Source organism: Gossypium arboreum, chromosome 2 (assembly GCF_025698485.1).
Source record: "Gossypium arboreum isolate Shixiya-1 chromosome 2, ASM2569848v2, whole genome shotgun sequence".
NCBI classification, from domain to species: domain Eukaryota; kingdom Viridiplantae; phylum Streptophyta; class Magnoliopsida; order Malvales; family Malvaceae; genus Gossypium; species Gossypium arboreum.
In genome coordinates, this window is record NC_069071.1 from 9,225,185 (window position 1) to 9,297,273 (window position 72,089).

The window sequence follows — 72,089 nt, forward strand, 5'->3', positions numbered from 1 at the left end:
TCAATTTTTTTTCGTTCTTACCTTCGAGAAAGGAAAATGAACGCCAGTACAGATTTTGACAATTAAAGACAAATATGGGTAAAAGGTTTGATGAACACCGGTGTCTGGTGTTGAGAATCAGTGTTGGCTAACGACAAGCAGAAGATCAGGTGTCAAGGATGGGGGAAGGGGAAGGGGAAGGGGAAGCAGAAAATCAGTGTTGGCTTCTAATTTTCCTGAAAATGTCTTACCGAATTAGAAATGGTAAGACATTTTCCAAAATTAAGGGGTTTTTTTCCCGTGTTTTGTAATTGATTTTCCCTTGGGAAAATATTTTCAAACAAACAATGGAAAAGGCTGAAAAGCTTTTCCGAAAAATGTTTTACTTCCAAACAAACAGACCCTAAATGGTTTTTTTTTTTTTTTTTGCGATTGTGTAATTGAGTGTGTTTTTAATAAGTTCTAAATCTTGCTGTCTGCCAGTACGTCCGTTTTGAACGTACTAACTATTTCTATATAACTCTGTAAGTATGTTTCACTTCTGAACTACTTCTGGTTTTCCGCACCTGGTTTTGTAGTTAGATAGTTTTGATCTCACACTGAACTCATGTAGCTCACCCCCTCTTCTGTTTCCCTTTCAAGTACAGTTTTGGATTCTGTTGATGGGTTCAGTACGCAGAGGTCTCGGACAGTCTCGCAAACAAATAAATTATAAATTTTGTTTTTCGTTACAATTTGGTTATTTGGTTAACTTTGAGTTGTAAGGCTTTATAATATTGTGGTACAGTTTCCGTTTTAGATTTTCATGCATATGTTTATTTTGTGTTTTATATTAAGTCTTACTGTAAATTTTGTTGACTGATTGTTAAATGGTTTTAAATACTTGTGGTTCATTAAGAAGAGTTGTTTTGTAAAATTTTCCAACGATCACTTCGGTGATCAATGTAGCATTCCAAATTCAGTCTAGACTTCTATGCCAGGTTTGGGGTGTTACATAATTGATGGGATTGAGGAGCTGCGGAGCTGAGCAAGAGAGTTCCAAGAGATTAAGGCTTGGTAAAGATATAGTTACACGTTTTAGAGATGTTAATCGAGCATTGTTGAACTAAGATACGCCACTTGTTTGAATTATCCGGTGGGTGATATGCATGAAATTGAATGTTTAATTCTATTTAATTGAGGCTTAATTTATGTTAATAAATTCAATTGAAAGTGTATAAATATGTATGATATTTAATTGTAGCTAAATCGAGTTTAATTGGCCATTAAAATACTCAAAATCAGGTTTAAAATTAATTTTTCGCATAAAAAAATGCAGTGGACTTTTTGGGGTTTGAATTTTGGTCTTTTTAAATTGGTTCTCTAGTCCATTTAAATTACAAATTAGTCTTGCAACTTGATATGTCTAATTAGAGCCTTAAATGATAAGAAAACTTGATAAAATTTTAGGATTAGACTTGTAATTGATAAAATTTGTTAGAAACACACTCAATTTAATATTGGGTATAGTACTGATAGTTTGAAATTGTTACAATTTAGTCCTTAATGATAAAATTTGAATTAGACATAGAAAATAAACTCGGGTTAAGCTGAATTTTTTATGGCTTACATAAATTGGCTAAAAGAGGGTTGGTAAATGTTTAGATCTAAATTCAAGTTAGTTTAACCGTAGGTGGTAAAATGACAAAAATGCCCTTAGGTTAAATTACTTATAAAAAGTTTAAAATTGGTTCACAAATTGCTTCTGCATTAATAAGTAACTAATAAATGGATAAGATTGAAATGTTATAAGGTCGGGATGTGTCTTGGGAGGTCGTTAGCTAGAGAGTCACTTAGGTGGCTAATGTAACGCTTCAAATTTGGACCGATCTGTCCTGGTCGGGTTTGGGGCGTCACATCTTATGACTTTATTTTTCTCATTTTGTTTTCACACAAATACCTATTTATATCTTACCGGCTATACATCTTTAGGCGTATGGACTACATGTCCAAAAACCTTACGTTTAGAAAGTGAATTCAATTCTGCTCGAATTGCGTCTTTCCATTTTGGCCAATCTTTTCTATTTTTATATTCCTCAATAGATTTAGTCTCAAGATCCTTATTTTATTTTTTGCTACTTCAATAGCAACATTATAAGCAAATTTGTTGTTGTCCACAACTATTTTTTTCTCGATTCCATCTTTTTCTCATATTGGCATTACTTATTGAGATCTTTTTATTTTAATCATTTTCATTTTCACTTTTAGGTACCTAAATCTCTTCTTGAGTTTTATAATTATTTATGTCATGGGTCTTTTCAAGAACCCCCACCTCCACTATATGATCATATTGAATGACCCCTTCACCTTCAATCTCGACGATTGACTAAAAAATGGGTTATTATGATTTCGAGCAAGCCGCTATGGTGAAATCGGTAGACACGCTGCTCTTAGGAAGCAGTGTTAGAGCATCTCGGTTCAAGTCCGAGTGGCGGCATAGTATCTTCTAAAAGAGATAGAATAAGTCATATTGAATATTTGACGATACATTCCGTACCTTGCTAAAAAATCGATCCCTGTTTACCAACCATACATTGTCTAACCAAATCCAATTCTCTCTCGATATGTTCCTCAAAAAATCCGATTCGTGTGGATTCTTCCCTACAAGAATTTTTATCTTTGGAATTGACTGGTCTTTCGCGCTTTAAGCGTGGATTATTTTCGTTTGTACTAATAGTTTGCCCTATTAGGATACCAATTCATATTGGATCATTTTTAGCTTATATGTGAGATTTAATGAATCTAGCAGTTGATTTGTAAAATGAATTATTTGTTGAACTTCTGGTTCACATTGCTTTGTACGAGGATATTAGACATTGATAATTCATTTCAAGTACTTTATTAATCCAACTTTTTACTCATGTCATAACTAAATATTGAATTAATAGCTCAAAAAATATTTAATAATATAAGGAAACTCATATCAATATACATTTCCAACCTTTTATGATGACCCACCTTTGTGTGTTGTGGTGGAGCAATTAGAACATATACCGCACATCCAAAAATTCTAAGATTGGAAATATTTGGCTTTTGACCAAAAATCAATTGTAATGGGAAGTATATATAATTTATTGGCTTGATGTGTACAACATGTAAATCAATATAATCTCATGTTGAAATGTGAAGCTTTTTTATCATAAGTAATGGTTTAGCTATTAGTTAGAGGCATTTGATAATCGTTTCAACAAAATTGTTTTATGTGTGAACATGAGCTACAAGATGTTCAACTTTTATTCCAATTGACATACAATAATTATTAAAAGCTTGGGACATAAACTCACCAACATTAGTAAGATGAATTGTTTTAATTGCATAATCTGAAATTAATCATTTAAACAAGCAACCTCACAAATGACATATTGCGAGTTGATAACAAATATGTGATTATTTTGTAGATGCATCTACCAAAATCATATAATATCAAAAACCATCCACGTGGTGGATGAATGTACCCATATTCATTTTACAAATGCAAGACATTAAATCTCAACTTTAGTTAGTGAGTTTGTAATAATCAATTATCATTGAGAACAAGCAACACATGAGAATTTTTAAATTAAAGAAACTTTTGGTTCTTTAATGAATCTCCTTATGAATTCTCAATTAATTTTCACATCAGATATGATCCAGTATGGTCTAACTGGTCACGCCAAGTAGTAAATGTATTTGTATCAGTAAACTTCTTGTTTACTTTAACATGTATTTCAATTGTACCAATAAGTCAATATAAATTTTGGCAATTCATAATTTTATTGTCATTCATTTTACTTTGTATCTACATATAAGCAATATTGTGACATTTTTTTCTGGAAATGTCTACATCAATGTGAAGTCCATAATGTCATTAACTCAATAAATATAATTTGCAACAATTATATGCAACAATCACTTCAGAGAATATGCCATAATCTTCAAATTGACTTTAATGATAAAAAATGATTATAAAATTTATGATATTTATTGCAGACATTCGCTTCAAGGAATGTGCAAAAAAAAATCAGACAACAATGTAAGCATATATCATATTTTTTACCAATAAGATTATATAGATATCATCCGCTCCAAGGAATGATTAATTTAATATAAATCATTGATCATTCTGTTTTAAGAATAAACATTTAGGAATATTTCGAATCATCCATCTTCTTTTTATCTATTTGTCAATAATGACAATATGTTCCATTTTTATAATTATTATGTATTGCTACATTCACTTTGGGGAATGAAGTAGAACTAATGAAAAAAAACAAACAATTTCATTATTTTGTTTAGCCATAAGAAGACATTTACAAAATCAAACCACACAATAGATGAAGTCAAAAACAATGAAACTTGAGTCCTACATAATAGATAAAATTTCATTAACACTAACATTAATTGAAATCTGCTTGAAATAGAGTAATCATGAGATACAGATTAGTGCAAGATAACTTTTAATGGTAGAAAAATTATATGGTTAGTGGATAAATTATTTAGATAATATATATATGATCATGTATATAAGAGCTAAATTAAACAGTGATTGCTTTACTAGTCTAATAATCCAAACTTTATAAAATTATACCATCTTTAGGAAGATATATATCTTCTCACTGCTGATACAACTTCAGTCAATATCTTCAGCAACTTGCAAATGAATTACAACTTTAACGCAATGAATAACAAAGTGCCATGCAAGAGCCAAAACTACAGATCAATACAAGGTATTACATGTACTAAAAAAAATTACATACGATATTCTCAAAGTACGCAATTCAGAGAAAAACAGATATGATAATACATTTAGAGAAAAATAATCATGATAAAATGAAAAATTAGCATAGGCAATTAAATACTGTATTGATGCTCGTAAATTGATCATTGTATTAAGATATATACATGATGGCTGGAATCCTTACCGTGTCCACCTAAATGCAATCTAGTATTAGTAAGCACTTTGCAATGGGAATTGGTGAAATTTTTAGTTGATTCAGATGGACATACCATTGAATACATTTAAAAACAGTTATTGCCTAATTAAACCATGACATATTTAAGTTGGGATATGTAAAGATAAATAAATTAAAAAAATGAGTACCAATTTATTTTTTAAACAAAATCTAACCAACATATCACCACTTAAGATGATGTAAACAATACTATAAATTTAAGTAAATTAAGAACTCTTGTTCTTAGATCATCTATCTATTTAAACAAACATATTAAAATTAAACTTAAATATTAATTTAGCTTTTGAAACTAGTGTTCACCAACAACGAAATTTTATTAAAACAATTCAGAATTTAACACCATGAAATTTTTAAAATTGAATAGCTTATTTTAACAATTTAAAAATAATTTTTTGATAATATAATTAAACTTCTAAAAATATATACGGTGTTGTATATCTATTAGGAAAATTCAAAATAACTTGAAAATTATATCAAAATCGTTTTTTTTAATTTTAAAATAGACCCTTTCTTAAAAATAAAAACAAGTACCAAATATATAGATTTAATAAAGACGCTTTTAGAAATGTGACACCAAGTTCATGATTATAAATTATATCTATGTTTAAGATATATACAACTCTTATCCTTAAAAGTTAATGGCAAATTGACTGGCATAATAACTAGCTAATGTCTATATATTTTTTTTAAAGCTAAACTTTGGTTTTGAATACGTAAAATATACCTTGGGTTTGAGGTTTGCCGGTGGTTAAAGATCAATTGCTTCGATAAGGTGATGATGATGTGGGATCATGCATCTATCTCGTATGAAGCAAAATAATTTTCATCGTTGATAAAGTGAATTATCACTTTGAGCAAGATCGTACTGATAATATTTTATAAATAAAGGGAATTATAGAGTGGATATAAAATTAAAAGAAATATAGAATGAACAAGAGAGAAGAATAGAAGATCACATTGGCATACAATAAGTTTGTACATGGCCTCTATTTATAGGGCTTCAAAAACCATAAGTTACAAAACATTAATGACCAACATTAAGGTACCTTATAGATTATTTAGGGGTTACAAGATAATAAATTACGGGGTAAACTTTAAAAATAGTCACTTTTGTTTGTCTTATATTATATTTTAGTCACTTTTGTTTGAAATGTTACGTTTTAGTTACTTACGTTATCGTTTTGTTACGAAGTGATCACTCTACCGTTAAACTCCGTTACCTCCCTAACGAAAGTCCTACGTGGTAGCTCAAATGGGTTTTAAATGCCAACTTAGATGTCCGATTGTTGGAATGAAAAAAGGTTTTTAATTAAATAAATTTAATTTGGATTGCCATATAGGACATCCAAGTTGGCATTTAAAATCCATTTGGACTGCCATGTAGGACCACTGTTAGAATGGTAACGGAGCTTAACGATAGAGTGACTACTTCGTAACAAAACGATAACGTAAGTGACTAAAACGTAACATTTCAAACATAAGTGATTAAAATGTACTTTGAGGCAAACAAAAGTGACTATTTTTGTAGTTTACCCTAAATTACGAGTTATGGATATTCATTTTTTAGGGGTTACAATAGAATGAATTTGGGGTTATGGACATCCATTTAATCAAATGATTTACAGCAACAATTGCCCTTTTGTTCTAATAATTAATAACAAATTAGCATAATTTTATTTTAAATAATTAAATAAAATTATTTAAAATATTAATTTATTATTATAAAAAAAAACCCACTATAATTGGAGTCATTGATGTGAAGTTTCAAATTAGTTCCTTCAAGAACAATTGAGTTTGAAATTACATCTTATATGCCAGCTTGAAGTGCAAGTTTTGCAGCTTCTCCAATGACAGATTTGGATGGAAAAATATTTCACAAGCAGCGGGCCTTCCATTGCCCAATATCATTGTAATGAACCGAAAGTTACGGTATCGGAAATTGAGTCTTGAGTACTGTTTCCGTGAAATTTATTCATGAATATTTATTAGAAATATTTATGAATTATAGTTGAATGGTTATTTAGTGTTTAATTAAGTGAAGTAGCTTGAATTTAGTTTAAAGGATTAAATTGCATAAGGAATAAAAGTTTAATTATAGATTAAAGAAGTAAAAGGGACTAATCTAGCAATTAGACCCTAAGTGCCATGTGTGTGAATGTATGATATAACATGTGTAATAGTTGGTATATATGTGTAATAGCTATAAGATATTTTATGTTATAGCTATTACACATGTTAATTTATATTTTTATAGGTTAATAATAATATAATATAGTATAATGAATAAATAATAATGAGTAAAGAAACATAGAAAGAGTTACAGAGAGCAAACGTGAGAAAGAAAGAAGGAAAGAAAGAAAGAAAAGAAAAGGGAAATTTGAGGATTAAGGCCCTAAAGTTTAATTGGTAAGTTGTTTTAGCTCATTTTCTTATGATTTTTATGTTTATGGATGCCTAATTCAAAGTTCTACATGTATGAGGTTAAAATGAAGAAAAATAGAAAATTTTTAGATATTGATTTAGTTGAATAAATTGAGGTTTTATGGGTTAAATTGATAGGAATTGAAGTTAGAAGTGAAAATTGAGTGATTTATTAAAAGAATTCTAAGTTAGGTTTAAATAGGGATTAAGTTGAATAGAGCTCAAAATTTATGTTTTATAATGAATTTTATGAGTTAGAAATTGTTAATGAGTTGATTAAAAGAGAATATGAAGCTTAAGTTAAAGAAAAAAGATTAGTAATGGAAAAAGGACGAAATTGGAATTTTGTAAAAGTTTGATAGAAAGTGAAAATGTGTTTTATGAATTAGTATATTGATGAATTTTAATTGTATGATTGTTAGTAGCAAACGTAGCACGGATACGTCATCAAAGAAGGAAAAGAGAAAGTGAACGAAGATATCGATTAAATTCGATAAATAGTGGTTTGTATTTCTATAAACCGAGCTTAATCGTTATTGCTATATTTGATATTTATATTGTATGAAAATGTGAATGAGGTAAGTATTTTTACCATATTGAAATGAATGTGATTTTGAATACCCTATTAACGATGTCGGGCTAGTCGGATATAGTTGACATGTCATAGGAATTGGAAGTATTGGGATATTCCGACATTGAGTCGATGAGACACTATGTGTCGACTCATCGTTAAAGTTCGGATTTGTTCCGATGAAGTACTTTGTGTACTATAATGTTAAAGTTTGGATTTGTTCGATGAAGCACTATGTGCTTATCCCGAGTGTGGGTTGGATCCGTGTATCCGTTAGTGTCCGAGTTATGTTAGGGTAAATAAAGTAAAGGTTATTAAAGTCTTGATTGATATTGAATAATAGCAATAATGTGTTTGAATTACCATGTTTTAAAGTTGATTAAGCTATTGTTTATGGAAATACCATGAGAGTATTCTCAGCGTCGGTTTGTTTCCGTCTGCAGCTAGGTACGAAAGTATAAGGACTCAAAGATACAAGCCGATCCCCAAACTCAAATTGGTGAAGTTTCTATCTTTTGGAAAATGGCATTGTACCTAGGATGTCTTTTGGTTATATTGAAAGTATCTAAGTTGTTAAATGATATTTTGGTATGTTTTGTAAATGTTACCAAAACCTTAAGAATGGTATGTTTTGATATGTTAGTGAAGAGTAATAAGAGGAATTGTTGGTAAATGTTGTAGAAAGAAGAAATGAAGATGTTATAAACTTAGTTATCAACATTTTATACTAAAACAGATTTGGACAGTAACAGTAGTCCAACTTTGAAAATATACCAAAAATAGTATAAAGTGAATTAGATGATGAATAAAATATGTAATTGAAGCTTAATGAATCTATTTTTATATGGAAGAAACAAAATTGGTAAAAGAGTTGTATTTTATGAGATATTTACGTTTTGGTGAAACAGGGTTAGAACAATTTCTGGATTCCCTGTTCTGACTTTAGAAATTCACCATAAATTGTGTATTAAGAATTAGGACTCAAACTTTATATGTATGGATTCATTATTGAGTCTATTTTAATTGAAACAAATGGCATAGTCATTGGATTTCTGTACAGGAAGAAATTTGATTCGAAGTGCACAAGGGTCAGAGTAGCTGAACCCTGAAACAGGGAGATTTCTTATAATAAACTGTACTAATTGGCCTGACCAAAATTCTAGAAAAAATTAGTAAGTAGATATATGAGTCTAGTTTCAGGGAAAATTTACGGAATTGGATTTCGAGTTTCGTAACTCGAGATATGATTTTTTTAGCGACTGTGACGCAGATGGATAGTTTACTACGAAAACTGTTTAAGTGCTAAGATAAGTTTTGTAATGTCTCCTGCTTGACTCCGGCAACGGTCTCGGGTAGGGGGGACGTTACAATCATAGACGCCAAAAGCCATAGGATGGTGATATCCATTGTGAATCGTTGTTGCTACTTCATTAGTGTACCCATAAATTTTTTAAGTTATAAAGCAAAGAGTGAGTGGTACGTGATATTCGCGATAGGTTTTAAAAATTTATAATTAATCGTTCTTGAAACTAACATTATCACGATGAAGGCAAGTGTACCATCTAACAGTAGTATAGCTTTAGCAAGACCGGATTGTCGAACCCAAAGGAACCAAGAGTACTAGTAATTACTTCCTTTTTATTATCTAGCCTAAAAATTAAGAGATTTGTTTATCTAAACTAATTAACTAAACTAAGGGTGCACAGAGAGAAAATTGGGAAAAGCTTTTGGGAGAACTCGATTGATTAAGACAATACCCAAGGAAAAATTCTCCTAGACTTCACTTTTTATTTGACTCTGAATCAGACGATTTATTCATTTGACTTGATCCGTAGGAATCCCTAAGTTATATTATTATCCCTCTCGAGACTAATAACGTCTAACCCAAAGTTGATTAATTGAAACCTCTTTCTAATTAACGCCCTAGTGTTGCATTAACTCGATCTATGGATCCCCTTATTAGGTTTCACCCTAATCTGGCAAAATCTTATCACCCTATCTCTAGGCGTGCAATCAACTCTGCTTAATTAAGACAAATTTACTCTTAGATAGGGTCTATTCCTCCTCTAAATAAGAGCATTAACTTGAATCAATATCCTGAAATATTAAAACAAGAATTAATTCAGATAATAATAACAAGATCTGTCTTAAGTTTCATTCCCCTTAGGTATTTTAGGGGGTTTAGTTCATAACTAAGAAAGAAAACATCTCAAAAGAATAAAGATAACAAAACATAAAGAAAACCCAAAACCCCTGAATGGAAATTGAAGGGAGATCTTCAGTCTTGATGATGAATCCGGCTTTTGAGATAGATCAATCGGCTTCCCTTAAGTAATTCCTTGCCTCCTACTCCTTGTGTCTCTACTAAGTGTCTCCTCTGGTGTTTAAATAGGCTTTAGAATGCCTAAGAGCCCCTCAAAAGTGGCCTTTTTCAAATAGGACTATACTTGGGCTCGGTAGGGACACGCCCGTGTGACACGCCCGTGTGCGATTACTCCAGCCCATGGTCAAGGTTGTTGAATAGGCACGGGCGTGTAGTCTACCCGTGTAAGTCGTGCTTCGATTCTGCCAAATGGACACGGCCGTGTGACACGCCCGTGTGAGGAAGTCCAAGCCGTGTTGATTTCCCACGTGGGTCCATTTTCTCCTTTTTCAGCCAGTTTCTCGCTCTTTTTACTCTCCTGTGCTCACCTAAATATAAAACATGAAATTAAAGAATTAGGAGCATCGAATTCACCAAATCTAAGGAGAAATCATCCATAAATGTGTTAAGCATGGGATAAAAATATGTATTAATTATGGTTTATCAGTGAGTGAGTGATGGTGGTGTGTCTCACAATCTTTTTATTGAAGCTTTGTGTTTATGGTGTTGTGTTATATACAGGCTAAAGATCAAGATATGATATGGACGCTGAAGATTTGAGAGTTGCAGAAGAATTGGAATGATACATGCTTGCATCTCCATCGATTCTAGGCTCTGAGAGATTTTCTCCTGCTGCTCTCTCAATGACAAGCTTGTATAATTCGAGTCTACAAATTTTACAGAACTTTTAAAAATTAAAATTTTTGTTTAGGGCTAAACTTATTGAATTTTTTAGAATTTGAACTAAAATGATAAAATTTGTAAACATTGACAGTTAAACTTGTTGAATTTTTTATATTTAAGATCAAATTGATAGTATATATAAACATCAAATGATTAAATTTGTTATTAGACCAATAAAAAAGTTCATCAGGATTGGTAAGTTTCAATACTAATAAAATCAACTAACATAGATCATACATACCGATACAAAAACAGTCAAATTGTCTTTAAGCAATGGATTTAAAACGAATAACATTACAAACAAATGAAGGTGATATTAAACATGAAAGTGACAAGGCATAATCTAAATAATTGTCCTATGTGTTTTTGAACATAAGAATGATGCAAACTAATTATAAAGGTGATTTGGGGCTGAAATACTTTCCTATCACTCTTGAATCTAATATCTTCAAGGCTTCCTCAGATTTAATGCAACTAGGTTTTTTGTATTGGCTCAATGAAGTTCCTTTGGACACACAGTAATCTATTAGTGCCTCAAAACTTCCTTGCTTTACCACCCTAATCTCCAAAGCTCCAACTATGTTCCTTTTCCTATAGATTTTATATGTATAATGTAATGACTCTTCCATTCTAGAGCAACACTCTACCATTATCTTTGGGTCAAGCTCTTTGCAATGCTTGCCTTCTTTTCCTTTGATCTCCCAAAATAAGACATAGTGACCTGGTGCTGAAGAAGTATCAACATAGCTAGTGTACTCTGTCAAGATGAATCCGAGTGGATCAAGAAGAGCCTTTGCTTCTGTCACAGCCTTGAAAAGGTCTGTTTCACTTGTTTTTTCCTGATCAACACTCAGGATAACATTTTTCCTCTCCACAAATTGGAATTGAGGTGCATTATTGTAGAAACCACTCACCATAAGAACATCTCCAACTTTATATCGGTATAATCCTGAAAGAAACAAAGAAAAGGAATATCATCAAACTAGATTAGATCATTATCTAACAGGTTAATGTAGGAACTATGAAGCATAATGCAAAATTAGAACATGGCATTTGATTAATTGATTAAATTCAAAAGAGGAAGTTTTACCTGCACAAGTTGTGACAACTAGTTCATAACACTGACCAGCCTTCACATTTACAAGATCAACAAGTTCAGTATCTTCATCGTTGCTCTTCATTTCAATAGATCCATCACGTTCATTCTTCACAGGAAGGAATTCGAAGTAAGCCATGTTAGGGAGAAATGTGTAGGAGACATCAGAAGGTTTGCATAGAGGTTCTAAGTTAATTCCACAAATAGCTTCTGAGCAAGCATATACAGCTGAAACAAGAGGAAGCCCTCTGCAATAGAACTCGAGTTCTGTAGTATACTATCTTATAATGCCAGTACATATGCAACAAATATATCTTGCTTCAGGCCATAACTTTCTGATTATTCTTTCCCATGATTTACAATTACATATATTTTCTATCAAGTCAGCCTGCTCTGGATTAGGCTTCATGATCAAAGATGCTGAATTTCTGAATCCTGAGTCGGTGATCCAATCACTTAATCGACCTGTTTTTATGTCATAGCATAGCTCTTGCCAGTGATTTTCTAGAAACTTGATACCTCTTAGCACTGTAGATGCAAAGAGTGAACCAACCTTGACAACCTCGTCTCGTTGGATTAAACCAAAAAGTAATTGACAGTATAAGCCGTGGTTGGGGTTTGGGCAAAAGATGGTCTCAATGGGACTTGTGTAAAGCTTAGGCAAAAGGGTTCTAAACTTACTGCCGTTGTATTTGCTAGTTGAAACAGATGCCGCCTTGAGGCCACTAGGAGTTTCAATCTCTGGTCGGGCAAACATAAGCTCCATTCTTTTACTGGCTTGGTTGATGTCATGAAAGTGCCTTTAAAATTAGACAGATAAAGGCAAATAGTTAGTTTTAGGACTGAGTTGCCGTTGTAAATGCAAAAAGCAAGAAAAGCAACTATGTATATTATAAAAGAAGTATTATAAACTTATTATCCACAACCGGTCTTTGCATTAACGGTAATACAAACTAGTTTGTTGAATTAAAAGTTTAGAAATAGAAGAGTGAAAAATGATTAAATCATTACCATAGAGATATCAAACATAACAAGTACAATTATATTGATAAATTTAATAATTGAATCATTAAAATATTTATTGTACAAATACACACAAAAGAGTATAAAACTTCTTTAATTTTTCACGGGTATAAGTGAATTTTTCCCATTTTAATTGAAGGATCCGATTATAATTAAGGAAATTGATGGTTCAGTTCAAGTCATTGATGAATAAGTAAACAGTGTGATTTGACAAGTAGCTGAAAGAAAAACTAGAAGAAAATAGCGATGGGTTCCTTACTTTATCACAGGAGACTCGGACAAGCAACGAAATAATTCCCACTTCTTAGCAACTTGAGCAGTGACAGGCATCAGCTTTGGCTGCCCGCCTGAAGTCCCAGAGCTGCATTTGATCAAACAGATGATAGAACTATTAGAAGGAAGCAAATAATGCCCCAAAACACGCAGAACCAAAGCAACAATTCATGCATGCCTTAGAAAGAACCCTGTAATGGGTTCAGCTAAAAGGATATCTGATGTCTCCCCATTAACAATCTTATCTATGTAAGGCCTGAGATCTTCATAAGTAACTATGGGAACATTTTTTTTAAAAAGCTGCTTGTCGGTTTGACTGAGGAATCCCCTTAAACACTCTGTTCCTGCATTTCTACTTAGTATTTCCCTCAACACCTCGTCCTGAATTTGCTCAGCGTTTGTGGTCAGTTCCTCAATCATCTTCAATCCACTTTCATACCCATTTGTTGCCATCAACTCTATTACTGACTCCTAGACTGTTAAAGGATGATATCCAAACAGGGGGAGGGGATGCTAAATATATAATAAGTTCTTTTTATCACATAGGAAAATATAATAATAATTTGTTGAGGCGGGATCAGCTACTTTGGGAGAGTGTTAGAAGTATCGTCGGACATCAATTCGGTCTATCAATAATGAAAGGTATTGTATATAAAGAGGGTTTTGTCCATCTTTCGCGGAGAACTGTTTACAGTTTAAGTTTACGGAGGGGAACGTTTCCATTGTAGCGAGACATCCTTTCTTTAATACTCCAAAATTTATTCCAATAAGGTACATGGTAAATTTATCAAGAAAATGGATTGAGTGAATTAAAATTTGGTTTGCTAAAAAATAAAAATTATTTGAAATTAGGTGAAAGTTAAAGAATTAAAAGTGAAAATGAATCAAAAGAAGAAGAGATGGAGTCACAAATAAATAAAGGATATCATCCATTATCATTTCATCCTCTCTCCCTCGTTTTTCATAGTTCATTTTCGTCAAACTTTCATTTTCTGTCATTTAGGTCCTCTTTTACCATTTTTCAACCCTTTCAACCTCAAACTTTAAAATTCTTCCATAGATTTTCAGTGAAAACAAAAAATAAAAATAACTTCATGGCAAAATAAGTTTCTTGTGAAGCTAAATAGAGTTCGTATTTGAGGAGGAAAAAAAAAGCTTGAAGATGGGTGTTGGAAGTGGAAGAGAGTATGGGTAGGTGGAGAATTTAAAGTAAGTTGTTTAAATAATTATGTTATATTTATTTGATTGTATAATTTGATGTGAAATTGTAAGAATTAAGTGTATATGATTATCTTTTTATGTTCAAAGTGATGGAAGTATTATATTTATGTATGAAGTGAATGGTGAATGGTTTTTAAATAATTGAAAGAAAGTGAGGGGTTTTTATTAAAAATATTTCAATATGAAATTAATTATTTTGAATGATGGAATTGTGTATTTACCATGTTGAATGTGATAAATATCTATTTTGAATACTATTTTGATGTAAATTGAAAACAATTTGTTAAGTGATTAAGTAGATAAAAGTTGAAATATGGACTAAATTGTAAAATTTGTAAAATTTTGAATTCTAAAGGTTGTGTAGTGAAATCTAAAAAGTTGAAGTAGTACTAAATTATATGATTATGAAATATGAAAACTGAAAGGTTGAGCGTAAAATAGTAAAGTTTGAAATTATAGGGATTAAAATAGTAAAGTTTGAAATTATAGGGATTAAATTGTAAAGATTCTAAAACATGAGCTTTAGAACTAATTTATATGATTTGAAAATTTTCAATTCTGAAAGAAAAATATTAAAGTAATATTAAAGTTCAATGGTTCAAAACTAAAGGACTAATTTGGGGAAATTTTGATAAGATTTTAATAGTAGGGATTAAATTATAAAATGTCAAAATTTTGAAAAAAAAAAGAGAAGAGAGAGACTATTTTGCAAAACTGTGCAAACTGGGATTTAAGACTAAACTGAAAAAAAAATATGATTTCCAGGGACTGAATTGTAAAATAGTGTAAATTTAGGACATTAGGGACTAAATCATAAAAATTGAAAAACTAGAATTTTAGGGTCTATTTAGTAATTTTGGAAAATATAGGAGTGAAAATGAGCAAATTACATAAGTATTCAACTAAAATAATTGAGTAAAAGTAAAAGAATTGAAACTTGAATTAGTAAGATTAGATACATTAAAGTGAAGAGTACTAAATTATGAAATTTATGTTAAAAAGAATATGATTAGGAGTAGATTAAATTAACAAAGGAAATGTAAAGTGTAGTTAGTATTGAGATTCTCTAATTAAAATTTTAGGAAGATATTTAATAGGACATTCCTTATATGCATCTGTTAATAAGTCAGATAAGGGGTGTTACACATTCCTCTTGGTGGATGGTCGTATGTCCCACGTATGGTGAAGGCACTCTCATTTGTGAATTGTACACGGCTCTTTGGCAGAGGGGGACAAAGCTCTCCTCAAGGAACAATACATTTTGTTATTGAGGGACCGAATCAGTATTTCCATAAACAACACTATAAAGACTTCTCTGAAAGGAGTAGATCTATTTTTAACATATTTTAATATAATATTAAAAACAAGAGATAAACATCACATGTTATGTTAAAGGAGTGTATGATATGAATCTAATTGTTATTATTAAAATTAGCCATGTAACGAACATGAATTATTAATATACTAAAATTATATAAATATATGAAAATTAAGCATGAATATAAAATAATATAAATGTACAAATGAATTATGAGAAAGAAAAATTTAATGTAATTGAGTATGAATGCCTCTTCCAAACTTGAAACAAGTTTTGTGAGTTGATATCACATTATATTGTAAATTGTTAAAATTTATGTCGGGAATCATATCTTGTTTGTCTAAGATTCAAATCTGGAATACTTTTAAAATAATTTTGCTTTTGATTTTTATTGCATAATTTTTAAATTTCACTGATATATGATTAGCTTTATGTTTTTATTTATTAAGAAAGAATCTTCATCAACTTAATTATATTAGATATGATCAGTACAAAAGTCTAAATCGGTTCTACTATACATTAATTCAAAAGACAAAATAAGTTGTATTAATGCAATAAACGTGTTTATTATAAAATTTAGACACTACCATATTAATCATTATCACTTTTTAATAATAAAAATTAAATACTTTATTAATATTTAAATAAATATAATTATATTTATAAGAGAATGTTTATATCTGTTCATATGTAAAACTGTATTTAAAAACAATATAAAGATTAAAATTTATAGGGATTAAAATTAGGTAATGTTTTAAATTTTGGGATTAAATTAGAAAATCAAAAGGAAAAAGCCCTTAATAAAATAAATTAAAAACATTGAGAGGTTTATGTTGCAAATAGCCCCTCCACGTTTCCCATATATAAAAGGCATTTCTTTTCTCTTTTTTTCGTGTGTAATGGGGTAGTTGAAAAATAAAAATGAAAAACTTACGTTCCTTTCTTTTTTTCCCTTGCTTCATTTTGTTGTCCTTAGGTCGATTTTTAATCTAATCCAGTTTTCAATATAAAAATATCATAAGCCCTCGGTAATTACGTAGTTTACATAAAAGCTTTAAAAAAATGATTACATTTTCTTTTATAAGTTGATGCCATTTTAGTATTTGATTTATTATTTTCAACTTTAATGATTAGATTGTTAGTCAATAATGTAATTTAAATATACTGAAAATCTTCATATTTAAAAATATTTTTATAATATATTTAAAAAAATATTATTACATCTGATTCTCGCATGCAATTATATTATTTTGTAATTTGTGTTGAAATTTTAGTTTTAAATTTTAATTATATTTTAATGCATGTTGTTTAATATTTAAAACTTTGTTTTGTTGTTTTTGTTATTTATGGCAAGAAAATCATATTTAAAATGTTTTTGTTGTTTTTGTTATTTATGGCAAGAAAATCATACTTAAAACTTTATTAACGAGGATATCAACAAAGGGAGAGGCAAGAAAGAGGTTGTGATGGTGTTGAGGAAGGCCAATTCACCCTAGCAAGGTGAAGGGTCAGAGGAGGCATGCAAAGTACGAAAACTAAAAACTAAAAGGAGAAGGAAAATGTTGATGACTATAGGGTTACTATGAGTCTTTTAAGGGTCGATTTATTTTTCATTGTGCTAAAAGGTATATATGGTAGGTAGTGCTGATATGGTAAACCTACTACCAATAAGCCATCATTGTGGAATGTATGGGGGGATGTACATGATGAGACTCATTTTATCATTCTTTTTGAATTGTGGTATAGGGTTGTTATGTTCAGGTAGGGTTTGGTAGCTTAAAGGGCATGTTCACATCAAGAGGAGTGTTCATACTAGAAAAGCGGGTGCTTTGAGGAGAGGGTGGCCTGTTCACAAGGATGTGATGGTGTTGAGAAAGGCCGATTCACCCTAACAAGGTGAAGAGCCAAAGGAGGTATGCAAAGTAAGAAGGTTGAGAACCCAAAGGAGAAGGAAAATGTTCAGGACTATAGGATTACTATGAGTATTTAACGATTGATCCCTTTTTCATCATGCTAAAAGTATATATGGTAGGTAGTGCTGACATGGTAAATCTACTACCAATAAGCCATCATTGTGGAATGCATAAGGGGATGTACATGATGATAAATCATTCAATCATTCTTTCTGAATTTGGTACATGGTTGTTGTGTTCGGGTAAGGTTTGGTGGCCTAAAGGGTATGTTCACATTAAGAGGAGTATTCGCACTAAAAGTGCCGGAGCCTTGGGGAGTGAGTGGCTTGTTCATGAAGATGGATGGAAAAGGCCTTTTTGAAGGGAGTGAGTAGCCCATTCACAAGGGTGAACGACTTATTCTTAGGAGACTAGAACCCAATTTAGTGAGACACACTAATTACAATAGTTACCAAAATATGCCATTCATGTGTATTACAAGCAATTACACTCAAATTCAATTATTAGATAGCTTTCCAAATACTATCTTAACTTAAAAAAAAGAAAAGAAAAGAAAAGAGTTAATAACATATATATTACACAAACAAGCAAATAATCAATTACCTTCCTAAATTTATAAATATTTAATATCCAATATTTTTACAATTAATAAATGTATATAAATATTTAAAACATATGAAATTATTATTAATTAGAGTCAATGGCTTAAATTAATGAACACGTTTTATTTTAAAATTAAATTATTAAAAAAATCAAGATACACAAAAATAAAAAATATTTTAAAAAACCAAACAAGTGAATTTTTGTAAGAAAAAAAAATCTGGAATTGGTATGTTTCAATACCAAAAAAATCGACTAGCATAGATCATACATACGGATGCAAAAACAGTCAAACTGTCTTTAAGCAATAGATTTAAAACGAATAACATTACAAACAAATGAAGGTGACATTAAACATGAAAGTGACAAGGCATAATCCAAATTACTGTCCTATGAGTTTTTGAACATAAGAAATGATGCAAACTAATTATAAAGGTGATTTTGGGCTGAAATACTTTCCTATCACTCTTGAATCTAATATCTTCAAGGCTTCCTCAGATTTAATGCAACTAGGTTTTTTGTATTGGCTCAATGAAGTTCCTTTGGACACACAGTACTCCATTAGTGCCTCAAAACTTCCTTGCTTTACCACCCTAATCTCCAAAGCTGCTATTATGTTCCTTTTCCTATAGATTTTATATGTATAATGCAATGACTCTTCCATTCTAAAGCAACATTCTACCATTATTTTTGGGTCAAGCTCTTTGCAATGCTTGTCTTCTTTTTCCTTGAGCTCCCAAAATAAGACATAGTGACCTGGTACGGAAGAAGTATCAGCATAGCTAGTGTACTCTGTTAAGATGAACCCGAGTGGATCGAGAAGAGCTTTTGCTTCTGTTACAGCCTTGAAAAGGTCAGTTTCGCTAGTTTTTTCCATATCAACACTTAGGACAACACTTTTCCTCTCCACAAACTGGAATTGAGGTGCATTATTGTGGAAACCACTCACCATAAGAACATCTCCGACTTTATATCGGTATAATCCTGAAAGAAACAAAGAAAGGGATATCATCAAACTAGATTAGATCATTATCTAAATTCCAAGGAGGAAGTTTTACCTGTAGAATTTGTGACAACTAGTTCATAACATTGATCAGGCTTCACATTTACAAGATCAACAAGTTCAGTATCTTCATTGTTGCTTTTCATTTCAATAGATTCATCGCGTTCATTCTTCACAGGAAGGAATTCGAAGTAAGCCATGTTAGGGAGAAATGTGTAGGAGACATCAGAAGGTTTGCATAGAGGTTCTATGTTAATCCCACAAAAAGCTTCTGAGGAAGCATATAAAGATGAAACTAAAGGAAGCCCTCCAGAATAGAACTCGAGCTCTGCAGTATACTGTCTCATAACACCCGTACAGATGCCAGCAATGTACCTTGCTTTAGGCCATAGCTTTCTGATTATTCCATCCCATGATTTACAATTACATATGTTCTCTATCAAGTCAGCCTGTTCTGGATTAGGCTTCATGACCAATGATGCTGCATTTCTGCATCTAGAGTCTGTAATCTGATGGCTTAATCGACCCGTTTTTATGTCATAGCATAGCTCTTGCCAATGATTTTCTAGAAACTTGATAGCTCTTAGCACCGTAGATGCAAAGAATGAACCAATCATGACAACCTCTTCTCGTTGGATTAAACCAAAAAGTAATTGACAGTATAAGCTCTGGTTGGGGTCTGGACAAAAGATGGTCTCGCTGGGGCTTGTGTAAAGCTTAGGTAAACTGGCTCTAAATCCACTGCCCTTGAATATGCTGGCTGTAACAGATGTTGCCATGAGGCCACTAGGAGTTTCAATCTCTTGTCTGGCAAACATAAGCTCCATTCTTTTACCGGCTTGGTTGATGTCAACAATGTGCCTTTAAAATTAGACGGATAAAGGCAGATAGTTAGTTTTAGGAGTACTGAATTGCTGTTGTAAATGCAAAAAGCAAGAACAGCAACTATGCATATTATATCAATATATGTACAAGTAGTATTCACTAAATTCGAGTGTTACTATCTGCATGGTGCATTATACATATATTGATACTACATGTATTTCCTTAATATGGTAATTCATATTATAATATATAACTATATAGTAACTATTGATTTTTTTGTTCGAATATAATTACTGTTGATATAATATACCATGTTATATACCAGGGCAGCCCCTAAAATAGAAAATTTTTAATTAGGCCTTTTATAGTTTATAAAATTTTAAATTAATAATGATAAAATTGTACTTTGACCCTCAAAATGTTAAAAATTTGATTTAATCTTTTAAAATTATAAACATATAAGCTATTAAAATAATAAAATTATATTTTACCATCGTAAAATATACAATTTAATTTTACCCCAAAAACTTTTCTAACTTCGCCTTATAATATACTATGATATAACCTAACATGTTAATTTATATAATTATTAAAAAATTTATTAATTTTAGTGTCACAAGCGAAGTGATACAAATTTAAAATATTAATATTAAAAAGTTTATTAATTAAGAAAATTACCAAAAAATATTAAATTAATATTAATATTTAAACTATGATGAATTTTGTATATTTTAATATTAAAATACTTTTAAAAATATTTTCTAATTTCATTATTTTTCCAATTTATTAATGATTTTTGAAGAAATTAATTGAAAATTTTAAACAAAAACTAATATTATAAAAAATATTATAAATTTATTACACACAACTGGCTCAGGCATTGACAAGAATAAAAACTAATTTGATGAATTAAAAGTTTAAAAAATGGTGAAAAATGATTAGATCGATATGATTGAAATATTATATTTATTTAAAAATTTTAAGTGTAATTATATCGATAATTTAATAGTTAAATTATTAAAATATTTATCGTACAAATATATACAGAAGAGTATAAAACTTTTTTGGGTATAAGTGGATTTTTCCTAGTTTAATTAAAGATCCGATTATATATGGTTGTGTTCAGGTCATGGATGAACAAGTAAACAGTGTGATTTCACGAGTAGCTGAAAGAAAAACTAGAAAATAGGGATGGGTTCCTTACTTTATCACAAGAGACTCGTACAAGCCACGAAATAATTCCCACTTTTTAGCAACTTGAGCAGTGACAGGCATCAGCTTTGGCTGCCCGCCTGAAGTCCCAGAGCTGCATTTGATCAAACAGATGATAGAACTATTAGAAGGAAGCAAACAATGCCCCAAAACACACAGAACCAAAGCAACAAATTCATGCATGCCTTAGAAAGAACCCTGTAATGGGTTCAGCTAAAAGGATATCTGATGTCTCCCCATTAACAATCCTATCTATGTAAGGCTTGAGATCTTCATAAGTAACTATGGGAACATTTTTCTTAAAGAGTTGCTTGTCGGTTTGACCATGGAGGAATCCCCTTAAATACTCTGTTCCTGCATTTCTACTTAGTATTTCCCTCAACACCTTGTCTTGAATTTGCCCAGCATTTGTGGTCAGTTCCTCAATCATCTTCAACCCACCTTCATACCCATTCATTGCCATCTAGGAAGCACCGACACGGGGAAAATCCCCTCGTACCAGTGTCGTACTGGTGTCCAACACGGACACGCTGCCGACACGGCCGGAAACGTACCGGACACACCTTGAAGCGTGTCAAAAAAGGACACTCCCGGACTTTACTTTGGCCTGAATCAGAAACGGAAAAAAAACCCATATACAAGAATAGAACTTTAGTAAACAGAAAAAAAGAACTTTAACATTTAATCGTGATAATTTATGAGATTTTTAACATACCTGATTCGCTTATATGAAGATGATGATGCTGGGTTTTTTGCAGAAAATGAAATACAGAGCAAAGGTAAGGATGGTAAATGAGAAGGGAAAATAGGGGTAAATGGGGAAGAAAATAAAAGGGCTACATAAGAAAGAAAAAAAAATAGTTAATGCTGCGTAAGAAAGAAAGAAAAAATAGTTAATGGTGTGTAAGAAAGAAAAAAAATAGTTAATGCATTGTCTTATATAGTTATAAATTTATAATGGGGTAAGAAAGTAAAACAAATTTATATATTAATGAAAAATATTAATATTTTTATTTATATTGAATATTTTAACATAAAAGATATATATAAAATAATAAAAATATTTTTATTACAGTATCTAATCGTATCCATATAATTTAACTAAAAATTAAATGCAAAGTTAAAATAATTTTTTTTAAATATTGAAGAGCGAAATTGTGATGGTCTAAGTCTCTTTACCAACTTATTATTATTAGTTTTTGAAGAATCTTTACCAACTTTTAGAATTAAAAAATTGAAATTTGCATATGATATGTATTGGAAGGATAGCGTACCCAAGCAAGAGTTTATTACTATATTATATTTTGTTTTTTGAAATAGGTGGAAGGAAATTTATTTTTAAAATACGTTTTCTAAAAGATTTTGTGCGATCGATTTTCATTACTTCAATAAATTTTGAGTAATAATTGTGTAATAATTAACCTTCTTTACAAATTCCTAAAATAAAAAAAATTCTAAAATTTATGGTTAAAATGTGTAATAAGTTTTGTACTTTTTATAAATTTTAAATTAAAATTTATAATTTTATTTTCAGAAATTTAGTCATACTTCTCAGATTTTTAAATTCAAAACACTATAATTTTTTTTGTAAATTTGTTAATGTGACATTTTGAAATAAAAAATACTCATTTGATAATAATATAATTAAAAATTGACATTTTAATGAACCCGAATTTAATTAAGTAATCTCAAAAGTATTAATAGTTGGACTTAAATTTTAAAATCTAAAAAGTAAAAAACTAAATTCCTTAAAAAGTATAATGATTAAATTCCAAAATCATGAAAAATATAGGAACTTAATGCATAATTTAATCATTTTATATATGATATGTAGTCATTGAAAACCTCCCAAAAAGGAGACAACATACCAAATAAACCAAACAAGATTTGTAAAACCCATAAGGCATACAACAAGACAAGCGAATGTGTCAAAAAGGCTCATAATATATAAACATCAAAGAACACAAAACTATAAACTGCTAGAGTGATTAAAAAATAAAATTTTTGAACCCCATGTTGGCTTGATAATCAAGGTGTTCATCGCCCTAGGTGTGGCATGCATTCGATTCGCACTAGTCGCATTACTATTAGGACTTTCCCTCCTCTTGTAATTCATAAAAAAAAATCAAATTTTTAAATAAGTTAATAATTAAATCCAATTGAATAAACAAAGTAGAAATACTCTCAGTTTATCTAAAATATAATCCAAAGAGAATAAGGTTTGCCTAAAATATAACCCAAAGTCAACGATTTTTCTGACATCCCATATGAGTGAATTTTGATGTACTTGGAAATATTTCACTACGCCCTAGGTGTGGCATGCATTCGATTCGCACTAGTCGCATTACTATTAGGACTTTCCCTCCTCTTGTAATTCATAAAAAAAAATCAAATTTTTAAATAAGTTAATAGTTAAATCCAATTGAATAAACAAAGTAGAAATACTCTCAGTTTATCTAAAATATAATCCAAAGAGAATAAGGTTTGCCTAAAATATAACCCAAAGTCAACGATTTTTCTGACATCCCATATGAGTGAATTTTGATGTACTTGGAAATATTTCACTACGCCTGTGTTTTAGATAAATCAAGCACTTGAATCTCAAAGGACTTTCTTGGCTTGCAAGATATCATGAAGCAAAGGTAACATGGTATGCTTATATGATTGAATGCCCTTACTTAACATTATGTTAGAAAAGGTTATAACTTTGAGTTCAAAACAAGATATCAATAATTTTGCCAAACATTTTTGACACTAACACAATAAAGTAAAAAAGATTATTCTCCCGAGTTTTTAAACAAGAAATGATGCAAACTAATTATAACGGTGATTTGGGGTTGAAATACTTTCTTATCACTCTTGAATCTAATATCTTCATGGCTTCCTCAGATTTAATGCAACTAGGTTTTTTGTATTGGCTCAACAAAGTTCCTTTGGACACACAGTGATCCATTAGTGTAACACCCCTAACCCGAATCTGTCGCCAGAATAGGGTTACGGAGCATTACTGGAGTTTACAGATCAATTAGTCAGACATTTCATATAATATAGCATTCATATAAGAAATCAATCGAAAACCAATTGAAATCAAACATATTGTCCCTTATATGAGTCCTCGAGGCCCAAAACACAAGTTAGAAACAAGTCAGGACTAGATCGAGTACTCAAAATTTTTTTTGGAAAACATTGAAAATTTTCAAAGTTGCAGGGGATACATAGCCGTATGGCCAGGCCGTGTGACTCATACGGTTAGGAGACACGCCCGTGTCTCAGGCCGTGTAGGCATTCGAAATAGGGACACACGGCCGTGTCCTAGCCCGTTTCTGTGCCAGTGTAACTCTCTGACTTGGGTCACACGGCCAAACCACACGCTCGTGTGCTAGGCCGTGAAATCATACTACTTGCGCAATTTAAAAGATACAGGGGACACATGGCTGTGTCACCTAGCTGTGTGTTACACACGGTTGAGACACATGCCTGTGTCTTTGCCCGTGTGAACAAAAATAGGTCATTTTCCAAGCCACATTTCTCACCCAATTTGGTACCAACCTAAACACAACAATTTGCACATCAACAAACCATAATAAGACATTCAAAACAAGCCAAATCAAGTCTTAAACATGAAATATCACCACATTTTACTGTCTTTCATTCTACCATATCAAACACATAACAAATATGATAAGGCCACTTATATACACATCAAAATATACCAAACACAAACCATTCAAATTGCTAGTCTCAACAAAACCCTTATATGCCAACATTGGCCAAAACAACCTATATGTAATGACCCAAAATCCACGGGCACCGGAAAAGTGAGTTATAAGGCCTCCGTCTTAGTGAAATAAGTTCGAAAATAATTATTAAAAATATTTATGAGCCTAGTGGTGTGTCTAATTAGGATTTAATTAGGTGAAATTAGCTTAATTTAGAATAATTAGCAAAAAGAACTAAATTGAAAAAGGGGTAAAAGTTTAATTCTAAAGTAATAGAGAATAAAAAGGATCAAAATGACAATTAAGCCATTTACATAAATTGAGGCGGCAAATGGAAGAAAAATCAAGATTTTTCTTGAATGTATGTATTATATATATTAAAATTATTATTATGGTTTTATAATTATTATGATTATTTAATGAATATTATATTTTAAATAAATTAAATAGTTGATAAATATATGGTAATAAAATATACATGTGTAAAAATTATATTGGTACATTTGTAATTTAAATACTAAATTACTTATAATTTAAGTAAAAAGATATTTGTTAATTAAATAATTAAAATTTTAAATTATGAGATTTTTGTTTGAGAAACAAATTAAATAATGACAAATGTAATAAAATTATTGGTACAAATGTAGAATTAAATATGTGTTCAATTGTAAAATATGTAAATGATGTTAAAATAGATATTTAAAATAAATATATTATAATATATGCTAATTAAATAAGTAAAGCAAATAAATATAAAAGAGAAATAAAGAAACAAAAGGGAATAGAAACAGAATTGACAACGGGAAGCAGGGGAGAAAAAGAGAAAGAAAAAGGGAAAGAAAAATAAAAGAGAAAACTAAGGATTTGAAGCTTGGAGTTAATTTGGTAAGTTAATTAAGTCCTTTTCAGTTAATCTTGATGTTTTAGAAGCTTTGAAACAAGATTTTGATGAAATTAAGTTGATAGTTCAAGAGTTCATATGTTTCCAAATATGGTTCATGTTGGACAAATTATGGAATTAGGGATTTAATTGAATGAATTATAAGTTAGAATTGATTAAGGGATTAAATTGTAAACTAGGCTATAAGTTTTATGTTGTAGGGACTAAATTGAAGAAATTTTGAAATTAGGGAAATATGCAGGAAATTTTATAGTTAAATATAAGTTTAGACAAAATTTGAATAGAAAAGAGAGTGAATTGGATTAAGAAAATAATTAAGTTTAGTTGGGATTAAATTGGGAATAAGGTAGGAATTGTTTAGAAATTTAATTATTTATTATAATTAATGCTGTAAATAATAATGTAAATTACTATTATTTTCGTAGCCAACAAAGAACCTGAAGCATCAGCATCAAAAGGAAAGGAGAAAGTCATCGAGGACTAAAACGGGAGAATTACGGTGTGTATTACTATAATTCGAATTTTAATTATTATTGATTGCTGAATTTTTAATTGTTATGTATGGTAAGTAAGACTTGAGGTAAGTATGTGAAATTGATATGAATATTGAGTGAAAATGAAAGTGATGCAAATTGAATTAAATTGAATAGAATAAGTGAATTATGGAATATGTGATTATTTGAAAAGTGTATTTATTGAAAAATGAATGGTGATTTGAATTGTGAATTGAAAGTGATATAGAATTGAGAAAGTGAACTGAATACCCTATTAACTAGTCGGGCTGAGTTGGATATAGTTGGCATGCCATAGGATTAGAAGTGTTCAGGGATGCTTCGACCCCGAGTCGATGAGACACTGGGTGTCACTAAATTTCTTCGGATAGATTCGATGAGGTACTGGGTACCAACATTACTTTGGCTAGGCCGATGAGACACTGGGTGTCAACTATTACTTCGAACTATCCGACGAGGCACTGGGTGCCATATTGGTGTGTTTGGTTGGATCCGTGTATCCGCCAAAGTCCGAGTTACGTTAATAGGGTGAAAAATTGAGATGTGAATTTAAGGCATTGAAAAAAAAAAAGAGAAATTGAATTATGAATAGAAATTGGAATTGTGATAGAAAGAGAAAAGTATGGGCTAAATGTTCATAAGTGGTTTAAATTCAAGTTTGTGAAAAATACATTGATTGACGAATAATTAAATTGAATTGTTATTATGAAATGATGAAAATACAAATAAAAATAAAGTATGAATTAGTATTTAAGAAATTAATTGTTATGTATTTTAATATTTATATTTTTATTATTGATGATATATTTTGAATTATGGTAATACCACTGAGTATATCCATACTTAGCGTACGGTTGTTTCCGTGCGCAAGTTAGTAAAAGTCAAGTGTCCCGGCTCAGCATCCAGAACAATCCCGACTCCAACACAAATTTGGTGATGTATATTTTTCTTTTGCGTAAAGGTGGCATGTACATAGGTGTTGTTTAGTCACTTGAATATGTATATTTCTTTGGGTAGTGAAGGATGAATTATAAGATTTAGATGGTTAAATGAATGAAGTTTTTAATCAATTTAGAATGATGCTATGATAGTTATTAAGTTAAAAATTATGTTAATGATATAAATATTAGTTATATGAATGTGAAACATTGGTATTGGTTGTTTTGGTTTGAATTTGCAGGGGGTTTTAGGTAAAAATAAGCGAAATGTCACAAAATTTTTATAAAAAACAATTTCCCGGAATACTCGAACAAGTCCCGTTCTACTTTTAATACGTGTTTGAACTTCGAGAGTCCAATATAGGGACTTAATTATTATATTATACTATGAAAGTTATATTAATTGTAGATTATTCGTAAGTTGTCTAATATGTCCGGTAATGCCTCATAACCTCGTTTCGGCGACGGTTTGGGGTTAGAGGGTATTACAGTTGTTGGTATTAGAGCTATCAGGTTTAGCCGATTCTCGGGCTAAATTGTTCTCGGAAGTGAGTTTAGGAGTACATGCCACTGTCGAGTCGAAATTGAGTCGGGATTTTTGGATGCTAATATATTTATTTGATTTTGTTTTATAGATAAAATGTTAGATGAAAGACTGGATAATGTTGAACAGGAAATGTATACTGGAAGTCGAGAATTAGAAGAAACTGAATCTGCTACACCTAGTGTGAATCCGTTAGATAATCAACCTCCTTACGTAGGGAGAGAAAGAAATACCTCACAACTGTTAAGAGATATAGCTGATGCATTACAGCATATAGTGAGAACTATACCTGCTACTACATCTGTACCTACTGTCAGACAGGCCCCGATTAAAAAGTTATGAAAATATGGTGCCACAGAATTTCAAGGATTAAAAAGAGATGATCCGTCCGTTGCTGAAAATTGGATGGAAACAACAAAAAGAGTTTTGCAACAATTAGACTGCACCCCCTGAGAGAGTTTAATATGTGCTGTATCACTGTTACAAGGAGAAGCGTATCTCTGGTGGGAATCTGTGGTTAGACATTTGTCGGATGATCAGGTAACCTGGGACTTGTTTCAAAAATAATTTCAGAAGAAGTATATTGGGGAATTGTACATCAAAGAGAAAAAGCAAGAGTTTTTAGTGTTGAAACAGGGGAATATGTCAGTACTGGATTATGAGCGAGAGTTCTCTAGATTGAGCAGGTATGCTTTAGAATATATTCCAACCGAGGCTGATAATTGTAAACGATTTCTACGGGGACTGCGAGATGAAATCAAGATTCAATTGGTAAGTCTCAGAATTACTGAACTTGTTGATCTGGTTGAGCGAGCAAAAATGATAGAACAAGTACTGGGCGTGGATAAAAAATCAGAAATTGGTAAATTAGCTGGGAAACGTATGGGAACTACTAGTTCTAATCCATCACTGAAAAGATTCAGAGAATCAAGAAGTGACTGGAGATCCAGTTTTAATTCAGACAGAGTGGTAAAAGCAGAGGTAAACAGATGACAGTATCTACTAGCAGTGTGAGAGGTCCATCTTGAAGTGTAGAATTCCAGACTGTGAGCACTGTGGGAAGAAACACAGAGGAGAATGTTGGAAAATAACTAGAGGTTGCTTCAGATGTGGTTCTACAGACCATTTTATTAGAGATTGTCCGAACACCGATAGTGCTGAACCTGTATCGTCACAAAGATCAATATCTACTACTAGAGGTAGAGGGTCAGGTAGGGGTAGTTCGGCTTCCAGAGGAGGTGCTGGTAGAATGAGCAGTGATATTGTTACTCAGCAGTCTGAAGCCAGAGTACCAGCCAGAGCTTATGTGGTCAAAAAACGAGAAGAAGGTGATGCTCACGATGTGGTGACAGGTATATTTTTACTGTATTCTGAGCCTGTTTATGCTTTGATTGATCCTGGATCTTCGCATTCTTATATTAATTCAAAATTAGTTGAATTGGGGAAATTAAAATCTAAAATGTCTAGAGTGTCTGTAGAAGTGTTGAGTCCGTTGGGGCAAACAATATTAGTGAATCGAGTATGTCCGAGATGCCCGTTTATTATATAGAATAAAACTTTTCCTGTTGACTTGTTGATTATGCCATTTGGGGATTTTGATATAATATTGGGAATGGATTGGCTATCCAAATATGGAGTGATTTTGGATTGTTATAAAAAGAAGTTTAGTATTCAAACAGACAGTGGAGATCGGATTGACGTAAACGATATCCATACTGGTGGGTTGGCACGTACCATTTCAGCAATAAAGGCTATTAAATTACTTCAACAGGGGTGTTCAGCATATTTAGCATATGTTATTAACTCAGATTCGGTTGGAAGTTAATATAGCAAGAACCGAACAGTTTGCGAATTTCCTGATGTATTTCCTGAGGAATTACCGGGTTTACCGCCCGATAGAGAAGTTGAATTTGCTAAGAGGTTTATTCGGGCACAGCACCAATCTCTATACCTCCATATCGGATGTCACCTACAGAGTTAAAAGAGCTGAAAATACAGTTGCAAGATTTGTTAGATCGTGGCTTTATTCGACCAAGTATATCACTGTGGGGAGTTCCGATATTATTTGTTAAAAAGAAAGATGGCTCTATGCAACTTTGTATTGATTACTGACAGTTGAACAAGGTGACAATTAAAAATAAGTACCCGTTGCCTCGCATTGATGATTTATTTGATCAGTTGAAAGGAGCTTCTGTGTTTTCGAAGATTGGCTTAAGGTCGGGTTACTATCAGTTGAAGGTAAAAGAAAGTGATGTACTGAAAACAGCTTTCCGTACGAGGTATGGCCATTATGAGTTCTTGGTAATGCCATTTGGGTTAACAAATGCCCCAGCTGCTTTTATGGATCTCATGAATCATATCTTTCAGCCGTAGTTAGATCAGTTTGTGGTGGTTTTTATTAATGATATATTGGTTTATTCAAAGTTAGAGTCAGAACATGATCGGCATCTGAAAATTGTGCTACAGACTTTACGAGAGAAATAACTATATGGAAAACTCAGTAAATGTGAGTTCTGGTTATTAGAAGTGATATTTCTGGGGCATGTAGTATCTGCAGATGGAATCCGAGTTGATCCGAAAAAGATTGAAGCAATTGTTCAATGGAATGCACCGAGGAATGTATCTGAGGTACGTAATTTTCTTGGTTTAGCTGGGTATTACAGAAGATTTGTAAATGGATTTTCGAAGATAGCTTTGCCGATGACCAAGTGGCTGCAGAAGAATGTTCCTTTTATTTGGGATGATCAGTGTCAGAAAAGTTTTGAAACATTGAAGCAAATGTTAACCGAGGCACCAGTTCTGACATTGCCAGAATCGGGTAAAGATTTTGTAGTGTATAGTAATGCTTCTTTGAGTGGTTTGGGTTGTGTATTGATGCAGGATGGGAAGGTAATAGGCTATGCATCTCGTCAATTGAAACCACATGAAAGGAATTATCCGACTCATGATCTTGAGTTAGCAGCTGTGATTTTTGCATTGAAGATTTGGAGACATTATCTTTATGGTGAAAAATGCTACATCTATACGGATCAGAAGAGTTTGAAGTATCTTCTTTCTCAGAAAGAATTGAATTTGAGACAAAGGCGTTGGATCGAGCTTCTGAAAGATTATGATTGTGTTATAGACTATCATCCGGGAAGAGCTAATGTTGTAGCTGATGCATTGAGTAGAAAAGCTGTAATTGAATTAAGAGCAATGTTTGCACGGCTTAGTATCAATGATGATGGGAGTTTTTTGGCCAAATTGAGAATAAAACCAGTAATGTTTGATTAGATTAGATCAGCTCAGTTGGAAGATGACAAATTATTGACGAAAAGAGAGATGGTACCGAATGGCACAGCAAAAAATTTTAGTATTGATGATTGTGGATGCTTGAGGTTTCAAAATCGGATTTGTATTCCAAATACTTCTGAGCTTAAAGAGTTGATTTTACAGGAAGCTCATGATAGTTCATTTGCTATGCACCCCGGAGGCACGAAAATGTATCGAGATTTAAGAGAATTATACTGGTGGCCAGGGATGAAAAGAGACATAGTAGAATTTGTAAGTAAATGTTTGACTTGTCAGCGGGTAAAGGCAGAACATCAGGTTCCTACTGGATTGCTTCAGCTTATTAATATTCCTGAATGGAAATGGGATCGCATCACGATGGATTTTATTACTGCATTACCATTGTTAGCAAGCAAAAAGAATGCTATTTGGGTGACAGTTGATAGACTTACCAAGTCAGCACATTTTATAGCAGTCAGGACCGATTGGTTGTTGCAGAAGCTTGTAGACGTGTATATTCGAGAAATTGTTAGATTACATGGCATTTTGATATCAATAATTTCAGATTGAGATCCTCGGTTCACATCGAGATTTTGGAGACAGTTACATGAGTCGTTGGGTACTAGACTTAGTTTCAGTACAGCTTTTCATCCCCAAACTGACGGACAGTCCGAACGGGTAATTCAGGTACTAGAAGATATGCTTCGAGTTGTATTATTGATTTTGAAGCAGGTTGGGAGCGATATTTGTCACTAGCTGAGTTTGTCTATAATAATATTTTCCAATCTAGTATTCAGATGGCTCCGTATGAAGCGATATATGGTCGAAAATGTAGATGACCAGTATGTTGGACGGAGTTGAATGAAAGAAAAGTAATTGGGCCGGAATTAATTCAAGAAACAGAAGAAACAGTCAAAAAGATCAAAGATAGATTAAAGGTAGCTTTTGACAGACAAAAGTCTTATGCAGACTTGAAACGTCGAGACATTGAGTATTCAGTTGGAGACAAAGTATTTCTTAAGGTTTCTCCTTGGAAAAAAGTTTTGAGATTTACTTGGAAAGGTAAATTGACCCCACGTTTTATTGGGCCGTATGAAATAGTGGAAAGAATTGGACTAGTTGCATATCGATTGGCTTTACCTTCTAAATTACAAAGGATTCATGATGTTTTTCATGTTTCGATGCTACGGAAATATAGATCAGATCCTTCTCATATAATTTCTACAGAAGATATTGAAGTTCGACCTGATCTATCATATGAAGAAGAGCCGGTTCAAATTTTAGCACGGGAAGTAAAAGAATTAAGAAATAAAAAGGTTCCTTTAGTGAAAGTCCTATGGAGAAATCATAATTTTAAAGAAGCGACTTGGGAACCAGAGGAAACTATGAGAGTACAATATCCTCATCTCTTCTCAGGTAAATTTCGAGGACGAAATTTATTAAGGGGGGAGAAATGTAATGACCCAAAATCCACGGGCACCGGAAAAGTTAGTTATAGGGCCTCCGTCTTAGTGAAATAAGTTCGAAAATAATTATTAAAAATATTTATGAGCCTAGTGGTGTGTCTAATTAGGATTTAATTAGGTGAAATTAGCTTAATTTAGAATAATTAGCAAAAGAACTAAATTGAAAAAGGGTAAAAGTTTAATTCTAAAGTAATAGAGAATAAAAGGATCAAAATGGCAATTAAGCCATTTACATAAATTGAGGCGACAAATGGAAGAAAAATCAAGATTTTTCTTGAATGTATGTATTATATATATTAAAATTATTATTATTATGGTTTTATAATTATTATGATTATTTAATGAATATTATATTTTAAATAAATTAAATAGTTGATAAATATATGGTAATAAAATATACATGTGTAAAAATTATATTGGTACATTTGTAATTTAAATACTAAATTACTTATAATTTAAGTAAAAAGATATTTGTTAATTAAATAATTAAAATTTTAAATTATGAGGTTCTTGTTTGAGAAACAAATTAAATTGTAACACCCCAAACCCGGCCCAGACGTTATGACCGGATCTGACATGCCACATCGAAGCGTTCAAAACATTTTATATTGTTGATCCAGAAAAACTTACTTAGTGTTTTAAAAGATAATTTCATTATAGGTTAAAGTGAATGGAAGCTCGCACTGTAGGAAACCGGAAAAGAGGTGGTGAGTCCATCGAATCGCTTAAGTACCAAGCTCCTTCGGATCCAATCCTAGACATGCATACCGCCATTGCCACACCTTAACGTCATGGATATTTCTAGAAACCGATTTGATTAAGTCATTTAGGAAAAGTGATTAATTTTGGAAAATACTTTCATTAAAAGCTTTGCTTGTTGTCGTGTTATTTTGAAATCAATTGTTGTTTTTGAAAACGCGCCTAAAGCTATCCAATTTCAACAGTTAAAATAAGTAATACCTATCTTAGAAATACATATTAAAACCATCAAAAATAATTAAGCGGCCTTATTACATTTAAAACCCAAAACTTCAAACGTAAATAAAAGGATGTCCATTCACGGAAGAAAATCAAACTTTCGAGCGGGTGGCCACTCCGAATTCCCTCACAGCTCCAAGCCCACTATGGTTGGGGATTACCTGCGTGGATGAAAATAAAAGGGGTGAGTTTGGGGAAACTCGGTGTGTAAATTAACCTAACCATAGCCTATATCAGCTCAAACCACAGAAATAGAACAAGTTGGCCTTAGCCTGAGCAATGTAATCGAATAAAGCCCATAGGCCCATAATGAACGTAACAGATATTACATGTTTATGCGAAACCCAACCTGATTCATCCATAACACCTCCGTACCAGCCTTACACCATGTGGGAGACTACTCGACCCACCCAATCGCTACACACCACAGAAATCGCAGCGAGGCTGCCAGATATTGTGACGAAGTCACCAGATACAGATATTGTGGCAGAGCCACCAGATCAGATAATCGTGGCATAGCCACCAGAACAGATATATGTGGCAGAGCCACCAGATCAGATAATTGTAGCATAGCCATCAGGACGCTTCCTCCATAATATAACCCATGTCCCCATGCAACAGATATATAATCATTGCATACATCATACAGAATCAGATCGTCATGCTTTTCAGTCAAAATTAACCCTAGGGGTATAACAGTAATTTTGCACCTAGGGGTATAATAGTAATTTTCCATACATAAAGGTATTATAGTAATTTAGCTGCTTTTAGGGTTTTCATGCATATCCTAACTATTTACGTACTATCAGAATACTTACACAAGATACTTATTTAATTGGGCCGTTGGCCCATGAACCCGATCTTTGGCCCATTAAGCCCAAAATATCAAAATGTACGAAATCGCGCGTACTGCAGTTTATTACTTTAGATAACCAAATATACAAACCCAACTATCTTACGAGCATTCGCACACTCACAAATTCCAAAAATACCGACTTTTCGGCATTTCGGCTTTTCGGCTTTTGCCAATCTAGTCTATGAGAGGGTGTCAGTTACACACCTGTTTGCAACGATATGCTGACGAGATCCACACACGAACCGCCTACAATTGGATTACTAACATGTTAATCTAACTATTCAAATACAAACTACGTATTAACCCCTTACAATATTCGGCCAACCACACCTACAGATCATAGTAAGCTTATAAGAAAACAATAAGCAACTCATTAACAAATTTTTGTCAATGTTTACCACATAATCATAATTTCGCTGCAAGCTGTCTTCCTGAGCAACAGTCACTAAATTATTTATAACTGGAGCTACGAAACTCCAAATCAAGTGCAGTTAATTTTCCCTGAAAATAGACTCATATATATTCTATCCATAAAATTTTCAGAATTTTTGGTTTGGCCAATCAATACCAGATTTTTCTTAAAGTTTCCCATGTTTCACTGTTTAACTAATCTGACCACTCTTTATTACGAATCAAATTTCTCATTGTACAGAATTCAAAATATGTTCTCGTTTATTTCATTTGAAACTAGACTTATTAAGCTTTAATTACATAATTTATTCACCTTCTAACTCATCTCTCACAATTTATGGTGATTTTCCAAATTCACGTTACTGCTGTTGTCCCAAGCAGATTTATTACCAAATCACTCTTTCACACATAACTTGCATGCATGTTATTTAAACATGTATATCACCAATCAATCATCACATATCTATGATTTTACTTAAGTATAATCTCCATTTCATCATTTTAAAGCACAACATGTTAGCCGATTTTTCCCCTTAGCATCTAAGGCACATGCATGCTCATTTTTTTGGCTCAACTTCACCTATCTTCCATTTTTCATCAAAAGAACATGGAACAACAACCATTTCCTTCATTTTAATTCATGACTAAATGCTCACAACACAACTAAAAACCAAAATATGCTTCAAGAGTTAAGGTAGAATCAAGAAGAACTCATGAACATCAAGATAGAAGCAAACTACCATGAACTTACCTTCAATTTTCTTCCCCAAGTGACCGAACATTCAAGAGCTTTCTCCTCTCCTTTCTCTTCTCTAACTTTCGGCTATGATGAACAAAGATGGACAAAACTTTGTTCTTTTCACCCCTTTTTCTTTTAATAAAATTTCATATTTCATCCCTTTAATTCTTTAATACAAAAGACATGAAATGGCCATCATGGAACATTTACCTAAACCATTATCATGGAACATTTACCTAACCCATTATCATGGAATATTTACCTAATCCATTATCATGGAACATTTACCTAACCCATTATCAATTTGTACCATGAATTATGGATATCAAGTGCTCATATTGTCTACAACAACATGATGGCTGGCCACTTCATGTAAAATGGGAGTTTTGTCATGCAAATCCTCCTATTTTGCACTCCTATTTATTTGGCCACTTCAATTTAGCCTATAGCATTTTCAAACATTTTCACATAGGTTCTATTTCATAATTTCACCCCCTTTTTCTTATGGAACAAAATTAACTAAAATTGTCGGGTTCTATCTTAAGCTTGGGCCTTCTAGAGGCCCACTAACATAATTAAACCTATGCCAACATTCACAGAATTCCCGAAAATTGGGGCGTTACAACTCTACCCTCCTTAAAGAAATTTCGTCCTCAAAATTTACCTGATCCAACTAGTTGAGGGTATTGTTGACGCATAGTCTCTTCTGATTCCCAAGTAACTTCTTCCTTTCCATGATTATGCCAAAGTACTTTCACTAACGGGACAGATTTCCTTCTGAGAACCTTAACATCTCGAGCCAATATTTGCAGGCTCCTCCTCAAAGGTCAAATCGATCGAACTTCAATTTCGCAATCGGCGGGACATGAGCGAGGTCAAGACGATAATGCCTTAATATGGAGACGTGAAAACATCGTGAATCTGTCTAACTCGAGGCAATTCCAATCGATAAGCCACTTGGGCCTACTCGCTTCAAAACTGATAAGGCCCAATGAACTGCGGACTAACTTGCCCTTCTTACCGAACCTTAATATCTTCTTCCAAGGAGAAACCTTTAAGAAGACCATATCACCTACTGAGTACTCAATCTCCTTACGCTTCAAATCTGCATACGACTTTTGCCTATCAGATGCTTCTTTTAACCGGTCCCTAATTATTCTGACCTTATCCTCAGTATCAGCTACCAACTCTGGTCCAAGAACTTGTCGCTCTCCTAGTTCGGTCCAACAACTAGGTGTACGACACCTTCGTCCATACAGTGCTTCATACGGTGCCATTCGAATACTCGCTTGGTAACTGTTATTGTACGCAAATTCTGCCAACGGCAAGTAATCCTCCCAACTACCTCGAAAGTCAATCACGCATCCCCTCAACATGTCCTCCGGAATCTGAATAACCCTCTCTGACTGACCATCAGTTTGGGGATGGAAAGCCGTACTAAAGTTCAATCGTGTCCCCAACGTCTAATGCAACTTTTGCCAAAATCGAGATGTAAATCTGGGATCCCGATCAGAAATAATTGAAACTGGGACTCCATGAAGTCACACAATCTCTGCCACATACAACTTGGCTAACTTTTGAAGTGAAAAGTCAGTATGAACGGGTATGGAATGGGCCGATTTGGTCAACCTATCCACAATCACCGACACCGAGTCTTTATTTGATGGTGTCAAATGCAACCCACTCACAAAGTCTATGGTTACCCTCTCCCACTTCCAAAGTGGTATCTTCACTGGCTGCAATAGTCCAGAGGGTAATTGATGCTCAGCTTTCACTTGCTGACATGTCAGACATTTCCCTACAAACTCCGTTACTTCTTGTTTAAGTCCAGGCCACCAGTTCAATTCTCGTAAGTCATGATACAACTTGTTCCCTCCAGGATGCATGGCACAAAGTCCCCCATGAGCTTCCTTCAATATTGTCTGCCTCAAGTCAGAGTCCCTCGGAACACAAATTCTTTCTCGGAAACACAGAACTTCATCACCATTTAAACCGAACTCAGAAGTTTCCCCTTCCTTAACTTGTTGAAAACGAGCAACCAAAGACTCATCTTCTAACTGCTTTTCCTTAATCTGGTCCACCCAGGTTAGCCTTACTTGCAATTCAGCCAACAAACTGCCATCATCATACAGACTCAAACGAGCAAACATTGGTCTCAGATCAGATACGGTTCTACGACTTAAAGCATCAGCTACCACATTAGCCTTGCCTGGGTGATACTCGATCGAATAGTCATAATCCTTAAGCAACTCAATCCATCTCATTCGCCTAAGGTTCAGCTCCTTCTAAGTCAACAAATACTTAAGACTCTTGTGGTCTGTGTATATAATACACCTCTTCCCGTACAAGTAATGTCTCCAAATCTTAACTGCGAATATCACTGCTACCAACTCCAAATCATGAGTCGGATAGTTCCCCTCATGAGGCTTAAGCTATCGTGATGCATATACAACCACCTTACCCTCTTGCATTAACATGCAGCCCAAACCCACGTGTGATGCGTCACTGTACACAGTAAAATCCTTCCTAGACTCTGGCTGAATTAACACAGGTGCTTCAATGAACTTTCTTCAACTTCTCAAAGCCTCCTACTGGTCTCGATCCATACAAACGGTACCCTTTCCTTATGAGTTTTGTCAGAGGTGCTGCTATCACAGAAAAACCTTCCACAAACCTTCTGTAGTATCCTGCCAACCCTAGGAAGCTTCGAATTTCTGACACCGTCCTAGGTGGCTTCCACTCCAAAATTGCTTCAATCTTTTAAGGGTCCACCTTAATCCCTTCGGCAGAGAACACATGTCCTAAGAAGGTTACCTCTCTCAACCAAAATTCACACTTGTTGAACTTCGCAAAGAGTTCCTTCTCCCTTAACACTCGTAGCACTATACGGAGATGCTCATCATGTTTCGCTTCAGTTTCAGAATATACCAGGATATCATCAATGAAGACGACTATGAATCGATCCAAGAATGGTTGGAACACCCGATTCATCGATCCATAAATCTGCAGGAGCGTTAAATCACCCAAATTGCATAACCAAAACTCTTAATGACCATACCGAGTCCGAATGCCGTCTTATGGATATCCGCCTCCTTGACCCTTAACTGATGATATCCAGATCGGAGGTCGATCTTAGAAAGTACAGAAGCCTCTCTAAGCTGGTCAAACAGATCGTCAATCCTTGGCAGTGGATACTTATTCTTAATTGTCAGTTTGTTCAACTGGCGATAATCAATGCACATCCGCATTGTACCATCCTTCTTCTTCACGAATAGCACCGGTGCTCCCCATGGAGACACGCTTGGCCTAATGAAGCCCCTATCCAACAACTCTTGAATTTGAGCCTTTAACTCCACTAACTCCTTCGGTGCCATCCTATACGGTGCGATGGACATGGGCACCATTCCAGGCAACAAATCTATTCCAAACTTAACTTCTCGGTTCAGAGGCAATCTTGGAAGCTCCTTCGGAAAAACATCTTGGAACTCCTTTACGGTCCTAACCTTATCCACTGTTAGTCCCTCCTCTTCTGACTGACTTACAAATGCTAAATAGGCCTCACAACCTTTTCGAATCCACTTTTCGGCTCTTAAAGCTGACACCACATTGGACAAATAATCCCTTCGCTCACCTATCACTATAACCTCCTTGTCCTTTGTGGTCTTTAACACCATTCGTTTAACAGCACAATCCAGGGTCACCTTATGCTTAACAAGCCAGTCCATTCCCAAAATGAGATCAAACTCTCCGAACGGTAACTCCATCAGATCTCCAGGGAAAATCCTACCTTGAGTTTCTAAGGGTACATCCCTATACAGTTTGTCTACCCTAACCGAGTGACCCAAAGGACTTAGTACAGATACCTCACTCACAATCTCCTCAAAGCAGTCTAAGTTGTCCATAATTTGTTCTGTGGCCTCCAACCAACATTCTGCCACATTCGGGGCTATACCAGACACGCCCCTAAAGATCTCCGCTTCGTTAGCCCGAAGTCGTTCAGAAATAGATCCCCGAACTCTATTGCCCGTCTTGCCCCGGCAACCCTTTTCAGAACACGAAGCATTGCCTGTGACAGGGCATCATCCCCGGCACCGCGATCATGAGACTCTACCTCTGTTGCCGGTGGTACCGGTGCATCCACTGCCGGCATATGTCCCGAAGACGAAGATCTCGCTCGAGCACTTCCTCGGCCCTATCCACGGCCTCTTCCACGAACGACTCTTGTACTCATATCGTATTATCTTGATTACGAATTTTTATGCATTGATTCAATATTCCAGTGTTTATTATAGATGTTTTATGAATCAGATAGTAATTCAGAGTTTGTTTTCGCAGAATCGAAGTCTAGCTACAGTTTCAGTCTCTTATCAAAATTTTCTATGGTTTCAGTATCATCCTATCTAGAGTATCCTAGCAGGATTTTAGTACAGACAGATAATTCAGAAAAATATTTAGAGAAGTTCAGAGTAATACTTACAGACTTGAGCCGGAGATTTGGAATGCCACCTTCTAAATATCTAAATTTTGAAAATCGAGTTTTTCGCATTCTTTATAAAATTTTCGTTTTCGAAAATCTTTGTTTTTGTAAACCCATTCCACAGCCGAGTTGTTGCAACCTAGGCTCTGATACCACTAAATGTAACACCCCAAACCCGGCCCAGACGTTATGACCGGATCCGACATGCCACATCGAAGCGTTCAAAACATTTTATATTGTTGATCCAGAAAAACTTACTTAGTGTTTTAAAAGATAATTTCATTATAGGTTAAAGTGAATGGAAGCTGTGCACCAGGTAGGAAACCGGAAAAGAGGTGGTGAGTCCATCGAACTGCTTAAGTACCAAGCTCCCTTCGGATCCAATCCTAGACATGCATACCGCCATTGCCACACCTTAACGTCATGGATATTTCTAGGAAACCGATTTGATTAAGTCATTTTTAGGAAAAGTGATTAATTTTGGAAAATACTTTCATTGCGGAAGCTTTGCTTGTTGTCGTGTTATTTTGAAATCAATTGTTGTTTTTGAAAATGCGCCCTAAAGCTATCCAATTTCAACAGTTAAAATAAGTAATACCTATCTTAGTAATACATATTAAAACCATCAAAAATAATTAAGCGGCCTTATTACATTTAAAACCCCAAAACTTCAAACGTAAATAAAAGGATGTCCAGTTCACCAGAAGAAAATCAAACTTTCAGAATGGGTGGCCACTCCGAATTCCCTCACAGCTCCAAGCCCACTATGGTTGGGGATTACCTGCGTGGATGAAAATAAAAGGGGTAAGTTTGGGGAAACTCGGTGTGTAAATTAACCTAACCATAGCCTATATCAGCTCAAACCACAGAAATAGAACAAGTTGGCCTTAGCCCAGAACAGAATTCAGAATAAAGCCCATAGGCCCATAACAGAACAGAACAGATATTACATGTTTATGCAGAAACCCAACCCAGATTCATCCATAACACCTCCGTACCAGCCTTACACCATGTGGGGAGACTACTCGACCCACCCAATCGCTACACACCACAGAAATCGCAGCGAGGCTGCCAGATATTGTGATGAAGTCACCAGATACAGATATTGTGGCAGAGCCACCAGATCAGATAATCGTGGCATAGCCACCAGAACAGATATATGTGGCAGAGCCACCAGATCAGATAATTGTAGCATAGCCACCAGGACGCTTCCTCCATAATATAACCCATGTCCCCATGCAACAGATATATAATCATGGCATACATCATACAGAATCAGATCGTCATGCTTTTCAGTCAAAATTAACCCTAGGGTATAACGGTAATTTTGCACCTAGGGGTATAATAGTAATTTTCCATACATAGAGGTATTATAGTAATTTAGCTGCTTTTAGGGTTTTCATGCATATCCTAACTATTTACGTACTATCAGAATACTTACCACAAGATACTTACGAATTGGGCGTTGGCCCATGAACCCGATCTTTGGCCCATTAAGCCCAAAATATCAAAATGTACGAAATCGCGCGTCTTCGCAGTTTTATTACTTTAGATAACCAAATATACAAACCCAACTATCTTACGAGCATTCACACTCACAAATTCCCAAAATACCGACTTTTCGGTATTTGCTTTTCGCTTTTGCCAATCTAGTCTATGAGAGGGTGTCGATTACACACACATTTGCGATGATATCTTGTGAGATCCACACACGAACCGCCTACAATTGGATTACTAACACGTTAATCTAACTATTCAAATACAAACTACGTATTAACCCCTTACAATATTCGGCCAACCACACCTAGAGATCATAGTAAGCTTATAAGAAAATAATAAGCAACTCATTAACAAATTTTTGTCAATGTTTACCACATAATCATAATTTCACTACAAGCTGTCTTCCTGAGCAACAGTCACTAAATTATTTATAACTGGAGCTACGAAACTCCAAATCAAGTGCCGTTAATTTTCCCTGAAAATAGACTCATATATATTTTATCCATAAAATTTTCAGAATTTTTGGTTTGGCCAATCAATACCAGATTTTTCTTAAAGTTTCCCATGTTTCACTGTTTAACTAATCTGACCACTCTTCATTACGAATCAAATTTCTCATTGTACAGAATTCAAAATATGTTCTCGTTTATTTCATTTGAAACTAGACCTATTAAGCTTTAATTACATAATTTATTCACATTCTAACTCATCTCTCACAATTTATGGTGATTTTCCAAAGTCACGTTACTGCTGCTGTCCCAAGCAGATTTATTACCAAATCACTCTTTCACACATAACTTGCATGCATGTTATTAAACATGTATATCACCAATCAATCATCACATATCTATGATTTTACTTAAGTATAATCTCCATTTCATCATTTTAAAGCACAACATGTTAGCCGATTTTTCCCCTTAGCATCTAAGGCACATGCATGCTCATTTTTTTGGCTCAACTTCACCTATCTTCCATTTTTCATCAAAAGAACATGGAACAACAACCATTTCCTTCATTTTAATTCATGACTAAATGCTCACAACACAACTAAAACCAAAATATGCTTCAAGAGTTAAGGTAGAATCAAGAAGAACTCATGAACATCAAGATAGAAGCAAACTACCATGAACTTACCTTCAATTTTCTTCCCCAAGTGACCGAACATTCAAGAGCTTTCTCCTCTCCTTTCTCTTCTCTAACTTTCGGCTATGATGAACAAAGATGGACAAAACTTTGTTCTTTTCACCCTTTTTTCTTTTAATAAAATTTCATATTTCATCCATTTAATTCTTTAATACAAAAGACATGAAATGCCCATCATGGAACATTTACCTAAACCATTATCATGGAACATTTACCTAACCCATTATCATGGAATATTTACCTAATCCATTATCATGGAACATTTACCTAACCCATTATCAATTTGTACCATGAATTATGGATATCAAGTGCTCATATTGTCTACAACAACATGATGGCTGGCCACTTCATGTAAAATGGGAGTTTTGTCATGCAAATCCTCCTATTTTGCACTCCTATTTATTTGGCCACTTCAATTTAGCCTATAGCATTTTCAAACATTTTCACATAGGTTCTATTTCATAATTTCACCCCCTTTTTCTTATGGAACAAAATTAACTAAAATTGTCGGGTTCTATCTTAAGCTTGGGCCTTCTAGAGGCCCACTAACATAACTAAACCTATGCCAACATTCACAGAATTCCCGAAAATTGGGGCGTTACATAAATAATGACAAATGTAATAAAATTATTGGTACAAATGTAGAATTAAATATGTGTACAATTGTAAAATATGTAAATGATGTTAAAATAGATATTTAAAATAAATATATTATAATATATGCTAATTAAATAAGTAAAGCAAATAAATATAAAAGAGAAATAAAGAAACAAAAGGGAATAGAAACAGAATTGAAAACGGAAGCGGGGAGAAAAGAGAAAGAAAAGGAAAGAAAAATAAAAGAGAAAACTAAGGATTTGAAGCTTGGAGTTAATTTGGTAAGTCAATTAAGTCATTTTTAGTTAATCTTGATGTTTTAGAAGCTTTGAAACAAGATTTTGATGAAATTAAGTTGATAGTTCAAGAGTTCATATGTTTCCAAATATGGTTCATGTTGGACAAATTATGGAATTAGGGATTTAATTGAATGAATTATAAGTTAGAATTGATTAAGGGATTAAATTGTAAACTGGGCTATAAGTTTTATGTTGTAGGGACTAAATTGAAGAAATTTCGAAATTAGGGAAATATGCAGGAAATTTTATAGTTAAATATAAGTTTAGACAAAATTTGAATAGAAAAGAGAGTGAATTGGATTAAGAAAATAATTAAGTTTAGTTAGGATTAAATTGGGAATAAGGTAGGAATTGTTTAGAAATTTAATTATTTATTATAATTAATGTTGTAAATAATAATGTAAATTACTATTATTTTCGTAGCCAACAAAGAACCCAAGCATCAGCATCAAAAGGAAAGGAGAAAGTCATCGAGGACTAAAACGGAGAATTACGGTGTGTATTACTATAATTCAATTTTAATTATTATTGATTGCTGAATTTTAATTGTTATGTATGGTAAGTAAGACTTGAGGTAAGTATGTGAAATTGATATGAATATTGAGTGAAAATAAAAGTGATGCAAATTGAATTAAATTGAATAGAATAAGTGAATTATGGAATATGTGATTATTTGAAAAGTGTATTGATTGAAAAATGAATGGTGATTTGAATTGTGATTTGAAAGTGATATAGAATTGAGAAAGTGAATTGAATACCCTATTAACTAGTCGGGCTGAGTTGGATATAGTTGGCATGCCATAGGATTAGAAGTGTTCAGGGATGCTTCGACCCCGAGTCGATGAGACACTGGGTGTCACTAAATTTCTTCAGATAGATTCGATGAGGTACTAGGTACCAACTTTACTTCGGCTAGGCCGATGAGACACTGGGTGTCAACTATTACTTCGAACTATCCGATGAGGCACTGGGTGCCATATTGGTGTGTTTGGTTGGATCCGTGTATCCGCCAAAGTTCGAGTTACGATAATAGGGTGAAAAATTGAAATGATAATTTAAGGCATTGAAAAAAAAAAAGAGAAATTGAATTATGAATAGAAATTGGAATTGTGATAGAAAGAGAAAAGTATGAGCTAAATGTTCATAAGTGGTTTAAATTCAAGTTTGTGAAAAATACATTGATTGACGAATAATTAAATTGAATTGTTATTATGAAATGATGAAAATAAAAATAAAAATAAAAATAAAGTATGAATTAGTATTTAAGAAATTAATTATTATGTATTTTAATATTTATATTTTTATTATTGATGATATATTTTGAATTATGGTAATACCACAGAGTATATCCATACTCAGCGTATGGTTGTTTCCGTGCGCAGGTTAATAGAAGTCAAGTGTCCCGGCTCAGCATTCAGAACAATCCCGACTCCAACACAAATTTGGTGATGTATATTTTTCTTTTGGGTAAAGGTGACATGTACATAGATGTTGTTTAGTCACTTGAATATGTATATTACTTTGGGTAGTGAAGGATGAATTATAAGATTTAGATGGTTAAATGAATGAAGTTTTTAATCAATTTAGAATGATGCTATGATAGTTATTAAGTTAAAAATTATGTTAATGATATAAATATTAGTTATATGAATGTGAAACATTGGTGTTGGTTGTTTTGGTTTGAATTTGCAGGGGGTTTTAGGTAAAAATAAGCAGAAATGCTGCCGAATTTTTTTATAAAGAAAAAATTCCCGGAATACTCGAACAAGTCCCGTTCTACTTTTAATACGTGTTTGAACTTCGAGAGTCCAATATAGGGACTTAATTATTATATTATACTATGAAAGTAATATTAATTGTAGATTATTCGTAAGTTGTCTAATATGTCCGGTAATGCCTCATAACCTCGTTTCGGTAACAGTTTGGGGTTAGGGGGTGTTACACTATACATGCCATTATAACCGGAATTAATTTACTAAAAGTATGAAAAGAGTCGATGGATAGTGTGAAATAGCTCCAACCAGCTTCCAACCCAAATGAGCTTTCGAATCACTACAAAACATCGAAAATAACACAGAGTAAGCATTTAAGCTTAGTAAGTTCGTATATTACAAAACTTAACTTACCATATTTTCATAAAATAGGTAAGTAAACCTAGCATATCTCAGTCAATTTGGCCAAAATCTTATACACATGATCACCAACATATTAGCCTTGAAAATCACATATAAAGTCCAACACACAGGGTTGAACTCATCAAATAATCATATTTCATGTATATACCGGTAATAGTTCATATCAAACTTATATGATTTCATAATAGAACTATGTCCATTAAACCATTTAGAATATCGTTGGATAAACGGGTAGTACACATGAGGTTTACTGAACTGTAATCCGTTTATTCATATTCATGTATTCTCATATGAGTTGTAAATGGGAAGCTCCTCCAAGCTAAATAACGGGAAGCTCATACGAGCTAAATAATGAGAAACTCATGCGAGTTGTATAACGGGAAGCTCATGCGAATTAAGTATCAGGAAGCTCATAAGAGTTGTTTTGTGTCCGCAACATGTGCAGGACCCTAACTAAATTGGTAACCCTAATGACATGTCATTTGTATCCTACGAATTTCATAAGGTTCACATGGGACTTAGTAATAATCTAATATACAACTGATATTTATTCATGGAAATTGTACAATTCACAGACAATAATTCAATTTAACACATAATAATGTACAATTTAATTACACAAACTTACCTTGACGAGTTTATGTAGATATGAAGGTGACTTATCTGATATTTTTCCTTTCCCTTGATCTAACTCTGTATTAGGTCTAACCAGATCTATACAAATGAATTTAACTCAATTCAATATAATTCATATTCAATTTAGTCCAACAACACATTTTTGGAAAAATTATTATTTTTCCTCTATACTTATAATTTATTACAATTTAGTCGTTAGGCTCAGAAAATGACTTTCATGCAATTTAATCCTTATTCAAACCTAGTCAATTTTTATACATATTAATAGTAGCCGATATAATTCACAATTTCAAAAATTTACCATAAATTTATCATCTTTTTTAATTTAATCCCTAATTGATAATTTCATCAAAATTCTCTTTACAAAAGTTGTTTATCTAACAACAACCTTTGATTTTCTATCATAAAACTTCAAAATTCAAGCATACTCAATCCTAATACTTTAACAGTTTTGCAAATTAATCCCCGAGTTAGCTAGATTAAGCTATTACGATCTTTGAAACTTAGAAATCATTAAAAAGGGGATAAGAATACATACCTAATTAAGCAAAACAAGCTTGGTAATATCTCAAGCTTCCATGGCTAGGTTTTCTTTCTCTTTTTTTTTTTTGGTGGTGGATGATGATAATAGATTTTTTATTTTATTTAATATCACTTTAATTGATAATTTCTAAAATTAACCTTAATGTTTCATGAAATTTCCAATGATAACTATTCATGCTTAACCACTAAGCATTTTAATGGTCTATTTACTATATAAGGACCTCCAATTTAAAACTCTATAGCTATTTAATACCTTTAGCTATTAGAACTCAACTTTTACAATTAATGCAATTTAGTCATTTTCATCAAATTAGGTATGTAAACGGAAAAATTTCTTAACGAAATTTTTATATTGTATTTCTATCATACAGCAGAACATAAAATAATAATAAAAATAAATTTCTCTGACTTTGAATTTGTGGTCCCAAAACCACTGTTCCGATTTCACTGAAAATGGGCTATTATAACTCTCCCTCTAAAGTAATTTTCGTCCTCGAAAATCTTACCTGTAAAGAGGTTCGGATATTGCTTTCTCATAATTTCCTCGGGTTCCCAGGTAGCTTTTTCTATTCGATGTCACTGCCAAAGTACTTTTACTAAAGCTACATTTTTATTTCTCAATTCTTTCACCTCTCGTGCCAGAATTTTGATCAGTTCTTCATTGTATGTCATGTTAGGCTGGATCTCAACATCCGTCAGGGAGATAACATGTGAAGGGTCAGATCGGTACCGTTGTAACATAGACACATGAATGACATTGTGAATCTTTTCTAGTTCTGACGGTAAAGTTAATCAATATGCAACAATTCTGATTCTCTCAGTAATCTCATATGGCCTGATAAATTGCGGACTCAGCTTTCTTTACTACCAAACTGAAGAACGTTCTTCTAGGGCAAATCTTTCAAAAATACTCTGTCGCTGACTTGACACTCTATATCTTTAAGTTTAAGATTCGCATAAGATTTCTAACGATATGAAACTGCTTTTAATCATATCAACCCCATGTATCTTTTTCTCCCTAAGCTCAGTCCAATACAACGGAGTTCGGCATTTGTGACTATATAGAGCCTTATATGGTGCCATCTTGATGCTTGACTGAAAACTATTATTATATGCGAATTCGACTAATGGAAAATATTTTTTCCAATTGCCTTTGAACTCTAAAACACAACATCGAAACATATCTTCAAGAATCTGAATCACATACTCTGACTAACCATCATTTTGAGGGTGAAATGTGGTGCTAAAATGTAATCGCGTACCCAGAGCTTTTTGTAACTTTTTCCAGAATCGTGATGTAAATCTCGGATCTCTATCTGAAATAATGGAGACTGACACTCCATGTAATCTGACAATCTTTGAAACATATAACTTAGCTGATCTGTCAAGTGAGAAATCCGTACGCATCGAAATAAAATGTGCCAACTTCGTTAAATGATCGACGATAACCCAAATGACATATTTCTTTTTCGGAGATAGGGGTAACCCTAATACAAAATCCATAGTAACTTTATCCCATTTCCATTCCGGCATCATCATTGGCTGTAATAATCTTGAAGGTACCTAATGTTCAGCTTTAACTTGCCGACATACCAAACATTTTGATACAAAATCAGAAATATCATGTTTCATTCCTAGTCACCAGTACTCTGTCTCAAATCATTATGCATTTTATTAATTCCCGGGTGAACAGAAAAGTTGCCACTATGAGCTTTGTGCAAAATTTTCTGTATAAGCTCTGGATTCTTCGATACACAAACTTTGCCTCTGAATAACAAAAAATCATCAGGTCCTATCTAAATTCTGAATCAGAAGTTGACTCACACTGTACTCGTTTAGCTCGAAACTCATTATCACATTTCTGAGCTTCACAAATCTGTTGTAAAAACATCGGTCTTACTTTTAACTCAGCTAAGATCGAGCCATTATCAGGTAATGACAATTGAGTATTCAACGCTCGCAGGACAAATAAGAACTTTTTACTCAAAGCATCAGTAACTACGTTTGCTTTTCCCGAATGATAATCAATAATTAATTCATAATCTTTCAATAGTTCAAGCCATCTACACTGTCTCAGATTTAGATCTTTCTGTGACATCAGATACTTTAAACTCTTGTGATTGATAAATATGTGACATTTTTCACCGAACAAATGGTGTCGCCAAATTTTCAACGCAAACACAATAGCTGCCAATTCTAAGTCATGTGTCAGATAGTTCTTTTCATGTGGCTTTAACCATCTGGAAGCATAAGCTATTATTTTACTTTCTTGCATCAAAACACAGCCTAAACCATTCAATGACGCATCACTAAAAATCACAAATTCCTTACCTGATTCAGGCTAAACCAGAACTGGCGCTTCGGTCAACAGGGTTTTCAACTGATTAAAACTTTGCTGACATTTATCAGACCATTAAAATTTCACATTTTTATGTAATAGTCGTGTCATCGGTGTAGCTATCATCGAAAACCCTTTTACAAATCTTCAATAATATCCAGCTAATCCCAGAAAACTTTTAACTTCAGATACATTTCTAGGTGGTTTCCAGTTAACAATCGCTGAAATTTTATTCGGATCAACTCTGATGCCTTCAGTCGATACTATGTATCCCAGAAAAACAACTTCCCGAAGTCAAAACTCACATTTACTAAATTTAGCAAACAATTGTTTATCTCGCAAAGTTTGTAGAATAATTCTCAGATGCTCAACATGTTCAATCTCATCTCGAGAATATATTAGAATATCATCAATAAATATCACAACAGATCTATCCAAATACAGTCTAAAAATTCTATTCATCAAATCCATAAATACTACAGATGCATTAGTTAAACCAAACGACATCACCAGAAATTCATAATGTGCATACCTAATTCTGAATGTTGTTTTTGACATATCCGAATCTTTCACTAGTAACTGATAATAGCTAGAACGAAGATCAATCTTCTAGAACATTGTGGCACCTTTCGACTGATCAAATAAATCATTAATACGAGCTAATGGATATTTATTCTTGATTGTAACTTTGTTGAGCTAACTGTAGTCAATGCATAATCTCATTGATCTATCCTTTTTCTTAACAAACAGAACCAGTGCACCCCAAGGTGAAAAACTAGGTTAAGCAAAACCCTTATCAGTCAAATCTTGCAACTGTGTTTTCAACTCTTTTAACTCTGTAGGAGCCATTTTATATGGTGCTATCGATATTGATGTTGCTCTCGATACAAGTTCTATAGCAAATTCAACTTCTCTGACCGGCGGTAGTCTAGGTAATTCCTCTAGAAACATATCAGAATACTCGCAAACCACTGGCATGATCTAAGTTTCGACTCAAACACTTTAGTATCCAATACATAAACAAGGTAAGCATTACAACCTTTTCTTATATATTTCTGTGCTGACAAAGCTAATATCACAATAGGCAACCTATTCAATTTATCTGATTCAATATGAAACATCTCACCATTCTGACATTTCAATATGATATGCTTTCGTCTATAATATACTACAGCATCATGCAGAGTTAGCCAATCTATGCCCAATATCATATCAAATTCGAATGGTAGTAGCATCAAATCAGACAGAAACTAGTAACCCTGAATATTAATAGATAGTTCTTACAAACTTTATCAACTAACACATATTGGCCTAGAGGGTTCGATACTTTAACCACGAATTCAGTAGACTCAATAGGTACATTTTTACTAGACACTAAATTCATACAAACATATGAATAAGTCGATCCGGGATCAATTAAGGCAGTTACATCAGTATCAATAAGAGAGAAAGTACCAGTAATAACATTTGGCTCAGAAGCATCTTCACGTGCACGAATAGCTAAGCCCTAACTAGTGCTTGTGCGTCAGACCTTGCAATAGAATCTTTCGTTACACTACGGCTGCCACTCACATTTCTAGGATTATAAGGTGGTCTACCTTTCGTAGTTGTGCTGCTTGATCTCAAAGTTTGAATATTACCTTTTTTAGATTTCTCCGGGTAATCTTTAAGATAGTGATCAAAAGAACCACATCTAAAACATGCTCCACTCTTCATTCAACACTCACCAAAATGTGAGTTGTTATAGTGCTTACACTTGGGTTTGATGTTTCTAGCATTACCCACACTCGCTACAGATGTAGCCTGAGATTTAGGATTGGAACGTTGGGTACCTCTATCTCTATCGGACTATCCTACAAAAGTAGTAGAACGGTCGTGGTATTTCTTTTTTTTCTTCGATGCTAACTGATATGACTTTTCCGTCAATCTCTTACTTGAATCTCTAGCTTCAGTCTTAACTTGTCTTTTCTCTTTGCTCAGCTCTTCAACTTTATATGCTCGATCAACTAGTACAAAAAATTCTTTCAACTCGAGGATCCCAACTAATAGTTTTATGTTTTCATTCAAACCATCTTCAAACTGTTTACACATTACAGTCTCAGTTGGACTACATTCTTGAGCATATTTGCTTAATCGAATAAATTCTCATTCATATTCGGACATTGTCATATGACCCTGTTTAAGCTCTAAGAATTCTTTACGTTTCTGGTCGAGAAACCTCTAGCTGATGTATTTATTTTGGAACTCAGTTTGAAAGAATTCCCAAGTAATTATCTCTTTTGGTACAACATAAGTTAATGTATTCCACCACTGGTAAGCTAAATCTTTTAACAAAGATACTGCACACTTAAGACATTCAGCCGGTGAACAAGATAATTCATCAAGAACTTTGATAGTATTTTCTAACCAAAACTCAGCTCTTTCAGGATCAACCTTAGCTGTAGCTCAGAATTCTTCAGCATCGTACTTACGGATCTTATCAATAGGAGGCTTACTAACTCTGATAGGTTCTATACCTTGAGAAATAATAGGAGTCAGTTGAGGACGGGAGGGGGTGGAGGTTGTTGGGCAACCAGGTTCATCTGTACAAACTCGATCAACCATTCATTCATCATCTGGAAGAAGGCCTCTTTAGCCTCTCCTCCCCAACCCTTAAATACAGCCTTGTACCACTTGAAGCTACTCCTTGAATAGAGGCTTGACCGTTACTCTCTACTTCATCAGAATCACAGCCATGTCACCTAGCCGTGTGTTACACACGGTTGAGACACACGCTCGTGTCTTTGCCCGTGTGGACTAAAATAGACAATTTTCCAAGCCATATTTCTCACCCAATTTGGTACCAACTTAAACACAACAATTTTCACATAAACAAACCATAATAATACATTCAAAATAAGCCAAAATGAAGTCTTAAATATGAAATATCACCACATTTTACTTTCTTTCATTCTACCATATGAAAGACATAACAAATATGATAAATGCCACTTATATACATATCAAAATGTACCAAATACAAACCATTCAAATGGCTAGTCTCAACAAAACCCTTATATGCTAACATTGGCCAAAATAACCTATACATGCCATTATAACTGAAATTAATTTACTGAAAGTACCGAAAGAGTCGATGGATAGTGTGAAATAGCTTCGACTAGCTTCCAACCCAAATGAGCTTCTAAATTACTATAAAACGTGGAAAATAGCACAGAGGAAGCATTTAAGCTTAGTAAGTTCGTATAATGTAGAATTTAACTTACCATATTTCCATAAAATAGGTAAGTAAACCTAGCATATCTCAATAAATTTAGCCAAAAGCCTAAACACATGATCACCAACATATTAGCTATGAAAATCACGTATAAAATCCAACACACATGGTTGAACTCATCAAATAATCATATTTCATGTATTTCATGTATATACCAGTAATAGTGATACGTGATATTTGAGACAGGTTTTAAAAATTTATAATTAATCATTCTTGAAACTAACTATTATCACGATGAAGGCAAGTGTACCTATCGAATAGTAATATAGCTTTAGCAAGACCAGATTGTCGAACCCAAAGGAACCAAGAGTACTAGTAATTGCTTTCTTTTTATTATCTAGCTAAAAATTAAGGGATTTGTTTATCTAAACTAATTAACTAAACTAAGGGTGCACAGAGAGAAAATTGGGGAAAAGCTTTTGGGAAAACTCGATTGATTAAGATAATACCCAAGGAAAAATCCACCTAGACTTCACTTGTTATTTGACTCTGAATCAAACGATTTATTCATTTGACTTACTCCGTAGAAATCCCTAAGTTATATTATTATCTCTCTCGAGACTAATAACGTCTAACCCTAGGTTGATTAATTGAAATCTCTTTCTAATTAATGCCCTAGTGTTGCATTAACTTGATCTATGGACTCCTTTATTAGGTTTCACTCTAATCTGGCAAAATCTTGTCACCCTATCTCTAGGCGTGCAATCAACTTCGCTTAATTATGACAAATTTACTCTTAGACAGGGGCTTTTGCTCCTCTGAATAAGCGCATTAACTTGAATCAATATCCTGGAATATTAAAACAAGAATTAAGAACACATAATTAAGAACAAGTTAAATATTTATCATACAATTCAGATAATAATTATAAGATCCGTCTTAGGTTTCATTCCCCTTAGGTATTTAGGGGTTTTAGTTCATAATTATGAAAGAAAACATCTCAAAAGAATAATGATAACAAAACATAAAGAAAACCTAAAACTCCTAAAGGAAATTCAAGGGAGATCTTCAGTCTTGATGATGAATCCGGCTTCTGAGATGGATCAATCGGATTTCCTTGAGTAATTTCTTGCCTCCTACTCCGTGTGTCCTTTCTAAGTGCCTCCTTAGGTGTTTAAATAGGCTTTTGAATGCCTTAAATCCCTCAAGAGTGCCCTTTTTCGAATAGGACTATACTTGGGCTCGACAGGGACACGTCCGTGTGGGATTGCTTCGGACCGTGGTCAAGGCTGTTAAAGAGGCAGGCGCGTGTAGTCTACCCGTGTAAGTCATGCTTTGATCGTGCCAAATGGACACAACCATGTGGCTTACCCGTGTGAGGAAGTCCAGGCCATGTTGATTTCCCATGTGGGTCCATTTTCTCTATTTTCGGCCCGTTTCTCACTCTTTTTACTCTCCTGTGCTCACCTAAGTATAAAACATGAAATTAAAGGATTAGGAGCATCGAGTTCACCAAATCTAAGGATAATTCATCCAAAAATGTGCTATGCATAGGGTAAAAATATGTATAAATTATGGTTTATCAAATAGTTCATATCAAACTCATATGATTTCATAACAGAATTATGCCCGTTGAACCATTTAGAATATCGTTGAATACACGGGTAGTACAAACGAGGTGTACTAAACTGTAATCTGTTAATTCATATTCATGTATGCTCATAGGAGCTGGAGACGGAAAGCTCATCTGAGTTGAATAATGGGAAGCTCATGCGACCTATATAACGGGAAGCTCATGCGAGTTGTATAACGGGAAGCTCATGCGAGTTGAATATCGGGAAGCTCATAAGAGCTGTGGTGTGTCCACAACACATACAAGACTGACATGTCATTTGTATCCTACGAATTTCATATGGTTAACACGGGACTCAATAATCTTTGAATATACAACCAATATTTATTCATGACAATTTTACAATTCACAAACAATAATTCAATTTAACACATATTAATGTACAATTTAATTACACGAACTTACCTCGACGAATTTATGTAGATACGAATGCGACTAATTTGATATTTTTCCTTTGCCTCGATCTAACTCTGTACTAGGTCTAACCGGATCTATAGAATGAATTTAACTCAGTTCAATATAATTCATATTCAATTTAGTCCAACAACATATTTTTGGAAAAAATACTATTTTGCCCTTGTCTTTTAATTTATTACAATTTAGTCCCTAGGCTCAGAAAATGACTTTCATGCAATTTAATCCTTATTCAAACCTAGTCAATTTTTATACATATTAATAGTAGCTGATATAATTCACAATTTCAAAAATTTACCATAAATTTATCATCTTTTTAATTTAATCCCTAATTGATAATTTCATCAAAATTCTCTTTACAAAAGTTGTTTATCTAACAACAACCTTTGATTTTCTATCATAAAACTTCAAAATTCAAGCATATTCAAAATTCAAGCATACTCAATCCTAATACTTTAATAGTTTTGCAAATTAATCTCCGAGTTAGCTAGATTAAGCTATTATAATCTTTAAAACATAGAAATCATTAAACATTAAAAAGGGGATAAGAATACATACCTAATTAAGCAAAACAAGCTTGCTAATATCTTAAGCTTCCACGGCTAGGTTTTCTTTCTCTTTTTTTTTTTCTTTTTTGGTAGTGGATGATGATAATAGAGTTTTTTTATTTTATTTAATATCACTTTAATTGATAATTTCTAGAATTAACCTTATTGTTTCATGAAATTTCCAATGATAACTATTTATGCTTAACCACTAAGCATTTTAATGGTCTATTTACTATATAAGGACCTCCAATTTAAAACTCTATAGCTATTTAATACATTTAGCTATTAGAAATCAACTTTTGCACTTAATGCAATTTAGTCATTTTCATCAACTTAGGTATGTAAACGGTAAAATTTCTTAACGAAGTTTTTATACTGTATTTCTATCGTACAGTAGAACATAAAATAACAATAAATTTCTCCGACTTTGAATTTGTGGTCCCAGAACCACTGTTCTGATTTCATTGAAAATAGGCTGTTACAATTAGTGCCTCATAACTTCCTTGCTTTACCACCCTTATCTCCAAAGTTGCAATTATGTTCCTTTTCCTTAAGATTTTATATGTATAATGCAATGACTCTTCCATTCTAGAGCAACACTCTACCATTACCTTTGGGTGAAGCCATTTGCAATGCTTGCCTTTTTTTTCCTTAATCTCCCAAAATAAGACATAGTGACCTGGTGCAAAAGAAGTATCAACATAGCTAGTGTACTCTGCCAATATGAACTCGAGTGGATTGAAAAGAGCCCTTGCTTCTGTCGCAACCTTGAAAATGTCTGTTTCGCTTGTTTTTTCCTGATCAACACTCAATATAACATTTCTCCTCTCCACAAATTGAAATTCAGGTGCATTATTGTAGAAACCACTCACCCTAAGAGCATTTCCTACTTTATTTCGGTATAATCCAAAAAGAAACAAAGAAAGGAATATCATCAAACTAGATTAGATCATTATCTAACAGGTTAATAAAAGAGCTAAGAAGCATAATGCAAATTTAGAACATGGCATTTGATTAATTGATTAAATATAAAGTAGGAACTTTTACCTATACAAGTTGAGAAAACTAGCTCATAACATTGACCAACCTTCACATTTACTGATACATGCATAGATGTGGTGAAATTTATTTAATTCCATTCACCGAAGCTACCAATTTTCAAGTTTGGGAAATCATTAGACTTGCAATGACTTTTTGGATGGGATCCATGCATTTCTTGGTTAAGGTGACTGCATGGTGTTCGAAGATCTATCTCTTAGCTTCGAAATTCACTTTGAATCACTCAATTTTAGGTAGGGAGCTCAAGTTATGATCGTTTTAGTGAAGACTGCGTAAGCAAAATTTTTGGATGGGATTAAAATAAGAAGTACGAGTTTTCGGCTTTTAATTCGAGTTTAAATCATATTTGGTTGGGTTTTAGGATTAATTATTATTATATATAAGCTCAATATTTTATTTATTAGCTCTTATTATTTTGTTATTTTGTTATTCCAAATTTTTATTATTAAGTATTTTAAGTTATTTAGTAGTTTTATGTCAATAAGAAAGTTTAGTTTAAAACTATTTCTTATTTAGGTTAATTAGAGTTCTAGTATACTTAAGAGTTTTATCTAAATTTATTTACTTAGCCTATATAAAGGATTTTCATTGTTCATTAAGGGGAGAATTTGTTTTCATTAATAAAGTTTTCAACTCTGAGAGTTTGTTTCTTGTGCAAGATTTCTTTCTTGTGATTTTTAGAAGTAGTTTTCTTCTCGATTTTTTTAAGGAGATGTGAAAATTTATTCTTCACCCTTCAATTCGCCAAGGATTATTTCTTCGAGGGTTTATTAGAGCCATTAATTGAGTTTGTTGGGATTTATACTTCAAAGGGTTCAATTGGATATTTATCCTTCTATCCATCATATCCATCAGTTTACTCATCCATCTTTCATTTTATTCTTTTTTAATTTCTATTTCCTATTTATTTATGATTTTTATTTGTTTTTATTCTCAAATTTCTTCATTTACTATTTTCTATTTCTTTATTACTAAATTTTTATATTTCTTCTTTTCAAATCATATCCAAATCTTTCATTCTTAAGTTGAACAACTTAAATTCGATCCTTCTTTCGCTTCCTCCACTGCAATCCGTATAATTTGGTATCATATTTGGGCATTTTAGGTGTTCTTTGTGTCCTTAAAAATTGATTTCCAATGAATAGTTTCAAAACAGTTTTTTTTTTCTTTTTACCCAAAAAGTTTTTAGAAAAAAAGTAATTATCTGTGGGTAAATGCTTTCCAAATGATCTAAAATTTTTCATACTGATTCTTGGTACTCTTTTAGAATATAAAAAAATATTTCCAACAAAAAAAGTGTTCGAAAAAGTGCAAAAATAAAAATATGAAAAAAAAGAAAAATAAAAAAATATTTTTTGGGTTGAATTTTGTGCCAAAATTTTCTAGATCAGACCTACATAATTTAAGGAGATTCCAGTTTAAATTTCGTAATTTTTGGAAATCGGTAACGCCGCAAACAAAAAAAATTCAAGTTGTTTTCCATTATTTTGGGTTTTCAGTTGGGTAGTTTATTTTCTTTGATTCTAGCATTAGGGTTTTTTTTTGTTTTAGCTTTTCTTATTCTATTATGCATTCTAAAACATTTTCATTTATTGTGTTAATAGGTACGAAAAGAGCTACCTCTCTTATCTCCGCGGAACTTACTTCCTTTGGAGTCAAGTTTTTCTTTGGCTTCTTAGAGCCTTAGGTCGAATTTTTTAGAGAATGATCCCATATTTTTTTAAATATTATTGATTTTGATTACTCTTTAAAAGTTACAAGTGAGAAAAAATTAATTTCTTTTTTGTCTCTTAGAGTTATTTATTTATTTATTGCGAGTGTATAATAGTGAGGTTTACTTAATTTTTCTTTTCTTGATTATTGTGTTCTAATTTTGCTTTCATAATGATTTACAATACGATGATTGAAAAGTTGCAAAGGGATCAAAAGGTTCGAAATGCTTAAGATAAAAAAAATGACACTATTCTAGACACAATCAACAAAAAATTAGATGTCTAAGTACCAGAATTGAGCGTCGGAATCGTAATAGGGGAGATAAGGTTGATCAGCCTCGTCTTCGTGAAAATAAGACTTGATGTGTCTCTTGTGAAAATGAGGAGACTTTGGTTAATAATGACCGTGGGCAACATTTTTTAGCTAAACCAAAGTACAATACTCTACCATTCTGATGGAAGTATGATCTTGAAGCATATTGTGAGTGAGAATAAAAAATTGAGCTTATGTTCTATTACTATAAATGCTCGAAAAAGGAAAAAGTCTGATTAGCGACCCTTGGATTTTCAGATTATGCATTAAGTTGGTGGATTCAACATAGAATTAATCATCAAAGAAACTATGAAAAGGTAATTAAAACATAGGATGAGTTGAAGCAAGTGATGCAAAAGTGTTACATTCCTTCTCATTACTACAGAGAGGTCAAAATGAAACTTCAACGCCTTATTCAAGGTAATCGATTTGTTGATGAGTACTTTAAGGAGATGGAGATGCTTATGCAAAGAACAAATGTGTGAGAAGATGAAGAGACTACCATGGTGCGGTTTGTAGATGGCTTAAATGTTTCGATAGCCAATGCTTTTATTCTTCAAACCCACATTGATCTTAATAAGGTGGTATACAAGGCAGTTGAGATTGAGCAGCAATTTCAACAACGTCAATCTCATCCGTTTGGTGCATCACAATATTATAAAGCTACGAGTTCTAATTCTACTTTCAAGAATTTGAAATAATAAGTTGCTACCAAAACATGATGAGATTAAACCTTTTTAGTGAAAAAGTGGAGGCTCCTACAAAACATTCTTCTACATCTTCTAAACAACCCACTTTTACTGATTTTTCACCAAAACAACAAAGAGCTCGTGAAATTGAATGTTTTAAGTGCGAAGGGCGTGAGCACTATAGTAGTCATTGTGCCAACATGAGATTTTTGTTGATAAAAAAATATGATAGTGAGATTTTTTTCTTTGAATCTATGGAAATAGATGAGATAGAAACGTCGTGTTCTTCCACTAAGATGTATTGCACTAAATTCAATATTCATAATACTTGTGAAGGGGATATGGGAAGTGAAAAAGAATCATGTAAAAAATCAGAGAGAAAAGAGACCTTGAGTGATAAAAGTCTACTTGATGGTCCAAATTTGGTGAGTGAAAATCCATATGACGTAAAATTGGAAATTTTTCAAGTGGAAAAATAAAATGAAAAGCAAGAAAATACCTATACGAAAGCAAGGAATGATTATATTTTAACTAACCCTAACTCAAATTTGTTTAGTGATGTTTCTTCATTACATGACTTCAAGGATCTATTGATGGATTTTCAATTATATTACTCTACTATTGATAGACAATTTTACTTGTGGGTAAGAGGTAAGTTGAATATTGATAATTCCCTACAAGTGTTACAAGGTAAGAAATGTAAGGAAATATTAGAAATTGACTTAAGAAAGCATACCTTGAATGTTTTTGATAAGTATGCTACTGATTTTGTTTGTAAAATATTTCCTTACAATATGTTTTCTCGTTGGTAAAAATTTATTAAACATTGGACTGAAAATTCAATTGATTTTATGGGTTTATCTAGGAATTTCAAGGTTTCTTTTGTTGCATTTGATAGGACTATTAAAGAACTTTATGTATTTTTTTTTGTAACAAAATTTTCTACCTTAGACTTTAAATATGAACTTTTACATAATAATATTAAACTTTTGGATTTTGATTATTATGTGAAATTGTTAACTAATTTTTGGAAATTCTTATGGATGACCATGCATATTCAAAGAAAATTACAATTTATTGTTTACTTGAACACTCATGTGCCTAACATTTCTTTGTTTAGTGTTGATACATTGTTTTTAAAGGAGACGTCCATGGTCGAAGCCAAGTTGAAGGATCGAAATAATGTCTTTGATCCTGGAGATAGTTTTGGCACACAAGAAAGCTTAGGTAAGTATTTTTTTTCATTTTATTGTTACTTATTCTAATCCATTTTCCTTTTGTATAGCTATAGATTCAGGGACAAATCTTCTTAAGGAAGAGGGGATTGATGCGAGTCTTAAGGCCCAATTTCAGACCCATGGATATGATGAGCTAACACTACCTCAAGGCCCAACAACAATGTCAAAGGCCAAGCAAATCAAATCAAGATTTGATCAAAGACAAGATTTGAGGACAAATATTTTTGAGGAAATGAGGAATGATACATGCACAAATGAGGCAAAATTTATTAAATTCCATTCACCGAAGCTGCCAATTTTCAAGTTTGGGAAATTATTAAAGTTACAGTGACTTTTTGGATGGGATCTAGACGTTTCTTGGTTAAGATGTCTACAATACATTCGAATATCTATCTCTTAGCTTTGAAACGCACCTTGAAACACTCAATTTTAAGTTTAGGAGCTCATGTTATGATCGTTTTAGTGAAAACTGCGCGAGCAGAATTTTTCGATGGGATCGTAACGAGAATTACGAGTTTTGGGCTTTTAATTCAAGTTTAAATCATATTAGGTTCATGTTTTAGGATTAATTTTTATTATATATAAGCCTAATATTTTATTTATCAACTTTTATTATTTTATTATTCTGAATTTTTTATTAAGTATTTTAAGTTATTTAGGTGTTTTATGTCAATAAGAATGTTTAATTTAAAACTACTTCTTGTTTAGGTTAATTACAGTTCTAGTATACTTAAGAGTTTTATTTAGATTTATTTAGTTAGCCTATATAAAGGCTTCTTCATTGTTTATTAAGGGGAGAATTTGTTTTCCTTAATAAAGTTTTCAACTTTGAGAGTTTGTTTCTTGTGCAAGATTTCTTTCTTGTGATTTTTAAAAGTAGTTTTCTTCTTGATTTTTTTTAAAGAGATGGAGGAATTCATTCTTTACCCTTCAATTTTCCAGGGATTCATTCTTTACCCTTCAATTTTCCAAGGACTATTTCTTCGAGGGTTTATTATAGCCATTAATTTAGTTTGTTTGGATTTATATATCAAGGGGTTCAATTGGACATTTATCCTTCTATCCATCATATCCATCAGTTTACTCATCCATCTTCCACTTTATTCTTCTTTAATTTCTATTTCTTATTTATTTCTTATTTTTATTTGTTTTTTATTCTCAAATTTCTTTGTTTACTATTTTTAATTTTTATTACTAAATTTCTTTATTTCTTCTTTTCAAATCATATCCAAATCTTTCCTTCTTGAGTTAAATAACTTGAATTCGATCATTCTTCTAATTCCTCTACTCCAATCCGTATCATTTACAAGATCAATAAGTTCAGTATATTCATTGTTGCTCTTTATTTCAATAGATTCATCATGTTCATTCTTCACAGAAAGGAATTCGAAGTAAGCCATGTTAAGGAGAAATGTGTAGGAGATATCATAAGGTTTGCATAGAGGTTTTATGTTAATCCTACAAAAAGCTTTCGAGCAAGCATATAAAGATGAAACTAAAGGAAACCCTTCACAATAAAACTTGAGTTCTACAGTATAATGTTTCATAACACATGTACATATGCCAACCATGTACCTTAGTTTAGGCCATAGCTTTCTGATGATTCCATCCCATGATTTACAATTACATATGTTCTCTATCAAGTCAGCCTACTCTGGACTAGGCTTCATGATCAATGATGCTGCATTTTTGCATCTTGAGTCAGTGATCCAATTACTTAATTGACTTGTTTTTATGTCATAGTATAGCACTTGCTACTGATTTTCTAGAAACTTTATACCTCTTTGCACCGTATATGCTAAGAGTGAACCAACCTTGACAACCTCGTTTTATTGGATTAAACCAAAAAGTCATTGGCAATATAAGCTATTTCATTTGATGAAGTGAAGATTGAAATAGAAGCAAAAATAATAAAAAATTTTGAAGAAGAATTAGCTTGTTAGCCATTGTTTCATTAAAAACTGATTGCAATGTTTACAGGAATAAGAATGCTTAAATAAGCTAAAAATAGTAATAAAATAATTACAACTTGGCTTAATCTAGCGACTAGATTCATATAACTTTCTTTTTCATTGGCTGGATTCAGTCTAATGAGCTGCCATAATGTCTAATAAAAAACTATTATTGTTTCAGTGCAAGTTGGCAAGTTGGCAACTTGCAGAGTGAAGAGCTCATAGGTGAGCTCTCAAGTTTGGTGAGCTCACATTTTTTGGTGAGTTCGTAGTTTTGATGAGCTCATAGTTCTGGTGAGCTTGCAGTGCTAGTGAGCTCCTAATTTTGGTGAGCTCGCAGTTCACAGTTCGCATGGATGGTCATTTCGCAACACTCCTCATTGACCTCCATGCTTCGAATTCCAATATCATAACACAACTTTTCAAACCTCATCTTTCCAAATAGTTTTGTTAAAATGTCAGCCACTTGATCTTTCAAATTGTAGTGTACCAAGGTTACTTCCTTGGCTTGTTCCACTTCTTTACAAAATGATATTTGATTTTGAAGTGTTTTGTTCTTCTATGGAACATCGAATCTTTTGCAAGTGCAACAACAGATTGATTATCACACTTAATCTTTGTTGCTTATTCTTACTTCAAATTTAAATCATTCAACAGTTTCCTCAACCAAATAGCTTGATTTACAACTATTGTAGCTGCAACATACTCAGCTTCTACAGTTCACTGCGCCACTATTTCTTGTTTCTTTGAGCTCTAAAAAAACACACTTGATCCTAGAGTAAAGAAATAATGTGAAGTACTCTTCATGTCTTCAGTGGATCCAACTCAATCACTATCTAAATACCCAAGTAGCTTTACCTTTTCAGTCCTCATAAACTTCACTCAATGATCTAGAGTTCCTCTTATCTATCGTAAAACTCTTTTTGCTACTTTGTAGTGGTTCACATTATAGCAATGTATGTACCTTGACAATAGATTTATAGTAAACATTATGTCAGGTTTGGATGCTGTCAAGTAAAGCACACATCCCACCAAACTTCTGTAGCTTATTTCATCAACCTTCTAAACATCTTCATTGCTAATGAGCTTCTCACCTTGAGTGATGGGAATGCTCGCAGGTTTACAGTTCTCCAAGTTATATCTCCGTAAGATTTTTATTGTGAACCCCTTTTAGTTGATGAATATTACGTCGTGGTCTTAGTTTATCACCAAACCTAGGATGTATGTAATGCTCCAAAAATCCCGAAACCTAAAAATCCCAAAATCCTGAACTTTCTTTGTTTTCAGTTTTGATAAAAATTGTGTTTTATGTTCCTAGCCATGTGATAATTATAGTAGGTCTTAATTAAGGTTTGAGTTTGAACCTAGGGGCAAATGAAATTATAGTTTAATTATTAAAAGGACCATGTTGGCAAGTAGTTGGGCTTTTAAATAAAGATAGGGAAAAATGGCAACAAAAAGCATTGTGGAAGAGTGGCTAAGTGACGCCACTTAGAGTGTAGGGAGGTGGCGTTAGTGGCTAGCATGGAAATCCAAGGTTCAAATCCTAGTTTAGTATTTTTAGAAGTTTAATTTTGGACTTCTAGAAGGATGGAAGTGGCGTGAAGATGGACTCCAAGGGGAGTGATCAGAAGAGAAATTGAGGAAAGGATCAAGGGGTTATCAGGGAGAAAAATGAGGAGATGAGAAGTGAGGAGCAAGTGGAGCTGAAATGGGAACTTAGGCTTGAGGAATTTGGCCATAAAGGTTATAAATAGGTGCCGAATACAACGGTATCAGGCTAATGCCAAAATCTTTTTCACCTTGCTACCGGAAACCCTTTTCGTTTCAAGATCCAAAAAAGCAAAAACCCTTTTGTTTTTCTTTCTTTCTGCCGATTTCTTCTTCTACTTTTCTTCTTTAATCTGTGCCAAATATACCTTATTCACCATACTAAGTTTGGAAGCCGAATCTTCCAAGGCCTGAATACTCTTTGATCAAATTTAGTGTAAGTGTCGCTCTTTCAGTCAGTTTTTACTAAGGTATCAATTATTGTTCCTCACTTCTTCTAATTGGTTTTTGGGTAGGAATAGGTATCGAATTTCAGTTTTTAGATCCCTGCCGATTTGCTCTTCAGGTGAGAGACGTTGGTAAGGACTCTTAATCTTAGTTGGCCGAATGGTCATAGTTAAGGTAAGGGGGCTTGTGTTAGATATGACTCACCTATTATTCTGGTTTTAATAGTTAAGATTGATGCAGATCTAGGAGTTGATCGTGGTTAGTGATTAAAGAAGGGGTTGTTATACTTTTCGCGCAAGGTAAGGTGGAAGGTGAGGTTTCGGTTTTAGTAAAAATATATATTAAGCATGCGATTAATTATAGGATGATATCCTTTGTAGGTTGATGACTAAATCACAACACGCTTACTTACCAGGTGTGTACATACAACTGCACACACAAGTAGATCGACAAAAGCCGAAAAGCCAAAATGCTGAAAAGTCGAAATGCTGAAAAGCCAAAATTTTGGCTGCGGTAGTCTTGCGGGTGCACGCACATTCATGAGGAGGAAACCGATCGGTTGTCTGAGGCCTATGGGTGATTCCATGGACTTGGGTTGTGATCTGGCCAACTGGGCCAGAATAGGCTTAATGGGCCCGATGGGTTGTTGGGCCCATAATAGGCAAAATTTGATAATTGATGCTATGTGATAGAAAATTTGTGTGTAAGCATGAATATAAGGTGATTTGGGCCTAACGGTCCATATAAAGGTGATTTGGGCCTAATGGGCCATATGAATATGAATTGGGCCTGATGGGCCATATGAATGAGATGGGCCAAGTGGGCCATATGCATGTATGTAGGGGTTTTGGGCCTAGTATATGATAACTACATAAAACTTTACTAATATATTGCGACTGTGGACAAGTCATAGGGTTAAGATGTGACAACGGGTATATGCATGTCTAGGATTGGATCTAGGGAGAGCTTGGTACTTAAGCGGTTTTAATGACTCACCTCATCTTCTTTGGAATCCTACCTGGTGCATAGTATTTGTTCATCTTAGCTCACAGGATTTGCTAATGGGCCAAGGTAAGTAAAAATCGTAATAAAGGGAAAATTATCGAAATGCCCCTAATGGCAGAAATGACCAAAATACCCCAAGGTGTTAAATGTAAGTTTTATAGATGTGACATGCATACATATGATATTCTGCTTAGGTTGCATATCGGTTGGGAATTATGGAACGGAGGAAGTATATAAGAATCGCATGGTTGCTTGACAATCGTGGATCCACCGATGGCTTTTAAAGCCCAATAAGTAAATGAAAGTAGTTCTGCAACTGGGCTACCATTGATGTGTCAGTTGGGTTGGTCGATATTTATATTCCCACATGGTGTGACGGGGGACGGAGCTGGTGTGTAGCGGATAGATTATTGGGATGGGATTACATTGCATGTTTGATGTGTAATGATTTTTGAATGCTTACTTTTCGTCGAGAGTTGTACACACTGAGTTTGCGAAAACTCACCCCTTCTTTTATTTTATTTTCAGGTGATGATGCTCAGTAGAAGGTTTGATGTTTGGAGGACTCTAGGTGGCCAGCTAGCAAGATAATTTGGACTTGTTTTTTTTTTTAAAAGCACATAAGTTTCTATTTTATTAAGTACTATTCAACTAAGATTGTAATAGGGTTTCCATTTTGTTATTATTTGGATTATTATTTCTAGGTGATGTAATTATAAGAAGTTGAACATGGTTCCTTAAACTATAGTATGTCTTTTCTACATTTTCGCAACTAAATTTTTAAGTGACATGTTTTCATCAAATCTTATGTTTTAAACAAGTGATTGAAAGGAGTTTATTTTTAAGATTTTCTTTTATTTTAAGAAGGGTTTTCAATGAAAACACAATTTTCACTAAAACACTTCAATGTGACACACCGAATTCAGCATAACGTTTGGGCCGAGTTTGGGGTGTTACATTTATTGGTTTCAGAGCCTAGGTTGCAAAACGCGGGTTGTGAAGTGGGCCTTATTACTTGATTTCTTTTTGTATTTTAAAAAAAAATTACAAAGATTTGGCAAAAAGGGAAGTCTTGCTGAGCGGCACACTGAGTCTTCGACATCGAACCAAGTAAGTACTTTTATTCTTAAATCTGTTTAAATTGTTATACAGTAGATAATTAGAGGGCTACTTTAGATGATTTTGTTAGAGTGAAACTGAAGCCCGTAGGACCCTAAAACTGTAGAGGATTTTCGAAAACAATATTCTCTTTAAATACTTTCATAAAACATTGGTTTAATTATTAAAACTAACTAAAACTTCATAAAATTTTTAATCCAGAGAATACGTGGATCAACGATGAGTGCTAGAAGAGGAGCGAGAGGCCGTGGTCGAGGCTGCGGAAGTGTTAGGGCTGAATCGTCGGCATCAGGCCATATGCCCGATGTTGGAGTAGAAGAGGCTCTACCCTCACTTGTGGCTGGGAATGGACCGTATGATCAGGCTGCAGGAGAAGATGCATTGTTGCAAGCAAAGCTGAGAATTTTGGAAAAGGGTCACTGGGCCTAATAATGGCACTGGAAATCGGGGGTCCATTCCAGAGCAACTTCGATCGAACGGGGCTGAGGTCTTTAAAGGCGTGGCTGGTGTGGCTCCTAACGTGGCTGAATATTGGTTGGAGGCTACGAAAAGGATAATGGAAGACCTGGACTGTTCACCAGAACAAAGGCTAAAAGGAGCAGTGTCACTGCTTAGGGAAGAAGCCTATCAGTGGTGGTTGACTGGGAAAGAGGGCACCCAACCGAAGCAGGTCACTTGAGTGTTGTTCAAAGCTGCATTCAAAGGGATGTATGTAGGAGCGAGTTATGTGGATGCAAGAAGAAAGGAGTTCCTGAACATGACCCAAGGAAAGAAATCGGTGGTGGAGTATGACGCAGAATTTCTGCACCTTAGTAGGTATGCAAGAGTTATGGTGGCAACAGACTATGAGCGTTGCGTTAGGTTTGAGGATGGACTAAGACATAGCCTCAGAGTTTTGATAACTCCACAAAGGGAGCAAGTTTTCTCAGAGTTGATGGAGAAAGAAAAGATAGCGGAGGAGGTGAAGTGCACGAAGCGCCTAAATCGAGAAAAAGAAAGGGGTAAAAGTAAAAGGGAGACTGAGACTCTTGGTGTTGGACAGATGCCTAGGGCTAGGGCTAGAGTTAATGGGCCAGATAGAGTAGGGCCCCTTGCTGTTAATCCAAGGGTGCAACTTTGTGCTGATTGTAGGAAAGGTCATGTAGGCGAGTGTTGGAAGAGGAGGGGAGCTTGTCTAACTTGTAGATCTATGGAGCATAGGATCAAGAATTTCCCTAGAATGTCAGCTAAGGTGCCAGTCGTGGGCCAAGGTGGTGTATAGCTACCGAGGGGTGGTCAGCTACCGCCGAGAGGCCATGCTCAGGCTAGGGGTGGAAACAGTTTGGATTGTGGAGCACCAGGCAGAGGTACCGGTCATGCTGAGGCGAGGCAGCCAGCTTTGGTCTATGTAGCACGTCGTCAAGAGGATGGAGACGCTCCAGAGGCGAATAATGGCACGTACTTACACATAGTGTGCTATTTACGTAAGTAGGAATTAGAGTGCACAGCGAAAGTGTGGTGTGGTAGTCTGTGTTAGTAGTTGGAAATTTCAAGGACGAAATTTCTTTTAGGGGGTAGAGTTGTAAAGCCCTAAAAATCTCGAAACCTAAAAATCCCGAAATCCTGAAATTTTTTTGTTTTCGGTTTTGATAAAAATTGTGTTTTATGTTCCTAGCCATGTGATAATTATAGTAGGTCTTAATTAAGGTTTGAGTTCGAACCTAGGGGTAAATGAAATTATAGTTTAATTATTAAAAGGACCTTGTTGGCAAGGAGTTGGGCTTTTAAATAAAGATAGGGAAAACTGGCATCAAAAAGCCTTGTGGAAGAGTGGCTAAGTGACGCCACTTAGTGTGTAGGGAGGTGGCGTTAGTGGCTAGCAAGGAGATCCAAAGTTTGAATCCTGGTTTAGTATTTTTAGAAGTTTAATTTTGGCCTTCTAGAAGGATGGAAGTGGCGTGAAGATGGACTCCAAGGGGAGTGATCAGAAGAGAAATTTGAGGAAAGGATCAAGGGGTTATCAGGGAGAAAATCGAGGAGATGAGAAGTGAGGAGCAAGTGGAGCTAAAATGGGAACTTGGGCTTGAGGAATTCAGCCATAAAGGTTATAAATAGGTGCCGAATGCAAGGGTATCAGGCTAATGCCGAAATCTTTTTCACCTTGCTACCAGAAACCCTTTTCACTTCAAGATCCAAAAAGCCGAAAACCCTTTTGTTTTTCTTTCTTTCTGCCAATTTCTTCTTCTACTCTTCTTCTTTAATCTGTGCCAAATATACCTTATCCACCATACTAAGTTTGGAAGCCAAATCTTCTAAGGGTGAGTTTGGATGGGCGGTGCGTTTAGCTGCGGTTAGTGTAAAAATAGCGGTGGCAGTGAGATTAGATACTGTAGTGATACTGTAGCGTGAGATAAAAAGTAAGTTAAACGCACCGCACCGCAGTCGATCGCCCATCCAAATGAAGCCTAAGGGCTGAATACTCTTTGATCGAATCTAGTGTAAGTGTTGCTCTTCCAGTGGATTTTTGCTCAGGTATCGATTATTGTTCCTCACTTCTTCTGATCAGTTTTTGGGTAGGAATAGGTATCGAATTTCAGTTTTTGGATCCCTGCCGATTTGCTCTCAGGTGAGAGATATTGGTAAGTACTCTTAATCTTAGTTGATCGAATGGTCATAGTTAAGGTAAGGTAAGATTGATGCAGATCTAGGAGTTGATCGTGGTTAGTGATTAAAGAAGGGGTTGTTATACTTGTCGCGCAAGGTAAGGTGGAAGCTGAGGTTTCGGTTTTAGTAAAAATATGTATTAAGCATGCGACTAATTGTAGGATGATATCGTTTTTAGGTTGATGACTAAATCGCAACACGCTTACTTACCAGGTGTGTACATACAACTGCACACACAAGTAGATCGGCAAAAGCCGAAAAGCCAAAATGCTGAAAAGCCAAAATTTTGGCTGCGGTAGCCTCGCGAGTGCGCGAACACTCGTGAGGAGGAAACCAATAGGTTGTCTGAGGCCCATGGGTGATTCCATGGACTTGGGCTGTGATCTGGCCAACCGGGCCAGAATAGGCTTAATAGGCCCGATGGGCTGTTGGGCCCCATAGTAGGCAAAATTTGATAATTGATGCTATGTGATAGAAAATTTGTGTGTGAGTATGAATATATGGTGATTTGGGCCTAACGGGCCATATAAAGGCGATTTGGGCCTAATGGGCCATATGAATATGAATTGGGGCTGATGGGCCATATGAATGAGATGGGCCAAGTGGGCTATATGCATGTATGTAGGGGTCTTGGGCCTAGTATATGATAACTACATAAAACTTTACTAATATATTGCGACCGTGGACAAGTCATAGGGTTAAGGTGTGGCAATGGGTATATGCATGTCTAGGATTGGATCTAGGGAGAGCTTGGTACTTAAGCAGCTCTAATGACTCACCTCCTTTTCTCTGGAATCCTACTTGGTGTATAGTATTCGTTCATCTTAGCTCACAGGATTTGTTAACGGGCTAAGGTAAGTGAAAACTGTAATAAAGGGAAAATTATCGAAATGCCCCTAATGACGAAAATGACCAAAATACCCCTAGGTGTTAAATGTAAGTTTTATGGATGTGACATGCATACATAGGATATTCAACTTAGGTTGCATATGGGTCGGGAATTATGGAACGGAGGAAGAGGATCACATGGTTGCTTTACAATCGTGGATCCATAGACGGCTTTTAAAGCCCAATAAGTAAATAAAGGTAGTTTCGCAACCAGGCTACCATTGATGTGTCGGTGGGATGGGTCGATATTTATATCCCTACATGGTGTGACGGAGGACGGAGCTAGTGAGTAGCAGGTGGATTATGGGGATGGGATTACATTGCATTTTTGATGTGTAATGATTTTTGAATGTTTGCTTTTCGTCGAGGGTTGTACACACTGAGTTTGCAAAAACTCACCCCCTCTTTTATTTTATTTTCAGGTGATGCTCAGTAGAAGGTTCGATGTTTGGAGGGACTCTGGGTGGCCAGCTAGCAAGATAATTTGGTCTTGTTTGTTTTTTAAAAAGCATATAAGTTTCTATTTTATTAAGAACTATTCAACTCAGATTGTAATAGGGCTTCCATTTTGTTATTATTTGGATTATTATTTGTATGTGATGTAATTATAAGAAGTTGAACATGGTTCCATACTACGTTTCCGCAACTAAATTTTTAAGTGACATGTTTTCATCAAATTTTATGTTTCAAACAAGTGATTAAAAGGAGTTTATTTTTAAGATTTTTTTTTTATTTTATGAAAGGTTTTCAATGAAAACACGATTTTCGCTAAAACACTTCAATGTGACACACCGAATTCGACCATACCGTCCGAGTCGAGTTTGAGGTGTTACATTTAGTGGTATCAGAGCCCAGATTGCAAAAGGCGGGCTGTGAAGTGGGCCTTATTACTTGATTTCTTTTTGTATTTTAAAAAAAAATTACAATGATTTGGCAAAAGGGGAAGTCTTGTTGAGCGACACACTGAGTCTTCGACGTCGAACCAAGTAAGTACTTTTATTCTTAAATTTGTTTAAATTGTTATACAGTAGATAATTAGAGGGCTACTTTAGATGATTTTGTTAGAGTGGAACTGAAGCCCGTAGGACCCTAAAATTGTAGAGGATTTTCGAAAACAATATTCTCTTTAAATACTTTCATAAAACATTGGGTTAATTATTAAAGCTAACTAAAACTTCATAAAATTTTTAATCCAGAAAATACGTGGATCGACGATGAGTGCTAGAAGAGGAGCGAGAGGCCGTGGTCGAGGCTACGGAAGTGTTAGGGCTGAATCATCGGCATCAGGCCATATGCCCGATGTTGGAGTAGAAGAGGCTCTAGCCTCACTTGTGGCTGGGAATGGACTGTATAATCAGGCTGCGGGAGAAGATGTATTGTCGCAAGCAATGCTGTGAATTTTGGAAAGGGTCAATGGGCCCAATAATGGTGCTGAAAATCGGGGGTCCATTCCGAAGCAACTTCGATCGAACGGGGCTGAGGTCTTTAAAGGCGTGGCTGGTGTGGCTCCTAACGTGGCTGAATATTGGTTGGAGGCTACGAAAAGGATAATGGAGGACCTCGATTGTTCACCGGAACAAAAGCTAAAAGGAGCATTGTCACTACTTAGGGAAGAAGCCTATCAGTGGTGGTTGATTGTGAAAGAGGGCACCCAACCGGAGCGGGTCACTTGAGTGTTGTTCAAAGCTGCATTCAAAGGAATGTATGTAGGAGCGAGTTATGTGGATGCTAGAAGGAAGGAGTTCCTGAACTTGACCCAAGGAAAGAAATTGGTGGTGGAGTATGAGGCAGAATTTCTGCACCTTAGTAGGTATGCAAGAGTTATGGTGGCAACGGACTATGAGCGTTGCGTTAGGTTTGAGGATAGACTAAGAGATAGCCTCAGAGTTTTGATAGCTCTACAAAGGGAGCGAGTTTTCTCGGAGTTGGTGGAGAAAGCAAAGATAGAGGAGGAGGTGAAGCGCACGAAGTGCCTAAATCGAGAAAAAGAAAGGGGTAAGAGTAAAAATATGTATTAAGCATGCGACTAATTGTAGGATGATATCGTTTGTAGGTTGATGACTAAGGGAATCGCAGCACACTTGCTTACCAGGTGTGTACATACACTGCTGACACAAGTAGATCGGCAAAAGCCGAAAAGCCAAAATATCGAAAAGTCAAAATATCGAAA

General features: G+C 33.9%; 1 protein-coding gene and 2 pseudogenes across 1 annotated transcript; all 3 read right to left on the bottom strand.

Moving 5' to 3' along the window:
- LOC108467311 (phosphoenolpyruvate carboxylase 2-like) overlaps nt 1-285 on the bottom strand; it is a 3,780-nt pseudogene extending 3,495 nt beyond the window's left edge.
- Nucleotides 286-11,166: 10,881 nt separating this feature from the next.
- On the bottom strand, nt 11,167-14,109 carry LOC108466669 (indole-3-acetic acid-amido synthetase GH3.17-like; annotated as a pseudogene).
- Nucleotides 14,110-18,730: 4,621 nt separating this feature from the next.
- Nucleotides 18,731-22,398, bottom strand: LOC108462882 (indole-3-acetic acid-amido synthetase GH3.17-like). The gene is made up of 5 exons (XM_017762794.2): nt 22,208-22,398; nt 21,678-22,099; nt 21,485-21,586; nt 19,511-20,316; nt 18,731-19,436 (listed from the first exon to the last, which is right to left on the bottom strand). The coding sequence occupies exons 2-5, from the start codon at nt 21,953-21,955 to the stop codon at nt 18,880-18,882; spliced, it is 1,743 nt and encodes a 580-aa protein (XP_017618283.1). The 5' UTR covers nt 21,956-22,099; nt 22,208-22,398; the 3' UTR covers nt 18,731-18,879.
- Between the last annotated feature and the right edge of the window lie 49,691 nt (nt 22,399-72,089).

Bases quoted from the DNA above. Each gene is read 5' to 3' on its own strand.
- LOC108462882 (XM_017762794.2), bottom strand. From the start codon at position 21,955: ATGGCAATGAATGGGTATGAAGGTGGGTTGAAGATGATTGAGGAACTG. The intron at 21,587-21,677 runs GCATGCATGAAT...GATCAAATGCAG, and splicing joins ATTACAGGGTTCTTTCTAAG to CTCTGGGACTTCAGGCGGGC. The intron at 20,317-21,484 runs GTAAGGAACCCA...CTAATTTTAAAG, and splicing joins TACGAGTCTCTTGTGATAAA to GCACATTGTTGACATCAACC.